This window comes from Cryptomeria japonica, chromosome 2, assembly GCF_030272615.1.
Source record: "Cryptomeria japonica chromosome 2, Sugi_1.0, whole genome shotgun sequence".
NCBI classification, from domain to species: Eukaryota; Viridiplantae; Streptophyta; class Pinopsida; order Cupressales; family Cupressaceae; genus Cryptomeria; species Cryptomeria japonica.
The window spans coordinates 541924356-541996444 of NC_081406.1; the positions used below are offsets into that span (position 1 = coordinate 541924356).

At 36.5% G+C, this 72089-nt stretch overlaps 1 protein-coding gene across 9 annotated transcripts; it reads left to right on the forward strand.

The window, feature by feature from the left end:
- Positions 1-11654: 11654 nt before the first annotated feature.
- LOC131066782 (uncharacterized) lies at positions 11655-40893 on the forward strand. 9 transcript variants are annotated; one of them, XM_058001627.2, is made up of 5 exons: positions 11655-11942; positions 13940-14177; positions 39152-39238; positions 40283-40458; positions 40584-40893. In XM_058001627.2, the coding sequence occupies exons 2-5, from the start codon at positions 14052-14054 to the stop codon at positions 40678-40680; spliced, it is 486 nt and encodes a 161-aa protein (XP_057857610.2). In that variant the 5' UTR covers positions 11655-11942; positions 13940-14051; the 3' UTR covers positions 40681-40893. The 9 variants fall into 9 exon arrangements, with proteins under 9 accessions (XP_057857610.2, XP_057857614.2, XP_057857613.2 ...); XM_058001625.2 differs by having other exon boundaries at positions 11664-11942; positions 39152-39289; XM_058001628.2 differs by having other exon boundaries at positions 11665-11942; positions 39137-39289; positions 40589-40893.
- The last annotated feature ends 31196 nt before the right edge of the window (positions 40894-72089 follow it).

Genomic DNA, 72089 nt, shown 5'->3' on the forward strand with positions numbered 1-72089 from the left:
CCAGCAAGCATTCTAGATGCTTAAAGACTATCTCATGAATACACCATTATTGATCCCACCAGATCCGAGTAGACCCCCGTTGCTCTATATTTCAGCAACAAATATAACATTGGGTGTACTATTGGCACAACACAATGCAGAAGGGAAAGAGTGTGTTGTTTACTACATCTCTCGCACACTGGTTGGCTATGAACTCAATTACACACCTATTGAGCGATCTTGCCTAGCAGTAATCTTGGCAGCCACTAAACTGAGGCACTATCTGTTGACACATAAAATACAGCTCATTGCAAAGATCGATCCACTCAAGTACTTACTCAACAAAACAACATTGACAGGCCGCTTGGCCAAATGGGTGATGATTCTAAGTGAATTTGACATCGAGTATGTGGACCGTAAGGCTATCAAGGGCCAAGTTATTGCAGACCAATTAGCCGATGCTCCCCTCATAGACGATCATTCTCTCATTTCCAATTTTCCAGATGAAGAGATATTCATGATCATAGTAGCATAACCATGGAAACTATACTTTGATGGTTCATACACTAGACGATCATCCTCTCATTTCCAATTTTCCAGATGAAGAGATATTCATGATCACAATAGCACAACCATGGAAACTATACTTTGATGGTTCATACACTAGGCATGGCTCGGGGGCAGGCATTCTGTTTATCACACCTCAAGGTGACAGCATCCCAAAGTCTTACAGGCTCACTTTTTTATGCACCAACAACATAGCTGAGTATGAGGCCTTGATCACAGGACTCTGACTAGCTGTACAATGGAAGTTACAAGAACTACAAGTATATGGCGACTCCCAACTGGTCATTCGACAAGCAACAGATGAATATCAGACCAAGGATGATAAACTCATGTCGTAGAAACAAATGGTGGACAAATTAAAAACATCATTCACTACTATCACTTTTGAGCAGATACCCGGAGATCAAAATTGAGTTGTTGTCGCTATGGCTACCATTGCATCTCTCCTAGATCTCCCACATAATTCAACACGCTACGAGTTCTTGGTCAAACAGTTTTGGATTCTCGCTTATGATATCCCTGAATCCAAGATGATATGTCACTTTGTTGGTTCCGAATCCCCATGGTATGGTGAGTTCTACACCTATCTCCGTGATCACACACTTCCTCCCGACCAATCAAATAACCAATGTAAAACCTTCATTCGCCAAACCGCTCGATATACCATTATTGTTGAAACCCTATATCGATGTAGTCTTGATGGTACTCTCCTTCGATGTCTAGAACACGATGAGATAACAAAGGCCTTAGAAGAGGTACATGAAGGAATTTGTGGAACTCGTGCAAGCGGTCCATCACTAGCCAAGAAACTCATGCACACTAGATACTATTGGCCATCCATGGAAAAAGACTCCTACTATTTTGTCAGAAAATGCAAGAAATGCCAAGTTCATGGAGACCTGATACATGCACCAGCACATGAATTGCAACCAATCACAACACCATGGCCTTTTTGTCAATGGGGCCTTGACCTTGTGGGTAAAATCCATCCATCTTTATCCAACGACCACAAGTTCATCATTACCGCCACTGAATACTTCACAAAGTGGATCGAAGTTGTTCCACTTACCCCAGTCATCGACAAATAGATCGCCTCATTCATCCTTAATTACATCATCTGCCGGTATGGTGTACCCATGTCTATCATCACAGATAATGGTCTTCCTTTCAAAAATCAAGATGTCTGTAAGCTCTGTGAGAAGTTTCACATCCAACACCGCTTTTCCACTCCCTATTACCCACAAGGAAATGGTCAGGCTGAAGCATCAAACAAAAACATATTAAGAATCCTCAAGAAGACAGTCAATGATGCCGACTATGATTGGCATGTTCAATTGAATCCAGCACTATGGGCATATTGAACTAGCATTCGAACCCCTACAGGCGCAACTCCCTACTCACTAGTCTATGGAGCAGAAGCCATCCTTCCTATTGAGGTTGAGATACCATCTCTATGGGTTTCCTTGCATAATCTCATAGATGATGAAGCATATAGAGTATCACGTCTCCAAGACTTAGAGCTACTTGATGAAAAATGACAAGCTACATACAATCACCTCAAAGCTTATCAATAGTGAATGAGCAAAAGTTATAATCATCGAGTTAGACCTCTCACATTTGAGGTAGGTGATCTTGTTCTATGAGAGAATCCTTGTAACCAACCAAATAGAGAACATCAGGAAAAGTTTGAATCAAACTAGCTGGCTCCATATGTTATCACTGCTGTATTTGGGTCTGGGGCATATCAGTTGGCTACTTCAGAAGGCGAACCGCTAGCAGATCCGATCAACAACATGCACCTCAAACAATTTTATACATAAGTTGTCCAGAGCATCAGCCTCCCATATATATCAGGAAAAACACCAAAAACATTCAGAAAAATGTCCTAAAGAAAATACCAAAACATCAAAAAATTAAAGAAAAATCATGCATCCAAACGGTGAACAACCACTCCAGTGGCACCTTGGCTAAGTGCGATGGTGAAAACCTGGCAAACAGGTGCCACTCGTAAAGGCTATGGCTCCATTGTCTTTCAAACTTGTGGCGATCACATTCATTACATACACACATCCATCCGTCCAAACCATGGCTTGCTATTGATCTAAAATCAACGATAGTGTTTCATGCATCTTGCATCCCGCTTTTTCATAGTCATGCTTAAACTGGGGGCAATTCCCTTAACCTATTGATGGAAGTGGATTTTTCATTACTTGTGATTCATTGAGTTATTCATTCAAAAAATTGTCTCACAAAATACCAAAAACATTCAAAAACACTCACAAAATCAAAAAAACATCAAAAATCAATCAAAAACATGGCAAACACCTTGTACATACGCATCCAAACAGATACCAGACAAACATTGTGAAATACTCAAATGATGACCACTAAATCAAATCAACCAAACAATCAACATCAACACGCCAACTGTCTTAACAAGGATGCATCCTTCCTTACCAAAATAAAGACAAAGATGACATTTTCTTTGACAAGAAAATTATGTTTAAGCTATCAAGTACTTGGTCGGTTTGTTGGTTATTTATTCATTTATATCAGGTTCCTACGCTACTCCAGGATATCCACAAATGATTAGAGTGGCCGGGATGGTTCCTAAGCATTGTTTGTATGTCTTCTGTGAATTATTCCGATGAAATTCCAGGGCATGTACTAATGGTGTCTACGTGGGAAGTTCACTAAGCTACATGATCTTATGCAAAATACAATCATAGATCACTATGGCTTGCTGACTATAGTGTATACCTCAACCATATGAGCATGAAGCATTATCGAGAGTCCATATTCTTTATTCTTTATTTATGTTGTTTGTTTGCAGGTACAATGCTCCATCCTTGGTTCCTACTACCTCATCCAAGTTCGATATTATCATGCTCAATGATGAAAATAAAAGCACTATGGATCGTCATTCCATCTCATTTGTTTATATTGCATTTTATTGCATGTCACCCATCCATTTAATCATTCATTATTCATATGCATGGTTTTGTATGCAAGTGTGAACAAGATTAATATGAGGAATTATATGAAAATTGAGTTGGTTTTGGATACACTCATGATAGAGTACTCTGATACATCATTGGTGCATCATGCAAAGTCTACACAACCTTGCATTCATCTATCATAATCACATCTTCATCATTACATTTAGTTGCATTTGCATCGAGTGCGTTTCATATCATTTAGTTGCATTTGCAAAGAGTGCATTTCATATCATTTAGTTGCATTTAACTACATATAGTTCATTATCATTTATTGGCATTAACTTCATTATATCATTTCATTATTGCACAAATTAGGACATTTAGATCCATTTATAACATTGCATTTATTACCATTACTATGCATTCATTTAGTGTCAATTACCGATCATCATTTATCATCATTTAAACACTTGTGTACCATACATTTGTTTAGATTTCCATAGTTGCATACATTTATTTATCTATCCATTAGTTAAGTACATTCATTTATCCATTTAGTATATTCTTATACTCATTCATTTCGTTTAGGATTCATTACAATGCATTCATTCTCCTTTTAATTGCATTACAGTGCAGTTATTCATTTCTCATGAAGTTGCATTATCGTAACATTATCATTTCACTTAGTCATATTTTATCAAATCATAAACAAAACCATTTGTCTCAACATTAGTTCATACATTATACATATGCATTCATTTAGAAATCATCATTTAAACATTTGTACTTTACATTCGTTTATCTATATTACATTCATCTAAAAAACCATCTAGATGCATTTACATAAATAAAGCATTCATTCAACACATTGCATTAACATCATTGCATATCATTATTTCATCATTGCATCGACATGAACCACAAGATCCTATCTATATCATCATTAGCATCATTTAAATATGCATACATCATCATCATGGCATTACACACATAAGGCATGACATCAACAAATCATGCACATCAACCTGCATCCACATGTTAGCATCCCATTCATACAACATACATATAGACATCATGTAGGAATAAATCATCATGAAACATGCATATAGGAATCATCTCATCAACACATCCATATAGCAAGTACAAGTATCCATCTAAGCATAAATCATAAAATCATCATCCTGCATACATCCATACACATCATCAAAATGCATATCAACACAAAAATATGGGATCTCCTCATATATCATATCATATCGCCAAAAACATACATGTATAAGAGTACAATGAAGTCCAAAAATATCGGCTACCAAGAGCCATCCAAGACATAGTCCAAAATGACAATGTAAAAGCATACAAGAATGCCCTCTCAAATACCACTCTAACCAGACATTGCACCACCATCACCACCTGCTCCCCCACTCCCCCCTGCACCACCTAATCTATCTCGTCGTGGAGGACCCATCACACCCCCACTGCTCTGCATCCTCTAAGATTGCTCTAATCTCTCCCGACGCATCTGTGAATAACTCAGTGCCCGTCGACTAGATGACACCTCCTGCTCATACAAGCCCCGCCAGTAATCAACCTCTGCACCTGCTCTCTGTACCTCCCTCGCTAATGCATCCACAGATGGCCCCTATCCCTATACTCCCTCCAAGGCCCGCACTCTCTCCTGTAACAAGATCACCTTGTCCACGGCCTGATCTCTCTCCCACAACACTACAGTCAGCTCTAACTCGCGTGAAAACAACTGCACCTCTCTAGCGGCCACCTCTGCCTCCATATCCTCTAGTCGAGTTTTCAAAAATAGTATCATATGGTCCTACAGATCTCCACCTATAGCTCTCTCCCCCATATCCATAGGTCCCTCTCCAGTGGCTCCCTCCCCTGTCTCCAAAGGTACCTGTTCCTCACCTGCATCCCTGCCACCTAGTCTCATGCCTCCCTGCATCAAAGGTCCCTGAGATAGCCGATATGGCTGCCCACCTCTCCCTCTCCATTGTAATCGTCCACCACCTCTACCTCCACCTCCACCTCCATCTTCGAATCCCCCACCTCCTCCAAAACCCCCACCCATCCTCCTCCTCCTCCATCACCACCTCCTCCATCCCCACCACCACCATCCCCTCTCCCTCGTCCATTTACTACTTCGCGACCTCCTCTCCTCCTCTGGGTCTGTCCCCTATCCTCCTCAAAATCTGGAATCAGCTCTGCTGGATCTGATATCCGTGGAATTGGATGTGCCACAATGTACTGAGTGTACTCTTCTGACACCCTTGCATCTACCACCCCCGACCTCATATGCCATGGTCTCGCCTGTAATGTGCGGAACTCTGCCAATGCATGATCATAAGGTAACACTGACCCCCATTAGTACCTCTCTCGTACCACCCGCGCATACTCTCCTGATCCACTAGGCAATCCCTGTCACTGCCCAAACTGTCTCAAAAATATGCTAGGAAGCTGTCTCTCCACATTGTAGGTTGTCCTACCAATGAGGTATCATGTCATAAACACATATGGAAACGCCTCTACATCATCCTCCCATAGCTCACACTCAATATACGACCTCCAGATCACTATATCCAAATCATCCAGTGCCCGCCGCCACCACTCTAACTTCCCTAAGTGGGGCTGACTCATCATACCTCCATACATGTATACATCCATACATGTATACATATCGCTGGTCCACTACTCAGAATCTTAGATTAACTGGTCGGGTAACAGGTAAGTGCTCCCATGCCCAAATATGCAACAACGTGATCTCCACTCCCAATGAGCCCACCCCTCGGTATGCTACCTCATGAAGATCTCGATATAAGTGCAATAGCATGCATCATCCCCATGCAAACTGGGTCCCCTCTATCATCATCTGCTCGATCACCTGACTCCAACCAACGACAAGTCCATGCAATCATCGATCTGGACATAGCAGTCCCCCAACAATCCCCGATAGCACTGATGGTAATGGCTCATACAAAGCTGCTATATCCTCCTAGGCTATCGATCCATCATCAATGTAGACATCCTCATAAAAAAATCTATACACTATTGTTGTCCCCCAAGCTTGGTCATACGTCACCGGCTCTCCACGATTGGGAATGTGCAAGATGCGCCATACATCCTCCAGTGTCACTATCATCTCACCCTACGCTAAGTGAAACGTGCATGTCTCACTATGTCATCGCTCTGCCAATGTTGTGATCAACCCGTGATTCGTCCGAATCATGGGCATATGCATAACATCATACAGGCTTGTCGCTGCAATTTAATCCACCTCGACCTTTGTCAATCGATCGCGCAACACCTGTGTGGCGGGATGCCTCTCGCATATCTGTAAGACGCGAAGATCCTCCTACACACGTGCATCAACCATCATCATCAGTTGTTTTGTTTCAAACTTTCTTAAGATTAAACCTAGACTATCAACAAATACTTTGATCAAGTATCTTTGGGTCTCAATAGGTACGCAATCATGGCACACCTAGACTACAACATACATTTATCCTAATGACCTAAGTCTCATAAGGGCTGCTATGGTTCAAAACAACTCTCACATCACATCTCCATCCATCCATCATTGGCATCAGAAGATTTTTTTTTCAAACACACTAGGGCATCTATTTTCTTACACAAAAGCGCTAAATCAACTATGCAATAGCGTTAAATCAACAATAGCGCTACATTGACTATACAATAGTGCCACCTCACAACAACAACACTCAATCAACTACTCAATAGCGCTAAACAAACAAAAGTGCTAAAGCAACTATGTAATAGCACTACTTTTGGAAACAACGCTAAAACAACTATGCAATAGCGCTATAGCAACACAATAGCACTAATTTAGTTGAAAATAGCGCCAAAACATAGTTTTAGCGCTATTGTGTTGACTCAACTTGGACTCAGCAAAAAACATACCAAAAATGCATGAAATTCAAAAATTCAAATTCATACACCGGTGGTCCGTAGTCATCTGGCCGCTGGAATCGACAGACTCGCTCTAATCGGTGTTCTGCTAAGGGAACCAACATCCTGACTACTGCTTACTCTTCCAAAAGGTCACTATCAGAGCTCAAATTTCACTATGGACGCGAATGCAAATGAGCCTGTTTTCACCCCTTCCTCCCCATATATACCTTTCGCCGTAACCCTAATTTTTACCCTGCTCACTGCCGTGGTCCCCATGAACTTCTAGAGCCTCCCATTTCTCCATTGTATCTCCAATTTCTTCTATTTTTTCACCAGTATTGCTAAATTCTTCTTTTCCTACCACCCCGCCAATTTTCATTCTTTTTCAAGAGATCGCCCAATTTTTTGAAATTTTTCGGCCCATCTCTCGAGGGGGCATACCACCCATTAAATTAACATTTTATGGGGCATATTTCTTCACACCTTTTTTTTTTATTTGAAACGACGCGATAAACTGCACCGTCTCAAAGAGGGGCAAATGTAGTCACATAAATCTGTCCATTTTAATTAAATGAATATTTGCTTTCATTTGATTAAAAATCCACTAGCCACCAGTTAATTAAATTAACTTTTAATTAATTCATCTTCAAATATTATCCTATTAATTAAATAAATTATTCAATTTATTTTAATTCATTCATTAAACCAAATTCACAATCAATTAAATGAATAAATCATATTTATTCAATTTAACCCCCTTTCCTCTTTTAAATAAATTAAATAAAACATTTATTTAAATCATTAAAATCCCCCACTTGCATTTTCCTACAAATGCAAGTTGCAACCACAAGTTGAAATAAATTAATTTTATTTTAATTTAAATCATTTTTTCCCTCACCCACCAAACCTACTTGCAATCCTAACCCCCTTCTAGATTCTTCTAACCCCTTCCAAATTAGCCTAATCCATCATCTAATTATTGTCACATTCCTAAGCAACTTGGAGTCACTTCTCAAAGACTTCAAAGTCTTTGAAAAACATTAAATGCTTTGTGTGTTCAACAATTTAACCTCTAAAGTCTTCCAAACCACTTATGGCTCTTACATGACCATTAATGGTCAAATCCACTTGCACCCATGGTTAGGGACTTTGACCCCTAGCTCAACACTCATGTAACCCACGTGTCTTCTCAAGCATTTATTGTTGTGACCATGGTTATCCCTTTAACCTTTGCACAAGAGTTTATCCATTGGATAAAAGTATTGTTCTTTGGATAATGAATTTATTCACTCAACCCAACCTTGACCTTAACTCCCAAGTTAACCCTCAGGTCATGTCAAGCATTTAATATTTATTCCCTCTCCTCTCAACTCATCTTATGTTGACACTTGTCATCCTGGGATTGGGTTGAAAGCCCTCTCATGGATTGAATATCACTCACCCTTGTTGAAATTACTCAATCTCAACCATCCATTGCTCCACTTTTCCTATAAATAGAGCTCACATTCCTCATTTTCAAATCCTCAAACATTTAGCATTCATAGTCATAATCCTGAAAACTTGTATGCATTTAATCTATAGTCAATTTTAGAGAGCATTTTAACCTAAAATCACTAATATATTGTCATTTTGGACTAAAGTAAATCTCAGTTCATTTCATAGCATCTCATATTTAGCTTATTTTTACACTTGCATAGCATAAGTTTAAAAACATTTTGAATCTTGAATCTCCATAAGACATCCATAGTGCAAAAAGCTGCTGAGAGCTACACTAATTTGGAACTTGGAGAGGAGAGGAACAAGGGAGAAGGAGCTAAGAGCATGGTAAAAGGCATTTGGAGATGCCTTGTTGTATTTGCTTCCATAGTTAAATATTTCATCATGTTTTTTAGTGTCTCTTTTGGTATGCCTGCTTAGACTTGTTTTTGGTTGATTAACACTAACTTTTGTCTTTGTTTCTTGTGTTTTTGTGTGTTATACGACCACAGGTTCTAGTCTAACATTGTCCATTTTGCAGAGCATCAAGATGATTCGGAGTTGCTCTACAAAAACTGCCAAAAGTAGCAAGGGCCAGGGTGCCCCTCTTGGTCCTTCGAGATTTTCAAGCACCGAAAATGGTTTTTCATCTCTGTGTCTAAAGCTTATCTTGAGAGTTACAACTGCGTACTTGTTTTTCTACACACAAAAGAAAAGAGAAATATGTTGGGAATAGGGGCTTGCCTTTAGGTCAAACCCCAGTTTTGGAATTAACTAAGTGGTTGAAATAATGTAATTGAAATTACTGAAAGTAGAAATCCTCTTCTTTGAGGGGATGTTGAATTGATTGAAAATGAAATGCTTATACCTCCTTGTGAAGTTTTGCTTTCCTCCACATGGAATTAGGACTCCATGAATTAAAATGATGATCTCCTCTTCAATACTTGAAATCTTGACTCTATTGCTACTCCAAAGCTTGAAGGAAAACATGAAATGCTCAATTTCTCTTGAATGCTTGACTGCTTGATCTTTTTTATGCTTGAAGACCTCTTGTGTGTGCATCCTCTATCTTCAAACAGGAGGGGAAATCCCTCTCATATACCTGCCTGTTAGATTAACTGACTAATTTGCAGACATGAGCTGACATGGAGGGGTTTTTTCCCACTCAAATTTGAGATGGGTTAAGGGGTCCAAAATAGGTCCCCATTAAGGAGGACCAAGGCACCACACCCTAGTCCTAGCGAGGACCATGGTACCACGCCTTGGTCTTGCCCTATTTTGGGGTAGGATCAAGGTGGCATGTGAAGTGCACTTTGAGTTAGATGATGTTTTTGACATGTATGAGCATAATCAGGTCTCCAATCAGGCCAAGGGGCGCAAACACTAAGGCAAAGACCCAAATGCGATAAAAAAATGCAAGGGGTGCAATTTTAGGACGCTACAGGGCTATATATTGATAAGTTAGAAGAATGACTAAACAATACTAGTAGAGGAGTCCAGTTGGCTAATTATGTCATAAAGCTACTTCTATATGCAGATGACCTCACCTTAATTTCTAAATCTGCAAAGGGTTTGAGAGAACACCTGAAGATGCTTGAAGCCTTTTGTTTAGAAGTAGGGATGCAAGTGAATATTAGCAAGACCAAAGTTATGATCTTCTTTTTGAGAAGAAATAAAAAGATGCAAGATGATTTTCTTTTTGAAGGCAGTTTGTTGGAGGTGGTGAACGAGTACAAATATCTTGGACTCGATTTTCACAACAAGCTTACTGGGAAATGTGTAGAGTAAAAAGAATTCAATGTGGATGGAAAGCATTGTACTCGCTACAAAATAGGTGTAGAAATATTGAACTTTGGGATTGGAAAAGCAAGAAAATGCTTTTTGGTTTGCCGGTCACTCCAATGATTCTATACAGATGTGAAATTTGGGGCAACAATATGTTAGATAAAAAATAGAGACATCTGGATAGGATTCAAAAACATCTAATCATAAGTAGTTTCAAAATTAAAACTACTGTTCTATATGAGATTCTATTGGCAGAAATCGACACCTATCCCTTGGAAGCTTTATCGATGGGTTGTTTGGTAAGCTATGTAAAGAAAACTCAAAATATGGAAAAACATCGTTGGCCTAAGTTGATTATGGAGGGAAGACTAGATAGAAGGAAGAACACATGGATGAAACAAAATGACAAATGGATGAAAAAATGAGACATGAATATGCAAGAATGCCCAGACACCAATGAAGGAAAAATTAGAGAGCAAGTTATGGACAAGACAAGATGGATGTAAAAAGGTCTACTATATCACAAAATTCAACCCCACGGGAGATCATGAAGAAAAAGCCTACATAGGAGCAAATATTAAATGGAAAACAAAAATGCTAATGGCTCAGTTAAGAACCTGCTCTCATTACTTGAGATGTGAAACAGGTAGATGGATGATACCTCAAGAAGTGTGGGGAAAGAGGATATACTTATTTTGCAACGCAATAGCAATAGAGATAGAGAGACATTTTGTTTTGGAATGCCTAGCATATAGTGACATTCAAACCATTTATAAAGATATTTTGAATAAAAACAATTTAAACATTTTGTTCAAAACAACAAAACTCGAAAAAATAACATAGAAAAACAGATCTTAAGGAAAGGTTACATGTAGATTAAAGTCGTGATGCCCTGATTTTATGAGACGTGTGTTATATGTGGTCTCATAAGCTGCTTTGACCTTATGAAGGTTATTAAAATCCTTTCGTTTCATCCACCATAGAATTGCTGAGATGACATGAATTTTTTTATTATTTTTGATCCACGTGACAGTCCGCTTGAATCCACGAAATTAGCCCGTTCCACGATAATAAAATTGTCTAAAATGGCTTAAATAACTCTTGTCCGAAACGCACACTCCAAGCTGTCGGGAATGAATCAACACCTCACAGGTTTACAGTCTTCAGTTATTTGAGGTCTTCTATTGAATCCAAAGATTTGTTCGGACGAAGTCTCTCCAGCTGTCCGATTTGCAACACTTCCACAACTCTCCACTTAGCAAGTTGCATGCCAAGCAGGTTCGAACCTTGTGCCTTCTACATTTTTGCCCTGTGTACTGCACTTTGTTTTCTCCGCGGATTTTTTTAAATACTATTTGTATTTTGATCTTTGTCTCTGTCGCCAATTTCCGAGTTAAATTCTATAAAATAAATACATGTTGTTAAGAGCCTTTTTTTCGAGGCAAAATTTGAGAATTTAGTTTTGTGTAGAAAGCCACTAAATGCTCGCAATCAAATTTTCTTCTTTAACTCTGCGCAAGATTTCTGATATGTGCATTTTCATCGAAGGTAAAGTTATGCGCACTGTTACTGTAATTAGATAAATTTTACATATCCGCGTTACTTATCCAAGGTATCCTGGTGTTAGGGTTTGTGATTTATCGTGGGGTTTGTATTTAATAGTATTGAAAACTCCTCCGAATTATCCCTTACTCTTGTTGTTCAGTTGATATTTGCATTTTATTGTAGCAGTTATAACTGGTTAACTGGAAAAATGTAAGTTGTCTGACATTTTGGTGACATCTACGAGCAAATCCCACAGTGGTGTGTCGTACATTGGGCAAGCTTTAACCCTCGCTTGCGAAGGTCTTGAAAATATAAAAAAAATTAAGCCCTTCACCTAAGTATATGCTTCGAGGTTGCGTAACACTATAATCGATTTAACTTGCTTGTGAGCTTGTCTCGTTCTTTGACGGTGTGTATTCTTAATAGTTCGTGAAGTAGTTTGGTTTACTGTCAACAAATTGATGATAGGGCTTACGAGTACAAATTAATTGGAAGGATGGTAGAAAAGAGGGGAATACACTATTTCATTTGTAAACAAAAAAAAGGCACATATTGCATTTATTGACATAGTTTTGTAATTTATACTCAAAATTTATATTGTTGGTGTTCATACCATAACAAGTGTGATGTCAAATTGTGCCATGCTTATTGAAATGTTACATGTTAGCCACCAGTCTAGACCTTTCTTGTTTCAACTACGCCAGTTAAATCAGTAAGCAGATTCACATTCTGTTGCTGTTTGGTTGCTTGGCAGTGAAGATGGACAACGGGCTTTAGCCTTTGATTGACATAGAGCTTATGCAGAATACATACGATGTATACATATTGCATAATGATGCACTGATTTTGAATGATAGGAGATATGAATGGATGGATGATTGAATATGAAATTGACAATGCTGATTATATGTGTGATTAAAGGTTACATGGGCACGGTATTTACCTTACTGTGTATTAATTTTATGAATAAATTTTTATATATAGCTCACAACTTTTTATTTTTGGTGGGCCTATGCAGGGTACATTTAGGACCCTTATACTTGTATATCGATTTTCCTTGTTTAATTTTTCGAGTTTTATAAGTTTCCTTATCCATGATTTCATTTGTAAACAAAAAAAAGTAAGTGTAAATGCATTTATTGACTTAATTTTGTCATTTATCCTCAAAATTTATATTATTGGTGTTCCGTGTTCATACCATAACAATTGTGAAGTCAAACTGTGCCGTGCATATAATTGTTACATGTTAGCCACTAGACCTTTGTTGTTTCAACTACGCCTGTTAAATCAGTAAGCATATTCACATTCTGTTTGCTGTTTGATTGCTTGGTAGTGAAGATGGACAATGGGCTTGAGCCTTTGATTGACTTAGAGCTTATGTAGAATGCATACAATGTATGCATATTACATAATGATGCACTAATATTGAATTATAGGAGATATGAATGGATGGATGATTGAATATGAAATAGATAATGCTGGTTATATGGGCGATTAAAGATTACATGGGCATGGCATTTACCTTACTGCGAATTAATGTTACGATTGAATCATTATATATTATTTAGGACCATAGAAATCTATAGCTCACAAATTTTGATTCTTTGTTGGGCTTATGCAGGCTACATTTAGGACCCTTTTACTTGCATATCGATTTTCCTTGTTTAATTATTCGAATTATAAGTTTTGAATGAGTTACCAAATCTGTGCTCTTGTTTATGTATATGCAGGATTTAAAGGCAGTCTAAGTTACTAGTCACGAAAATTAAGTTTTAGCTTCTCATGTAAAGGTTGTATCTATGCTCCTTTCTTGCTTTGCTTCTGGGTTGCAGATGCCTTGGAATGGACAAGGTCACGGATTCACCGTCTTCATGGGAAGATCTGTATAGCATTAACTTGACTCCGAAAGAGATATTTGTAAAACTCAGGAAACAAGTTGAAGGCCATCAGCTTGGTCTGAACTTTGAGGTACTCTCATGGTAACACAACTTTATAGCATAATTATTGGCTACACTTACATTTATAAAACTCGTGATGACACAAAATCGTTACCGCAAAGCCTATTTCTTCTAATGTTTTTGAGATTTAATTCATTACAACCTGCTTATTGTGTAAAGCCAATGTTCATGTCTTTATATCACTGTAGTGATAACATGAGGAAATGCTTGCTTAAATTTTATTTATTATGGGAAGTTTGCTCGGTTAGTTTTGCTTTCTTTGAGAGGCATTTTCAACTAGATTTTGGATTCCACATGTTATATTATTCTATTTCAATTTAATAATATGCTTTTGTCCATATTTAATAGTTTTCTATAGATTCATGATTAATTCTAAGTTTTCTCTGCCATTTAACTTACAAGGTTTGTCTTAATTAGCTGATTTTTATGTCCATATGGCATATGTGTTAAAAGTGTATTTTTTGGCTCCCTGGGTCATGATTATAATCCTTACATCATCTCACCATATTGTGGGTACAAGTAATTTCTATTCTTGTCTTTTTAGAGTCTCTATTCGTATTCAATTAATTGACCCGATTAAATTTGATTGGAAACGTTCTTAAAACAATGAATTTCAATCAATGGTGAAATATGAAAGTTGTTCAGAGGTCTATAAATGTTACAGATGGTTTTAAGGTGATCTGGATACCTTACACTTTGTTGTCAAAGATGACTGAAGCAGGTTCTTAAGAAAACCAAGAAAAAATGAGCAGTGACACAACTGCAAGCTGCAGCAAGGGGGCAAATGTGCAGGTGTCATGTCCGTTGTAGAACTCCCATGGTTTTGCCCACACGTGCCATATTTGACAAGGAGAAATGGACAATTAGGGTAACAACTACAAACAGAGTATTCTTGGCCTTTGTGCTTCTTGTTTCAAGCCCAAACTTGATGTAGATGTATAACTACACCCTTAGGGGTCATTGTAAATCATCTTTCTGATTCAGTTCTTCTTTGTTAAGTATATAGGGAGCTGAATGCAAAGGAGGAGTACCTTTGAGTAACTTGTAGATTGCAAGTGTTGGGATAGTATGATGTAGATGTATAACTACACCCTTAGGGGTCATTGTAAATCATCTTTCTGATTCAGTTCTTCTTTGTTAAGTATATAGGGAGCTGAATGCAAAGGAGGAGTACCTTTGAGTAACTTGTAGATTGCAAGTGTTGGGATAGTATTGTAAAGGTGATTGGTCTCTTCGAAGACTTAAAGAAGGCAGTAAGCTGGTAAAACGTAGAAGAGATAATGGCAAGAGAAGGCAAGGCATTATACTTATGGAAGTTCTCCAGGGTAATCTTTGAAAAATAAATTGAATGAATGATTCAATAATCAGATAATCTATTCAACAATATATAAGCGTATATATAGAGATTACAAGACGATGTTCTAAATTAAGAACAAGTTGTTTAAAGTGAACTACCAAAAAGCTAAACGCTAAATAAAGCTTAAAAGCTAATTAACTAAAAAGAAAAAGCTAAATGCTAAATAAAGTTTAAAAGCTAATTAACTAAAAAGCTAAATGACCATTAAACAAGGAACTAAATATAGGTGACTAAAATATAATTAAATATTCTAATACCCTCCCTTAATGGTCATTCTATCTACTAACTACCCTACAGAAGACACTGCAAGTCTTTTGATCACAAATGAAAAGAACACTCTGCTGCAGTGGAGACCCTCCTTGGATCTGAAAAGTGTTAATGACCAAGAATACCAAAATCCATCCAACCTGATGTTGGGTAACCAAACTGAAACCTAAAACCATGATTTTGAGGAAAAACTGTCAAACCCTCCAAAACTGAAGATACAAATCATCATTTTTGTGGAAAAAAATGTAAAAACCCTTGAAACGATTTTTGTGGAAAAAATCGAACAAAACCCTGAAACTTTGCATGGCAAGACCCAAAACACCACATGGTAAGACACCAAACATCACCTGGTAAAACATCAAACATCATGCAGGAAAACACCAGACAACATCACGTGGTAAAATGCTAGATATCACGTGGTAAAACAACAAATTTCACGCGACAAAATAGCAGACATCATGTGGTAAAACAACACTCCCTGATTTTTGAGGAAAAATCAAGCAAAACCCTCCCATGATTTTTTCCCATAGACAATTTTTGAGGAAAAATAAAGCAAAACCCTCCCTTGATTTTTTTTGTGGAGAAAAATCAGAAAACCCACAGATAACTTTTCAGGAAAAAATCGTGAAAACCCTCCCATGATTTTTTGTGGCTGGGACCTGTAAGACGAAGTTTGGCCTAAATCAATTTGATAAAGGTAACGATATCCAAATATCGTGAACATGCACTGTTTCCAGGTGTTGTGGCAAACCTAGTGAAAGCATGAGATAGAAGAATCTGATTCAAAAATCAGAATAGAAGCAGTTGCACAAAAAATCTGAAACCTTGGAGGAGAATTCTGGCACGAATTCTAAGGTGCGAATTTCGAGGTTTGGAAGAAACCCAAAAATTAAAATTTTCTGGAGCCTAAATCAATCTGATAAAGGTAACGATATTCAGATATCATGAACATGCACTGTTTCCAGGTGTTGTGGCAGACCTAGTGAAAGCATGAGACAGAAGAATCTGATTCAAAAATCAGAATAGAAGCAGCTGCACAAAAAATCTGAAACCTTGGAGGAGAATTCTGGCACAAATTCTAAGGTGCGTATTTCGAGGTTTGGAAGAAACCCAAATATTAAAATTTTTTGGAAACTTAAAATAGCATAAACGGTGCCCAAAAGACAGCAAAATTCTCGACCTCCACATAATTAGTAGAAAATCGCTGACTGTTTAAATTCCAAGGCAAATTCGCGGGTACAAAATTTGAGGCACGGAAAACAAGGCACCCAGAAAAATTTGAGACCAACCCAAAAAAGCTCTTGAAAAACCCACCAAAAATCTGAAATCAAAATGCAGATCCGACAGTTAAAAAATCGAGGCACGGAAAATGATGCGCCCAAAAAAATCTGACAACAACCCAGTTGAGGTCTCGAAAAACCCACCAAGAATCTGCAACCAGAATAAAATTTCGACTCGAACTGAAGGGTCAAAACCCTAGTCGAAAATTGCAAAAACCCTAAGAAAATTTTCAATTTGCAAAAAAAACCTCTATAGGTTGCAGGCCCGAAAATCTCCAGAACCTTAAAAAAAACATGAATTGCTGCCCAACACAGAAATTCGCCCACAAACTAGAAACCCTCAAAAAGCCTTCTAAAAAGTAATATCGTTTTTTTAATTAAAAAACAATAAAAAAAATCTGGAAAATATTCCAAAAAGAAGGGCATGAATTTTTATTAAAAAATTTGCCAAACTTTAAAGAATCTCATTGACCCGCTCTGATACCATGAAAAATAAATTGAATGAATGATTCAATAATCGGATAATCTATTCAACAATATACAAGCGTATATATAGAGATTACAAGACGACGTTCTAAATTAAGAACAAGTCGTTTAAAGTGAACTACCAAAAAGTTAAACGCTAAATAAAGCTTAAAAGCTAATTAACTAAAAAGAAAAAGCTAAATGCTAAATAAAACTTAAAAGCTAATTAACTAAAAAGCTAAATGACCATTAAACAAGGAACGAAATATAGGTGACTAATATATAATTAAATATTCTAATAATCTTGTGTTGATCTCTGTTTCAATTAATGCACACAAGTATCTACATTCAACCTGGCACTGAAACAAACTCATTTGTAGAGCATATGTCAACTGTTTTTTTAAGCATTTAATGGGAGAACATGAAATAAATCATATAATTTGTTAATTGGAAAGATAAAGATTTGTATTGGTGAATTTGTTATGAATTATCTATACTAATTATGAATCGTCATCTATACTAATTATGAATCGTCAAATAATGTGAAGATTCTTAATAAAGTGCATAAAATGGTGAATTATATTCAATTTCTAATTCATCCTGATCTAATTCTCACTCTTATTTAGGTTAAAGGTTCCATTCAACTTTGATATTTGAACGTCAAAATCCCAGCTAACGTATTTAGCCAATCTTGGAATTTGTTGTTACCATTTAGTCGGAGATACTCTTCATCAATTTGAATATGATAGCATTCCCTTGGATTTACCTTTGCAAAGTTCTATCTATTTTTTTCAACCACCTGCCATCCTTTCCATGCTGTAATTGGGCAGTAAATTAGTCTAAAACAATAGTGATATCAGTTTTCTACAATCCATGATAAATCTTTGTGCTGTTTCTGGATTTGATTTTGTGTGATCCATCATTAGGATAATAGAGAGCTCAGGAGTGTAAAATAGTATCTTTAAACAGTATGATGTATTGGCTTTAAAATTATATTGTATGGTGGACATTCTGTTGATTTCTTCTTGTTCACATTGATGCTTTTGTTTGCTGGAGGGTGGCAGGAGGCAGTGCTGGGAGGAGGGGAGGGGGATGAAGGGGGAACAGGGAGGATGTAGGGCACACTTGTCTTGAAAGGTGGTCAAGTTACAGTAAAAAATTTGAACCACTAATCAAGTGGATCATTTGCAACTAAATATTGAATTCTAGTGTGTGTCCAAATAAGCCAACTTCACTGTTATAATACAAGATACTGGCTTCAAGGGCCTCTGTTTGATATCTTTAACCCCTTCAGCTGGATGAGAAGTTCTCTATAAGTGGTGCATGACCTGCTACCTGGTGCTTTAGGAGCTTGCCAGATGTTTCAATTCCATCTGTAGCTTGTTTGCTTCGAAATAATTCTGGAAGAAACAGGAATAAGTTGCTTCCCTCTTAAAAAGGATATCAAAAAATTGTTAATGATCACACAGCTTACATCCTTCCATATTTTTATAATACTTTCACTCCCATGGTAAGCTAACTTAGACTAGCATAAAATGTGGCTGACAAAGGTGTAGTATCATTTAGCAGTGCAATAGGCCAGCTTAATGGGAAGTACAAAACAGACCATGCCTGTGGAAGAGGACAAAACCAGAATAAGTGTAGTCCAAATACTTCTCTTTTGTATAGAGGAAACTGGGGTCAGAGATGCCCTCTACTTGTATGTTGTGGATAGATAACCTATATGTAACTATTCAAACAAGACCTTTACTCTTTACAAGGGGAGTCTTACAGAGTGTATGAAATCTGTGGGACCATATAGATGCAGAGGCAAAGGGGCTCTATCTGATGTTTGGTTGATCTACAAAGGCAATGGTGTTAGAATTTGTCATAAACAACAAATCTACCGAGGAACAATCAACAAGATGACACTAATTGAATGCACAAAAAAGAAAAGAATAACAGCATTCTACAATTTGTATCTAAATTAAGTAAAACTTTGTATTGTTCATAATCAGCATTATTGTTAGTCTCAGTTGCTGTTATTTGAATATTTTGGGTTTAATTACTTGGGAAATTTAAAAAAACTCATAAAAATCCAGAAAATCCATAATTGGGACATTACACTATAGACTCTGCAACAGAAGTTGTCTTTGTGAAAAATATCAGCTTCAGTGCATGGTCAGAAGCTGGAAGATAAATTTATATCTGATTGGACACTGTCTAAATCTTCATATCTGCAATGACAAAATTCAGGTTGTTCAAATTTTGCATGACAGATTGAATAAAAATGCTGGTTTGACTATTTTGAAAAATGTGAAACATCATCAGAGGAAGGCAAAGACAATCTTTGAGTTGACTATTTGGAGAATTGTGAGTTGTGAAGAAAACTACTGTTTTTCCTTTTAAATGTGTCACCAATCACCATAAATGGCTAATGACCTGTTGATTTTGTTGGCTTATGAATGAAACATTATAGGATGATAAAACAACTTCTTGTAAATGTCATTTAGATCAAGAAGTCTCTAGTTACAATAATCTTTGATTTTGGAAGTCATCGAGCTGTAACATTGGAGTTCATGATGGAGCAAGCACTTAGCTCCATACTTTCTAGGGTGGTTCATAGAAAATGCAAACCATGTAGTGAAACAACTATGTACTATTAATTTACAACTTCTGAGGAGTAAACTTATTAGGCTGATTCTGTTTCTATTCCATTAGATGCGTGTAATGCAATCTTTGTGAGAAGAATCTTTAGGCTGTAAATGTTCAATTTCAATTGAGTAGATCAATAACAGTTGGAGAAATATGGTCATGCATATTGAAAACAGCTGTAACCACTGGCATTGGTCTTCATGGCAGAGGTGGAATTATTGATTAACAGCCCTTGAATGCCCATGCTTAATATTCAAGGAATGAATCAAATTGAGCATGTGTTGCATTGACACATTCAAATTTTGCAGTGTTGGAGGCCTTCCTCACAAAAGTGTTAGTGCACTGTTTAATATACTGATGATTAATGCTTCAAAACATGTTCATGAGCACATATGCCAATCTTGGAACACAAAGAAATCACAACTTCAAGAAGTACTTGAGAGGAGATCAATCACATGTGGTATATCACCCTTTGGGTCTTCTATAGTTCTCATACCAAAAAGGACAACATGTGGATTAATCACAAGTAGCATATCACCCTTTGGGTTTTCTATAGTTCTCATATCAAAGAAGGATTACACGTGGAGAATATATGATGAGACTCACTCGTTCCAGTGATTTGTCATTCTTGCAAATATGTACGCTTGTCCCTGTTCACTAGAGCCCCTTCTTGACTGCAAGTGCATATGGTTTTATAAACCATATATTGAATACACTGATGGACACTGGATCTTGGAAGCTTTGCATGTGCTTGGTTTATCTTGTTGGTATGCTAATGAAGAGTGTACAGCACAAATTTTGGCTTATATCTTCCTTCTTTCTTTGCAGTTTGTGTCTTTTGTACTTAGTTTTCTATGAGCTGTATCAGCATGCATAGAGTTCCAATTCTCCTTAAAGCGTTGCGTTTTTATACTTGTAATTTGGTGGAAGTAGACTATTGTTGATGTATGTTTTATGCACATGACATTTCAGAATAAAATACCAAGGTAATTTACCCTCTCTTGAACAAGATCACCTCAGATGCTAAGAATGAGATCAACTAAAATGATTCCAAGGTTTCTACATGTCAGGTCTTGACGAGTGGGTAATTCAATGGTCGATGTGAATTGCTGTGTTCACTTGGGGGCTTACGCAAATGTTTGGATTATCATGAAGGTACGGAATAGGTGTGCTGACAACTTAAGATTTATTAATATGGCTTTGGATTTAATTCTTACTAAAAAAAGGGCAAAAGGAATAGGGTTCAGGAAATCTATTCTAAGCCTAGGAATGTAGGAAATGATGAATAGATCTAGTGGAATCAAACTAGGCAAGGTCTCACAAACAGGTATTGACACAAGCTTAGTGCAATCGTCTAAGGTATACTTAAAGATTTTCAGACTATCACCATCAAACGTTGACACCATCCAGGTTGATGCTTGTCAAGGGATGCATAATGGTTGAAGTTAAGCTTACTCAAATTTCCAGTTGACCACACAAGGTGCACTTACCAGCGGTAAGAGGCTAGTGGTATGGATTAGGATTCCACACAAATAAATTCAACAAATCTTTCACTCAATCTAACATACATGAAAATAAATTTTAAACTAAAATTCTAATCTAACTTGGAGGAATTGAGAACTATGAATGCAAACACAACACTTGAAGAGCAAAATCACCAACTATTGAACAATGATTGCAGCATATACCAACAATTCTACAAAAACTCTCTTACAAATGAGAGACAAGGAGGCATATATAGAGTCTTTTACAAAATGGATGGCCAAGATTGATCCAAGATCAATGGCCAAGATCATGCCAACAAAACCCTAGAATTGCCTTAATTAGGGTTTACATAAAAAATGGAGCCACCAACATATGGTCCAATAAAAGATACCTAGTCATCAAATAGAGAATCTTCTAGAAGATTCCTCCCTGCATCTCTCTCTCTCTCTTAGCATACTCCAAGAATCTAGCCAATACTGAATCAAGGTATCTTGCTGTAAATCAATCACGTCCAGTGAATCCGAGCAAGCATCCAAAGTGTTCTCCCAATCTGGCATGAGCATCTGCGAACTGTGAACATGAATCAACAAAGAGACGAAGTCATCTATCTGACTCTTCTTCAAAGAGTCCAATTGGCAAAAATACATAAATTTCATCTTGTCTCTTAATTCGGCTAAGTGTAAACCACTGACATCACTAACATCAACACCCAATAATTCCTCAATCGAGGCAAGGATCTTCATCTGAATATCCTGAATCAATCCCTCCATCTCCATACAACTCGACTGGGCGTTCTCATAAGTTGATTTCTTCACGGCTAATGAACAATACCAGCCATGGAAATCGTATCTGTCTCCACTGTGCACAATGTTCTCGCTGACCAAGGTGGAATTAGGAATCTTCTTCAAAGCCCGGAGGCGTGGAATAGTCTTCTCTTGGATAGGCCGAAATTCTTTCCAAACTCCTTCCAAATACTGGATTCTAAATATGAGCCCTGTTGTCCTATCATATGCGTGGACAAACTGAGTAAGGAAATCATCTGCCTGCTTTCTTGTACTCTCAATCCACTTTTCCACCTCTGAGAGTATCTCTCGTTGCCTCATAGTGTGAATGCATTCCATGGTCAATTGCAATAGGGGAAATAAGGGTGGGATTTTCACGCCTTATCCCTGCAATATACTCTCTAAGTCTAATATTCTCTTCTCTGTACCTTTCTTTCTCCGCAATCTCTCTGTCTAACCTTGCATCGATTGCTTTGAGGTTTTCACCAACCTCCTGAAATTCTTGCTTTTTGGATGTACGACCAAGGGCAACTGAAGTGATATGGAAATCCATAGGAGTAGCAAAGTCCGCTGTCACGCCTGCAATAGGAACAACAATCTGCGCAATCTGCATTCCTGTCTCATCTCTAGCTATGTGCGACAAAATCTCCACTCTCTTGGGTTCTTTCTCCTCAGCACTCCTAGCTAGGTAGTCATCAATGTCATCAATAGGCTGTACCTCTATCATTTTCTTACTTTTCTCCATATTTCTCATTAGCCATTCAGGAATAGCGGCCATCTCCATGCCATCATCGAGACACATTTCTCGATCAAGTCCTCTCAATGCCGAGATAACATCATCATCATCATCAGGATTATTCCTAGTTCAATCGTTTACCTGATTTCCCAAACTAACTTCCAAAAGGACAGTAGGGGATCCCGACTGATCATCATTCTCATTTGGAGGTGCAGATGTCGCTGTGGCATGTAACTCCTGAATATTCTCAGTTGGAACATTGCTAGGTCTCCTTGTTCTGTTATGTTACTTCGATCACTTTGATTGATGAGACACTGAGAGGTGGTGAAGGAATGATAGGTGGAGGAATGATAGTCTTCTGTTTCTTCTTCACCTCCTCAATCTTCTTCTCTTTGGCCTTGACTTCTGCTGGCATGTTCTTCCTTCTCTTGGGAGCTTGACTCTCTTCGTCTGCATAAATCCTGACATCATTGATAGTCCTCTGATCATCCTCGGAAGTAGACTCTTCCGACTTCGTCCTTTCATAAGTGAAGGGAACACCCATATCAACTAACTTATTCATTTGTATATCTACCCATGCACGAGAGAAACTCAAGACCTCTCTCATCAATACATTCAGGTCAATCTCTTCTAATTCTGACCAATTTGGTAATAAGATTGTCTTCTTCATTTCATCCTCATACTGTGGATGCGTATGATCTTTGTCATCTAACACTTGATCAGGAATGAGGAAAAGTCCACACTTCCTCATGAAATCCACTGACATTTTGGATCACATTCTTCTCTTCACTGCTTGCTCGTCCATCAGGTTGGCCCAATAATCTTCTATGTCTACTTTGTGGATGAACTTCTCGCCCCTGATCCTTCCAACTTTCTTATCTGGATCAAATCTTTCTCTTTTCTTATATGTAGCAAATTGATAGAATGCAAGTTCTTCAATGGCAGACTGACAAACCTCTGATGTCTTCCCAACTGAAATAGGGAATGTCATGCCTGCCCTATGCTTCTCTCTTTGAATGACATCAAATTCTAGAAGCTGTCTCACCACTTCCAACAAGATCATTCTGTCAGTCGGATACCTAGGAAGTTTGTAGGGTTCAGATTGAAACCCATGAATCCTAAGGTACATGAAAGTGGGAAATTGAATATACCACGATCCATATTTCTCTATTAACTCTGTTGCCTCGGACAATCTTCTGTGGATTCCGCCTTGCAACATCCGCGTGATGTACATTGTGAATGCATCATTCACTCTCTTATAGTCTTCAATTCTATACATGCTCAACTGGGGGTAGCATTCATGACTCCTGAATTGTCCTTGCCCATTCCCGACTTCGCCTTTGCATATCAATCCTTTTTATGAAATAAACCGTGCAAGCAAGTATACCAAGTAAGAAGTCATGGTGAATGACTTGGACCGCTCGACATTCCTCAGCTGAAAGTCCAGATTGTCACTTATAATCTTAGACCAATTTACCAATGTCCCTCTAAGACAATCCTGGATGAAATAGAACATCCATCCATCGAATATTGCTCCCTGCGGCATCCCCATCACTCTGTTGAGTAGGAATATTAAGTCGCTATACTCTTCTTTGCAGTCTATGCACATGAGTGTCTTGGGAGCCTTGGAATGATGAGACCTAGGCTCAATCATCCACTCTTTGTTTATCATATTCTTACAGGCACCCATCTTCTTCGTGTATCTTTCTATATATTCATCCTTGGTCACATCTTTCATATTTGTTCCGCGTGGAATTCCGAACACCTCAGTGATAGCATCCTCAGCAAGGTAGGCGATAACAATGCCCTTAGGAGTTTTGATCATTCATGTGAGCGGATCATAACATCGTGCACACTCCAGGATAAGCTCACTGCACTGTATGGACTGTGGAAATCTAGCGACATGAAAAATACCACTCTTCATAATGTTTGCATATGCTGGGGAAGGAACCTGATTTCCAACTCCGAACATCCGTTGTCGCATTTGGTCCAAGTCTAGGAAATGCATGTTTGTATCTGTGATCTCCTTCCATCTGGATGAAATCTTGAGCTTTGGATAGAATCCAGTCTCCAACATCTTCAATAGTTCTTTTCTTTCCTTAAATCCGGACTTTGACATCGTACCTGTATGAAGCTTGAAGTTAGACTTAAGAAAATAAATAATACTCTTGATAAAATTCCCGACTTTCTAAAGATTTTAGCTAATTAGAGCATAAAGTCAGGAGAATAATCCATACTCTTTGTAGATTTTGACAATTAGATTCAAAGTGTGACAACACTAGGGCATGGAAACCCTCTATAAAATTCATTAATACCTCCTTATGCTTAGAAAATATGCAAACTAAAATGCAAAGGAGTATACCAGATCAACGATGACTAAGGAAAGGTGTGAAAGGTTGTGTTTTCACACAAGGTATGTTTGAAGACACCTTCCGCAGTCAACAATGGAGGTCACAAATCTGAAGACAACCTACAACTAATAAATTAACTTAAAAAAACATGTTGTAATCCTTAAAAAATATGCACACACTTAACAAAAATCAGTCTTGATGATGAAAATAATTAATTTTGGAAACATAGTTATGGCTGGTAAAAGATAAATTTTTGAGGACAAGCAGCCATTAACACAGTTGCAGACCTTAAGACAGCCTTCTAATGGCCTGAAAATGATTCCAAAATGCCTCCAAATGTTCTCCAAATTTAAATCGCTAAAGTTGCAGCTGGCTGGGCAATAAAAGTTGAGTCTGCAAATTGAATGTACAGCCAACAATGGAGGTCTAAATCTGAAGCAAACTCAGATCTGAAGCAAATGACAGCAAGTGGGGAGGCAAAGGTGGCATCAAACATGCATGGAATTCACCAAAGTAAGCTTCCAGCACTTGCAAAATAAAAATCGAACTTTCCCAGCTATGGCGCCATTTATGAAAATTCTAAAAATGTCTTCAATGTAGCTCAAATCTGCAACAATGGAGGTTTGGAACAACAAGCAATAATGGTAGACAAAATCGCCAAAGTCTCAAACACCAAAAATCGCCATCCTCAACAAAAATCTCCTAACTTGGAAAAATAGAAAAATCTAGGAATGATCTTCAATGTCAGCAATAGAAAGGATTGCCAAGCTAGAAAAAAAATGGAGGAGGAAAGAAATCCTCAATCCAACACTTCACTTCAACACTTCACCACAATTCGCCAATAAGAGAGAAAAATCGCCTTTCATGGAGACACATGGCAGATTTAAATAATAAAATATTGCTGGAGACTCCTTATACTTGCTTTTGCCTCTCACTTTCACCACACAAGCAATGTGGAATAAAACACTTGCTTATATACTTGTTTGGCAAAAACCAACTTGCTTCTAGAAGGGTAAAAACATTAAATGCTTATTGCAAGTTATTTAGTTTTGTTTTTAAAATTTTAAATAATCATTAATCATCATTTAAAAACAATTAAAATGGGGCTCACTCATTAAATATTTCAATTTTAAGTCAAAATTGAGCCTCTAGGGAAAATCGATTTGGGTAGGGATTAAAAAATATCCCATTAAAAATCATTTAAAACGTCAAAAAATCCCCACAAGGGAAAATAGATCCCAGCTTGGATAAAAATCCATGCAAAAACTCATCAAAATGCATACAAAACATGCTGGGGGAAAATCGATGGGGGCATGGATAAAGAATCCGCACTCCAAATTCACTTCATCTGCAAAAAATACTTCCTGGTGGAAATTCGACCTCAGTCTGGATGAAAATCTGGACTTAAAACTCATCAAGTTGCTCTCAGTGGAAAATCAACTTGGGTATGGACTGAGAGTTTGCACAAAAATCCGCATTAACTTATCACAAAACAGCCTGGTGGAAAATCGACCCAGGCATGGAATCATCCTCAACATCATCTGCACTATAGTCCGCACTCCCGGTGGAAAATCAATGGCAGTCTGGAAAAATTTTGACACTTAGCCAAATTTTAACACTTCCAAGGGAAAATCGATCGAGGCATGGATAAACAATGGTGGAAAATCATAGCCAGCATGGATTTCAGGGGAAACCCATGTGTAGTGTGGATTTTGAGTGGGGGAAAAGGGTGGGTAGTGTGGAATATGAGGGGAAAAGGGTGGGTAGTCTGGAATTTGACCTTCTAACCCTTGGAATATGGATTTCCCTTAGGAATTTGGCATTTTAACCACTCAAAATCGCTTAGGCACTTCAAAATCAGATTGGACATAGGCAAATTTTCCAAAAAATTGGGCGAAACACTAGGAAATTATCGGGATAAAGTGTGAAATCAACTTAAATAATACCTTAGGAGCGAGAAAACAACTCCAAAAGGTCTGGGAATACCTTGGCACTTTTAAATCACTGATGCGCGTGTTTAAAAACACGTTAACGCTCAAAAAGGTCAACACTTGGACAAAATTTAGGATCATTAAAATACCAATGTTTACAACTTGATCCTATAACTTCAAAACCATAAACGACACTAGGCATGATCAAAACTCCGAGATTCGGGCACGGGAAACACAAAATTGCCCACTAAGCAGCCAAAACCCTAACCTAACAACGCAGAAAGCCGGAAAAGAGGGGGTCCCCATTAGCAATGTGGCGATGTGTGAAAAGGTCACAACAACTACCCATTCTTTGTTCAAGGAATGTCCATCGTTTCAAGAAATCTGTTAAGGGTATATATATATAATAGTGAGTTGCTAAGAGTGTTGATTTTGGTTTCCATTCCTAGTTGATTTCTGTTTTTGTACTTATGATTTCAGCTTGTTCCAAAAAGGTTCAGTGCTGTTCTGTTCTTTAGTTTATTAGGGGTTTAATATCTAGAAAGGGGTCCACATAGTCAATGTTCTAAATGATATTTTTTAATCTAACTTCCGTAGGGGATCTTGCTGGTTAATACTTTTGGTTATGACTGGGTTAAACAAGGAACATTACTGGTAGCTACTATCTTTTAGAGAGGTGGTTGCTTATGCAGAAAAGGATGCACTTGTTGCCCTTATGAAAGTGTTTGTGCTATTCTACTCTAGCCATATCTTGACATATTCACCTCTTTTAGGGTACGTTTTAAATTGTTATTCCAAAATTGTCTAAGTTTTTACATATTTTGGCATATTCATTCCTTCCTATGCCTATTTTTTTTGTTTACATAGAGTGGCACATTCATTTTTTGTCATGGTTTGTCAATGTTTAAATACACGTTTACCTCAAAAGAACCTATCAATGTTATAGTCTAGGGTGGCTTTAAAAGGATACAACATGGAGTTGTTGTAATGATTCATCTCCAACCCATGGGTTACACACACTACATGGCATATCAATGCCTTAAGGAAATAATAGTGATTTATTCTAATAAGGCTGACCTAGGTTAAAGAAAATATAATTAATCAAAGGGCAGTGATTTCCTTCAATATAGAGATTTATTTAAAATTAATTTTTTTCTCCAAATGCAACGATGCAGAGTTGTAACCCCATATTCCCATGATAGAAGAAAAGGCTTAACTTTGAAAGGCAGGCAGCCACGAAAGTCTTGATGGATTCTTTTTATTTTTTAAGCCATAAGTGTTTTAGACTCCAACTTCTAAGGATTTGAGTAGGCTATTGTTAGAGGAAATCATAAAAAATACATTGGCTGATAAAAAATAAATATGATTAAAAAATGATACATCTTATTAGATGGATGAACACAAATTTTTAGTGACTTCAAGTGTTACTCATGCAATTTGTTGGATGGGGTGATCCAAGAGGTTGGGGTTGAGAATGTTGCCCAAATTGCTTGAAACAACACGACAATATATGTATCTTCAGTGAGCCATATTATGGAGAAGTATTCATCTATTTCTTAGACTCTGTGTGTTTCACATTGCTTGGATTCGATGCTAGAGGACATGTGGAAGATTGGATGGGTGAAAAGTGTGGTTGAAGATGCTAAACAAGTTACCATATCTACAACCATACTTGGGTTTTTTGTTGATGAGATCACACAAATGGCAAGGAGCTTGTGCAATTTGGAGTGACACCATTTACCACCCATTTCCTCACTTATAGAGCATTGTAGCCACATTTCCTTCTCTCAAGTAGATGTTTGTGAGCAATGCCTAGATGGTGTCTCCATATTCCAAAAAATATCAAAGGGGAGAAGGCCATAAGAATAGTTTTTGATGAGCTATTCATAAAAATTGCGGAGGAGTTAAAATGTACTTTGGTGGATGGTGATGACATTGATGGGTTACCATGATGGAAACAAAAGAAAATATGAGATCATTTGGCACATCATTGATCATAGATGGATGAACCAACTTCACTCAATGCATACCTTGGCCTTTTACCTTAACCAAAGGTTTTACTTCTTCGAAACATTTAGGGTTGATGATTTCATGAGGCATTGTTTCATGTATTGACAAGATGGTATGAGATGATGTTATTAGAGAATTCTTGGTGACATAGAGGTCTGCAAGGGAGTGACTCAAGCAATTCTTTAATTTTTAGCTTAATACTAGAGAGCATAAAGCGAAAGCTTGAAGATTTGAACAAGCTCAAATTTTAACTTAATTTTTTTTTCATTATTTTACAAGTAGATTTGTTGCAGGAGAATTATGCTTCAAGCACACCAAATCTTTAGAGGCTATCTATTCATGTTTTGCCACGACCTTTAGTACATGTCGGTTTGAATGCAATTGAAGGCTTTTTGACAACATTCACACAAAGAAGAGAAACAGGTTGTTCTACGAGTTCCCCAATGACCTTGTCTTTGTCCGGTACAATTTTTTGCCTTTAAACCTGTTGTGACGTTTTCACACATCGCCCCATTGCAAATGGAGACCCCCTTCTTTTAAGACCCTTTCGGTCTTTTGGCTTTGTTTTTTGGGTCTTTTTCGCAGCAGTCTTGTCAGTCTCTCCGCTTTGTAAGTGTTTGGGGGTCATATTGATTAAATCTGCTTTTTGGTTTGAGCGAATTTGGTGAAGTCTAGGGCCTGTTTCATCAATTTTAGGGTTTCTACCTTCAGTCCTAGATTTTAGGGGGTTTCTGTTTGGGTTTTGAAGAAACTAAGCATGCAACTGGAATCGGGACCTTTCAAGGAACCTCCCAGTAAAATTTGAGCCAAAACTGAGTTTCTATTTTTAGAAAGTTCCTATTTTTTAGGGATTTTACTGAGTCCCGGATTGGTCTAATTTTGCCAAAAATCAAACTTACTATTTTTAATAAGTTCTATTTTTAGTAAGTGCTTTTCTGACCTATTTTGCCCAAACCTTGACATTTTGAAACACTTACTATTTGGGAAAATCTATTTTTGGTAGGATCTTCACAGGAAAACACTGAAAGCTGAATATCTCTGAAGACGCTGAAGGTTCTTGAAGACCATTTCTAAATCCGGAAGAGTCAGAAGGCAGACAAGTTGGATCAAAAAATGGTTAAGTTTGGAACTCCTATTCCAGAAGAGGAAAAGCATGCAAAATCATCCAAGTCCAGAAATTCACATCAATCCACCAATGTCATCCTGATCCGAAAATGGCCTGAAATTTGAACCAAGTCTGAAAACTTTAAAGATCTTCCAAAATCCAAAATTTGCATTATGATTCCTATGGACCTGAAACCACTCTCAAGCATCTTGACAATATATATGAAATATAACTTAAAGTATAAGATAAATGTTATATTTCATATATATATCTTGATGAAGAGCCTGGAACTTGTGAAAAGCATCAAAATCCTCCATGCATGAAGAATTCCGCCCCAGGAAGTGATTGGGCGCCAAAATGGAGGAGGCAAGGATAAATGAAAAAAATTCCATGAATCCTTCACATAGTGAAAATTCCGCCCCAGGAAGTGATTGGGCGCTAGAATGGAGGAGGCAAGGATAAATGAAAAAATTTCATGAATCCTCCACAGGGGTGAAAATCCACCCAACTGTGGACTTGGGCGCCAACATGAGGGTCTCAAGGATTCACAAAATATTCCATGAATCCTTCACATAGTGAAAATTCCGCCCCAGGAAGTGATTGGGTGCCAGAATGGAGGAGGCAAAGGATAAATGAAAAAATTTCATGAATCCTCCACATGGGTAAAAATCTGCCCAACTGTGGACTTGGGTGCCAAAATGAGGGTCTCAAGGATTCACAAAAATTCCATGAATCCTTCACAGTGAAAATTCCGCCCCAGGAAGTGTCGGAAATTCCTTGAGGAAGGAATTTCAGGAAAGGGTAAGGAACAAATTCCTTTCCAAAGGAGAATTCCTCCACAACAAGAAATCACACCCAAGGATGAATTGAAAATAAAATTGTTAAGGCAAGGAAGGAATCGGGGATGAACTGAACAAGAAATTTCCCCCCAAGGAAAAATTTGAAAAATCCATTTTCAGGGCTCAAATGACCTCCAAATTTAGAAATTTTTGAAGATATGGATACGTGAGAGAATTCTCTCTCTCCTGGACCAAAACCCTAAAATTGTGGAAATTTCTAAAAAATAGGAGATGGTGGAGAATTGTTGAAAATCTTCTCCAGAACAAGGAGAGTTTGAGAAAACTTAAAGAAAAATTCTTCATGGATCAAATTCTTCTCTCCTGAAGTTTTCTCTCTCCAAGGTTTTCTCGCCAAGTGGCAACTGAGTCGACGAACGTTGAATTAATGAAGCATCTTTCTGCATGCAGCCGTCACATTTATGGCATTATGACATTCTTTTTGCATGCAGCTGTCACATTCAGAAGATGATGGTGCATTTATGGCATCACGAGCGATTTTTGCATGAGGGTACATTCATTGCATAGTGGGTACTTCTGGAATGTAATTAATTGTAATGGGATGGAATTAATTGTATATGGGCATGAAGGGTTATTAATTGGAGATTCCCACCTTGTTGCATCTTGAGTGGAGAATCTTTAGGGAAAACCCTAATTAGGGTTTTGCATGTAGCCAGGGCTTGAAGCCTATATAAAGGGGTGACCCCCCTCATTTGTAAAGGAGGGAGCCTTGTATGAAATTGTTGCGATAAGTTTTGAGATAATAACAGTGAAACATTGTTCTCTGATGGTGTCCACTTAAATTATTTTTTCAAAGCTTGCATGGTTTCACCTTCCTCACTTAGAGTAGAAGTAGTAGAGTGCTTTGATTCCAATGGAGAATGTAATGGTGTTTGATGAATTTTCGTGGTTCATACTTTTTGCATCTTGCTGATTGTAAGTTGCAGTGTAAAGTTAGCCTGAACCCCCTAAATTTGTGCTAAGTTCGATTGTGGATGGTCGTTTGGATTGTGTTGTTTTTGGGTATTCAAATGTACTTTCTCGATTTGAAAATCCTCTAGCATCCCCAAAAGATTGCACTGGTTCTTGCGGAGTTGTAGTTGATCTTGGCGAAGCAGAGCTTGGTTTATTTGGAATTTGTCCACTAGAGCACTATTCATTGTTATCACTGCCCTTAGGAGTAGATTTAGATCCTTCTAAACCCTTTCCCCTTTACTTTCAGTTCATTTTAGTCCATTCGAAGCAGAAGCATCACAGAATTGCCATATTTGATGATGGAGTTCCAGCCACAACAAAGAAGCGAATGAATGATGCAAACATAAGGCCCCTTGGATTACCAGCAATCACATCAGCCAACTGAGTCACGTCCGTAGCATAAAGGAACCTTGGAGTCGATTGTTTGAACTTTCTTCAATCTTAGCATGCAATCGTACTTTGATCATGAGAGAGTGAAGTACCATTAGGCAACTTTATTCTGTGTTAGACGCTGTCATAAAAAACACGTCAACAAAACCAAAAAAGTAGAGGGTCCTTCACATGATGCCATAGACTTGGATGACATTGATCCTTTTGTTGATTGGACTGTTGAAGAACATAATGAGATCATGTTTATTGATGGAAATATTGCTGAATTGGGAAGAGCAGCAGCAGAAGCAGCAGAGGTGATGTATTGAAGGAAGACAAAGACATTTATGAGAAAACAACGAGTCCTCATGTTGATATTAACTTGCCTACTAGTTTGAGGCCCAAACAAATAAGTTACACTAAAAAGGGGAAGTGGAGGATTTAGATTGTATTGGCTTTTTTGGACATATGTAAATAGTTATAGTGCTATTATAAAATTATTATGTATAATTTTGTTGTAATACAATGTGTTGTTTGACCTTGAACTCTGAAATTTAAAATTGAGTGTTTGAGAGTTATATGACATCAATGTTTGAATTATGACAAATTGATCATTAGAATAGGCTTTTATGCTCTAAAAACATTTTGTGTAATAATGTTTTTTTTTTCAAAATTAGTACCTTTTTTGCTGAGTCTCTGCCAAGTTGGTGTTTTCAAACTACGCTACAAACCTATTTTTGTGTCTAACGTATCCAGCTTTAAGGGTGCAAATGTTTCTTGCCCTCTTGCTCTGAGATTTATCAATCTTGGCTTGTATATACTAAGGGCCTCAAATAACAGATTTTCTCATTCTGCATTGATATTGTCAAGAATTAGGGGCTTTACTCTAGTTTTTTGCTTCTATTTACATCTACCAAACAGTGTATGGGATCAACTCTTCCATGGGCAATTTTTCAGTGGTTGATGATGATGCAATATGCATACCAGTGCAAAATCTCACAATAACTGGTCTTGCCTAGATGACTTATGCAATGCCTTATGTGCTCAAGCCAACAACACAAATGATACAAAACTTTATCTGCAGTTTAGAGATTGGACTGAATCTCTCTCACTTGCTTGAAGCTCTATTTAATCAGTGTAGTAGTTTGTAGCAGATCTGAAGCATTAATGGAGTCTTCTGCATTACTTAACCAATTCTTTGTCGCTAGAAACTAAATACCCGTTAAACAAACTAGTGCAGATGTATACAAATTGTCAATTGATTTATTCATTCAGCATAAATATTTGATCAATACATGCATTACCTGGTGTACGCTTGGCATTGCGATGCTCATTGTATCAGTGTGAGAAGATACTTAACAAAATACTAAAGAACCAATTTCTGATCCACTCACTAAATACATAGATTTGAAGTAAAGAAAGATTATTCAGCAGATCTATTTTTCTGACATCCAAATTGCTGTATATAACATATTTGTTCAAGAATGCAAGAACTGCATCAAATTTACTTGAATACTTGAAAACTCAATGAGAATTCTTATATGACATCCCTCACTAAAGGTCGAAATTCTTTGTGGAGAAAAATAGAACAGAGGATTTAGTGAAAATGGCATATGATTTTACAACAGATGCCTTGACCCATTGGGCTAAATATTCAACTATAATCAGGTACAGCAGAAATTTGACATTCCCATAAAACAATTCACCCAGTACAAATTACACAACAATGTGAAGTCACATTAGTGATAGAAAAATTATTGTGTTTTTTTCTGTCACTTCCATTTTCATGGAAGATAACCTCAGGTTACAGAGAGATGCTGCCATGCAACAATTAATAATCTCTAGTTCAAATAAAATACTAGTGTCTCTCATCCAAACTTATGGCATGGGAAGGATACAAGAAATCTTCAATGAAACCAATGGCAGATCTAAAGGATATACTCCAACTCTAACATAATCAACAAAATGACCTAAAGTAAGATCTTATTTGAACTCTTTGCTCCCAGTAGGCTGCACTGTTTTCCACCAACATCCGTTGGAACCTGAAAGTAACAAGGATACTGACTTGAGTGAGAAATGTGCAAATTAGCTAAAACAAACTATAATTGGACAAACACCTAAAGGCACAAAGCATATCAGCTAGGGAAAAAGATGAGAGGATAGGGATCTTCGTTTATAGCAATCATCATCCTTTTCTAGCTATATCCATTTCCAGAATTCTATGCATAACAAAAATACAATAATTGAGGTATTCCCTCTTTTCTGTAACTCCTAGTCCTAGGTGACATACCATTCCTTTCATTGTACTTTTTTCTTATTCTATCGACGGATGTATTCACAAGAAGGTGTCATTCTAGGTGCAATTTGTTCTAGGTATGATAAAGACTTAGCAGACTTTGTTATAGGGCCGATACAGTGCACTTCCAGGGTAGTAAGGACATATACTTAACAGTAACTTCATAACTTTGGGAATGGAGGAAGCTCTGTTGAATCTTCTGCCATATTTTGTTGTCAAAGAGGTGCATCTCAGTTGGCACGAAAACAGCAGACACAGTTCCATCTTAGGCATATTGTATTGCTGCACCGTATTTTTGACTGGTACTTACACCCTGATCTTCTGGATCTCTCTGATAGGATCTTATGTTGACTCAGATATATAACAATAGTTCACTTTGACCTTTCAAGCTTCTCTTTCAAAACTACATTCTTTGTAATATCCTAAATTCAAGAAAAGAAATGGGGTTCAACATTAACTATCAATAACTTTTCCTGAGTATCTCAATTCCACTTTCATTCAGGAGTACAGAATGACCTTAATTTTGATCTCCTTTTTGAAGAGATGTTTCCCTCTCATGATCAGGTACTTGGTAGCAACCCATGTAATAATGCTAAGACGTAAGAAGTAGTTCCACAACCAATGAACCCTAATTAACTACCTGCACATTCTAAAGTGGGACCCTGATGGCCTTTTATCCCATAATTGGAAAATCTGTGTTCGACTCAGTTTTAATTGTAGAATCAGGAATACCTTTGAGTATACTTGGGAAGTATTCAATCTGGTTTCTATTCTTTGCAGGATTGTTTGAGCATAACCAATCATTGTGAAGGGCATTTCAAACTCATTGCTATCCATTTTACTTCTACTAGAGGCTTTGAAGTCCATTTCAATGAAAATTGGAAGCAACAGGTTCAAAATGTATATCTGGTATATCTCTAGATGCTGGTGTCCTGGGTAATCTTCCTTAGAAAATTATTTTCATTTGTTGCCTTCACTTCATTTATCATAACATAGTGTACCCTTCTTCTATTCAATTTGATTCTTTTTCAGGGGATTCATTACCCAAGCTAAACACCAGAGTGCAGGCAGATCTTATTGTGGTTGTAAGTGTGCTTGATCAATTGTGATCCCTAATTCATTGCGCCCCTCAAACTAGAGAAATAGCAGATGGCCTTTTTACAATATTGAATATTCGTATTGATAACAGGGAAGAAAAAATAATATCCGTCATCTATTTGTTGTTGTTTCATTCATGTATGTAAATTAACCGCTGTTAGATTGACACAACATCCCAGATTTGATGAGATGGTGACACGTGTTGCCCTCTCTTTTCACAGAGTCCTTTGCTCATTTGTTTCACTTTTGTAAGCCTGTCTCTAAGCGAGTTACCCCTAGAATGCACAGGGATATGACACATGGTGAATCCTGGCTCTAATTTATCCCAAACATTAACATTATGAAAACCTAAGAATATAACCTTCAGAGCAGATGAACATACTGATCTGAAATGGATTATCAAGTGTTAGTAAACTAAACTAACTCATTATTATTAAAAAGACCACAATGCAATTTGTTAACACTTTTGTTTGACCATTTCCCATTGCGTATCAGGAAAAAATGGAGGACAAACAGTGTAGGTGGTCTATAGAGGCAAAGTCACGTCTAAGGTTTTCTCGACACAATGGATGCAAAATTCAGTTAAGTGGATTCCCGAAAACGTGGAGTTGTGTGGATGATAGTGAGACTGCCAGTTCCAGCAGATGGCAATCATGCAACCACTAATTTATGCAAATGATGGTTGTGTAACCACTAATTTATGCAGATGATGGTTGTGTAACCAGTAATTTATGTAGATTGTTGTTGTATAATCACTACTCTTTTAGGGGACGTTTGAAACAACAACAGTGGTTGTGTTATTGACATCTGCATAATGCAGCATTTTAGTTGCTTGAAAATAACAGTTAAGAGTAATGGCTGCAAATGATGTCTCTTTCCTTTTCAAGTTTTTCCAGTTTCCTTCTTGAGCTTTCAGAGAAGTGGAAATCATAAGATCTCTAAGGAACTACTGTGGTAAGGTTGGTTGCATTGGTTGAGTAAGATTTGGATTGCAATGGTCTAGGGTGTCCTTGAGATTTGAAGTGTGGAAAGAAAGTTCTAGTTGCAGATCTTTTCGGTGTTTAATTTTTGTTACATGTAAAGAGTGTCTGTGAAGGCCCCAAAAAGGCAGTAAAACTTATACCTCAAAGAGATAGTGGCAAGAGGAGGAATTCCTTTAGCCTTTTGGAGTTTTATCCCAATTTGGGATTCTCCAAGTCAAATGCTGTATTCTTGTCTGTGTTTCTTTTCTTGTTTATAAGCTATGATCTTCCTTTATCAAAAGTGCACTCAAGTTTCAACAATACAAATCTAAAGACATATTGATTGGTTTTGTTCTTCATTTGCGTAAGTAACAACTTGTTCAATCAAAGCATATCACAATTACTAGAGATTTGAGTTGGTGATTTAAGTAATATAATACCCATTCTAATTATTGATAACATGTTCCAAGTTGCACAATCTTGTTTTGTCTTTACCTGTGAACTATTTAATTTATCATATCCTAGTGTATTCTTAGGGCAAGCAAGTACATGCCATGTGGCACAATCTTGCCTTGTCTCATCACGAGCATTTTTTATTTATTGGGAACTCATTAACACAAATGACTTACCTTCAGATTAATCTCACTCCTCCCATGTAGCACAGGCTCATTGCGCCTAGTCTTGAACTCATTAACTTTATCAAAGCCTTTACAAACCCATAGAGTTCATGAGATTAAGATAACTTTTCTTAAACTTGCATCATTCTTCTCTGGACATTTTTATTCTAAACCTTCAAATCCATTTTTTTACCGAGTAAACCTTAGAGTAAATGAGTGCATTCCGTGTGGTATAAGCTTTTTTAATGCTCTCCCAGTGTGTCTTCATTGTGTCAAATTTTGCTTTTCGAGAGGGAAGGAGGAAACATGATGTGGTGTAATCTGACTTTGTCTTGTACCTTGTCTTGACTTATGAACCAATAACCTAGCAGACTGACAGAAAAGAGTGAGTCTCACTCTATCTGTTCAAAATAGTCCGTATCTATAGTCACCTTTTGATTTTTCCAGATGAAAAATCATCTGTGGTTCGCCCTTCAGCAACTAATTGGTCTTTCAAAATGGTAAATTGTGGAAAGGCAACAGGAAATCAAGTTATAAACATGGCCTTTGGATGGCAATGGAAGCAATCAGAGCTTGTCGCAATGAAGGCATTATTAGTACTTGAAACTCTTGTTTAGTAAGGGGGTATATACATTATTTAGGATTCGATTTTGAAGCAAAATATGTGGATAGTCTTCAGCTCAGTGACAAAACAAAGAGGACAAAGCATATGTAGAAGACAAGGATATAGATACGTGACTTGTCATTGCAATCAGATAAAAATACTGTCTTCAGGACATACTTCAGGGTCGTTTTTATATAATCTCTGAGACTCAGCTACAGTTACTGAGGTTTCAGTGCCAATAATGCCGTGGACTCCTCTCTCCTGATCTTTGCTGCATACATGTGTCAATGCTTCCTCAATTCCTGGCATTATTACTTCATTGGGTGCTTCTTCCCTCACTTGGGTATCTGAAGTTAGATCTTATGGCTCAGGCTTTTTAACCACTTTCAGTTTACTCTCTTTCTTTGTTTCTCTGCTTTTGTTTTGTGTTTTCCTGTTTGGTTACTTTCATAGGCTAGGGTTCACTTCAGTTCTGTATTGTAAATGGTTGTAATTTCAAGCCCCATTGAACTGCATTGGCTGTTTGAGGACATAATATTATTTTCTTTCCTTCTATTAGCTAAATTAAAGAAATCAAGTGAGCCAATAATGATTTGCTCTCTACATATTTTACGTGATTGTATTCTTAATACATTGTAAATTGTCAGATCACGTGCTACTGAACTATGCAGCTTTCCTTGATGTTAACATGGAATTTTTGGAAAGTGCGTTTGACTGTATTTTTCTTTCTTGTTGGCTGGATGGAATTTTTGTTGCCTTAAACATTTCTCTCAATGTTTGTTGCTTTTGGCTGATTAAGGATATTGCAGTTCAATGAATCACAGGAGAATTCATACAACACAAAGCTGGTGTTTAAGCCCCTAACACCAGAGAGGAAGTGGAAATTCATTTATGAGCCTAAAATTGGTGATGTACGTTTGCTCACAAATAAAATTCCGATTGGTAAATTTTTAAATCTTCAGGTTTGGTTCTTTCTTTCTTGGACAGATTCACCATATTTTATACATTCTTACTGAGTTGGTTCAATCCATAATATGGTCATTTCTGGATTTGACAATATAAAGTTATATTTTGCAGATATAATTGCTGGATGTTGTCTCATTAGTTTTGTTTCTTTGAAAATTAAGTATTTAATAAATCTGTTTTCGAAACTCACTGTGATGGTATAGGGTATCAATTTAATTAGTTTCAATGCCTGCTTGGTCCTGTTTGTCTATGGTGCCCTAAACTATGTCTTGTATTGGTCAAAACTCTTAAAAAGTAAGATTAGACACTTCTGCCAGCTTAAGGGATGCCATCCTTCCACTTCCTTCCTTCCTTGTTATTGGAACTTTCCCTTAAATAAATGCGTTTTATCTATTTTGGTAATATGTATATAGTAAATTCTGAAATATTATATCTAAATCTAACCATTCACTGTTCATTTACTAGCAAATGGGAAGAACCTTCTAACAAATAGAAAGATATAGGTTCAGAACTGATAGGTTTACCAGATGAAATCAAACTTTCTAATTAATTTAATTCAATTTTTCTATAGGCTTTCCACAAGAGAACTGGCAAAGGTATTAGTGGGATTGTCTAATTGTTCTTCCATGTTTCTATTTGGAACTTTTCTATTTCTCTTAATACCATATCATGCTTGCTTGCCAAACCATTATATGTCTTTTATCCTTCTTTTCCAATTGTTTGACCCTTTTGGCTGGAGTTTAACTTTGATCTGGATAACCTCATTTTTTTAGTTGGTGTCTTTAAATTCGTAAAAGGTTCAAGTTCTAACAGTTATAAGCATGTCCAGAGAGACTGCCATATTGATTATGCTCCTCTGTATAATTAAATAATTTAGATATTTACTTAGAAAAGATTATAATTGGTGAACTATGGTGGATAGTTTATTGCGAAGCACATAATACGGTCTTCAACCATTGAACTGTACTTGGTTGATCCCTTTATTTCAGGTTGGCATGGGTTATAGTTTCCATGACCACAGTGCAGGCTGGAAATGGAAACTCACAACATCACTTGGTGGAGATGGAATTTCACAGATTCGACACAAGGCATTGCTGCCCATATTCCCTGGATTTGATGTCCGTATTGGATGGAATGCAGAATATATTCTTCCTGATATCCATGGGTAAGTTGCTGGAGATGTATGCACTACATCATCTTTTTTATATGTTGGGATCATTTATTGAGATGCTGAGCCATGCTTCCAACCTTCTACTTAAACAATTTTTTTGGGATGCTTGTATTGTGCAGGGCAGTGGGCACAGGTGAGCCAATTATTGGGATGAATCTGGGGCGTTTATATACTTCTATTGATAGAGTGGAAGCAATATTAACTCATGCAACTTGATTGAATAGCTTGGACATAACACTATTTTTTACAATATTGGCCTTTTAGATAGGGCTAGAAGATTGCTTATTTATTTTGTAAATGAACAACATTGTGACAATATTGGCCTTTTACAATTAATTAATCCATGGAAATTAAATAATTTAACCTAGAAAACTATATCTTCTTGGCTGCTGATCAATGCGATTAATCTGCAAATCTTTTGGCCGTCCACGACATTGTACATGTGTGTGCATTTCAAAGATTTATCCATGTCGTATTAGATTTATTAATAATCTTACAGAAGGGTTTTAGGAGGTTCAATAGGTTTGGAAGATTTGATGTTAATTTTTTTCTGTAGGATAGTCAATTTCTCTACTACAATTAGTAGCAACGCTATCACACTTGTCTATTCTAAATGTGAGTTCTTTAATCCACTCATTGCGCAAACTCTCCAGTGGAAATTCTGTTTAACAGTATGGATTGCAGAAACTTGCAATCTCTAAGATAGCTCTTTGGACAGATTCACAAAAAGTATATAACATAAGAATTTGCTTGCACGGGTTCTAAGCTAAGTATCCCACAAATTTGAATTTTTAAAAAAAATTTAGCAACTATTACTTTCCAATCAATACACCCCAGAAACCTGCAATGGAATTCAAGTTACCTACAGCAGAAATGAATTCTTGTGGAAGAACTACCTTACTAATTCAAGACGATGAATTTGAGCAAAATTCCGATCCAACTGGAATTAATTGCATTAATTACAGGGTTCCAAGAAAACCATCCAAATAGCCAAGATATATACTTTTTAATACCCAATCTCAACTGACGAATTGTTTCTTGAGGCATGTTATTCAAAGATTTCATTTTAATCAAATCAGAACCAAGTACATGGATAAATTACACGTTAACAATGAATAAATTTAATGTGTTTTTTTTGTATTTTGAGTTGAAGACATTTAGCATACTTCCAACCTGCCAAAATCAATAGCATTTTTTTTTGCCCACATTAATGCTGATTTATGTTACATAAACTCATCAATTTCAAGACCAAGAGACAGGAAAAGAAAACAAGGCCCTTTATTGGCACAATTTGTGTTGAAGTGAAGGCGATGGGGATTTAGCTACACAAAATATGGCAGAAGATGAAGATGCCAACGTCCAAGTAAGATTTGGGGCTGTAAAATAGTTCTCATTGCCAAGAAACGGGACCAAATGGATATGGAAGTAGCCATCGATGATGTTGAAAAAAATAGCTATTCAATTCGAGTAGCTGCCAAAGAATGGGAGCATACCAGCTAACACTAAATAATACACCAAAACAAGGCCCTTTTTTGGCACAATTTGTGTTGAAGTGAAGGCGATGGGGATTTAGCTACACAAAATAAGGCAGAAGATGAAGATGCCAACGTCCAAGTAAGATTTGGGGCTGTAAAATAGTTCTCATTGCCAAGAAACGGGACCAAATGGATATGGAAGTAGCCATCGATGATGTTGAAAAAAATAGCTATTCAATTCGAGTAGCTGCCAAAGAATGGGAGCATACCAGCTAACACTAAAAAATACACCGGCTAATAGATCTTGCACAAACCACGAGAATGGAACTACTCACTGATGTGATCGATGGGGAGGAGCAGGATATTGCTGTACGATGTCAAGGGAAAGATTACATTGGTTGGAACTTATTCAGCCTTAGGCATACAGGGCATAATTGGTTAGAAGAGTCCCAATCCCTTTGGGGATGGTCTTCTTGAGAAGTTATGCTGGGTAGGCTTTAGAAATTTGCATCCTCAATTGAGCTTGCAGATTGCTGAAGGTATGGATAGAGACAATGCTATAGCCCAGGGCTTGCCATAACATATTTTGTAATAACTCGAAGCCTGATTAGAAGGCCAGAAGGAAGGAATTGCCGAATGTGTGGGATGGCCGGCCAGAAGGGAAGTATAAGTGTGCCACATATAAACCCGAGGCCTTGGTTTGATCACCTATTTGTCATAATGCCCCAATTGAGAACCACTCAACAAAACACTAAAAAAAGGGGTAACAACAATTTTTTTTTCTTCGACAATCGTTAATAAGTAGGATCTTTGACATTCTATTATTGGTGAAGTTAATAAGTAGGATCTTTGACATTCTATTATTGGTGAAGTTAATAAGTAGGATCTCTGACATTCTATTATCCTATGACATTCTACAATGATTTCACAATAATAGTGGTGTGATACCCTAAAAATGGTCGACTAAACCATAGCCCCCCTAATCTCGACTACATCACTAAGGTCCTAACTAAAAGGCAAATTAAATCAATTATGAACACCTAATTAATTAATTCTCGATCATGAATGTCACATGGCAAATAGATCACTCAATATTTAATTAAATAATCATTTAATTAATTAATCATTCCAAGTAAATCATTTTAATCAATTATATATTTAACTGGATAAATCAACTTGCCATTAAAACATAAAAAATGAATTAATTTGAAAAAGAATTCAAAATTGAGAAAATAAATAAAAATGGAATTAAATCAAAAAATCTTAGAAAAGCAATTAAATGAATTAAATCGATCAAAAATCAAAATTGAATATCAAAATATAAAATATGAAATAAATTGAAAAATCTCAGAAAAACAATTAAATAAATTAAATCGATCAAAAATCAAAATTGAATACCAAAATATAAAATATGAAATAAATCAGTTTTTTTGATTTTATCTTAAAATTAGTTCAAATTTCTTTTAAAGCTGAGAAAAACAGCCAATCACATCAATTCACCTAGATTATGCTTCCTCTTGAAAAATCTATGTTGCTCATCAATTCACCTGAAATATGCTTCCTCTTGGAAAATCTTTGTTGCTCATCAATTCACCTGGATTGTGCTTCCTCTTGGAGAATCTCTGTTGCTCATCGCTGATCGATCTTGACCGTTGGTCTCTCTCTGAATTTTCCATAAATTCAGGCCTTCATCTCTCATAAAAAAAAACCCGAAGATTATTGTTATTGTTTTTGCTCTAGGTTTATTGAGATTTGTGCATTGAGATATTACATATTAGTTATTGCATATTTGGTAAATCATCTAGCTTAATTTTTTGCTTAAACTATGTTAGATTAATCATGCATATCTAGTTTAATCTTGCATCCATTTAGCTCAATTTCATACTCATATAGATTAAATATTTTGTTTAGGTGTCGTCTAGTCACTGATGTTGCATATGAAAATCTGAGAGCAAAACTAAACTCACATCTACTAGAAGGCAATGGGTTGCTTTGTAATGGTTTATTGTTCATTATTGATTATTGATTTACTAACCATGTATCTAATGACTTAATTGAAGTGTTGTGTATTTAGATGCAGATACGGATACAGATACAAATCCACTTTCACACACACATTTTTAGCGCCTATTGTGGGGCTCGAGAATTTCATTTTTAGCCTTGCAAAATCCTTATTTTATTTTCAAGTTTTCGTTCGTACAACCTCTGCAAAAGGTCGTACAAGTTTTTGTGCATTACAAGATGAGTTTTGGGAATACTCGTTCGACTCTATGGGAATCATCATATGAGTTTCTGCTTTGTCGTTTGCTTTTGGGGTTTACTTGTTCGGTCTTGTGAGAATACTCGTTCTGCCCTGTGGGAATTGTCGTACAAATTTATGAGTTTCTTGTTCTATAAACAATATCTTTTTAGGGTTTTCTTGACTTGGCTTTGAATTTCACTGATGCTAACCCTGAATTGTCTTCGGTTTCCCTGAGATTTTCACAGCCTAACTCATTTTATGCAAAACGGTTGTCGTAGAATTTATCAAATCAAACTCACGCATGTCAAAAAATTGAAAACAAACATGACTATTGATGCATTGGTTTGGCAGGTTGCCTAAGGAGAATCAACCAAATATCGTGTATTCTTTAAATTCATTTTTAGGCACTTAAATTGCTATTTGGTTAATGAACAAATATGTCTTTTGTGCTTAAGAAAAAATCTAAGAGGTAGGAAAGTATGCTCTTGTCTGCACAAACAATCAGAAATCCAGACCCTCGAAGTTTTTTCTAAGTTTGAGATTTGTGTACCTTTTAGCGGGCCTGTCACAGTGGAAAAAAGTAATCACCCTGTGAGAATGACCCAAGTGAGTACAACTAAACCCAAACATTCCAACTCACTATAATAAATAGGCCTTTCGGGATTAAATTATCAGGGGACATGATTATTTGAGTTTTCTCTTTTGAGATCTCTCATATCGGGCATTTTGTAGGGCCTCGCGGTCTCAATCATGCTTACATGACTACAACTTGTTTCGGTACCTTGTCGGGCTATAGGCCTGAATTGCGCTTGCACGACTTCAAGGGGTAATTTCAAACGAAAATCCTTACTACGAACTTTAAAATAGTAGCTACTCGATTCACCTCTGAAAGGGGGATAATATTTGTGCAAGAGAGATAGCAACTCTTCCAAGATACTTGCCATTTCGTGCCCTCATTAGTGTTTGAAGTCGGCTAATACGGCGTTGAGAATCCATTGCGTGAGACTCAACGACCGTATTCTAATTAGCTATTGGGTGTGTACTTGAGTCTGCAAGCAAATGTTTTCTCTCAATCAATTTCCTTAGAATTAGCATGTTGTGTTTGATGTCACTTTGGATCCCATGTGTTTGTTGTGTTTTTTTGTCTGAAGCTAAAACTGAAAAACGGAAAATCTAAAAAAATGGAAAAACTAAAAAAAACACCAAAAAAATCAAAATTCAGTGCTCTAAAAACTCAGTCTCCTTGTTAAAAATTTGTCTCTGAGCACAATAGTCGTACAAGCTTTCTAATTTATCGTACGAGCTTCCTAATTCATCGTACGAGTTGAATACATTGTCGTTCAGGTTTTCTAGTTTGTCATTCTGACTTATTTAAGCTGCCGTTTTGGTCTCTGAGGATTGTCGTCCGAGCTTATAAACTGTCATACGAGTCATTCTGGTCTGTGACAAGTTGTCGTCTAGTAAGCATTAAGCTGTCATTCGAGTATAGGTAGCAACTCGTACGAGAAACTGTCTGTGTCATCTGGAACCTGTTAAATTGTCGTTTGAGTCAGTATCCTCTGTCGTACGAATCTCTAATTTTGTTAGTCTAGAACTTGTCTGTTTGCGTACTTTTCCAGAACTATCATACTTGCCTAATCAGTCCGCAATGAGCATAAATCTGGTCATCGTAATCTTGAGCATACACAACCTCGATAGTGTACCTCTACCGTTGTGTTGCATGACTTTGTCGATTATCTCCTAGCTAGTTCAAATCAATCAATTATCAAACTTATCAAATCGCTTATCAATCGCTTATCAAACGTAATCAACCTAGGTACTTAGATCGCGTCTTACACAGGATAGATCATTCCTGAAACTAGACTGAGTCTTAGTCGCCTCTCTCAATCACTACGTTAAAATGCATAACTAACTTTGATTTAATCTTGACATCTGCATCACATCTGACTCTCGGTCTTGTCAATTGTAAATGCCTCTTCAAACCAGGAGTTCTTCTAAGAATAAGAACAAGAAAAAGGAAGAGACAGTAACATTGCAAACCAATCATTTTTACCAAGAGCAACCATTTTTGACGAATCTTTTGAACAACGATACTCAAACATACCTTCGTCTTCAAACAAACCATTTTTGGATCAATCCTTATCTTCCAATATATCAGAAGGAAGACAAGAAAAAGAGACTGATAAACGTAAAGTTCGTGATGATATTAGTATCCGGGCTAATGATAGTGATTCCTCTTCCAGCAATTTTGAAGTTTCCGAGCCCGGAGAAGAAACAGTAGCAAAATGTCAAAAAAACAAAAACTTCAGAAAGATGATGAAGATTATCATGGCCTGAGAAAAAGAACACTTTCTAGAATTGGCCAAACAAGGAGCTAAACTCCCCCTTGACTACAATGTTGAAAGTCTTATCACTAAAGAAGACAATAATCCACTAGCATTGATGACAAAACAACTACAAGAACTACAAACTGAGATTAAGGAGATGAAAGACAAAGACAAATCTCCTATGAAATATTCCTTGGATACGATTTGTCCTTTTCCATTCGACAAGAGTCTTTACATGCCTCCGTTTCCTTCCAGAACATAAATTCCTAAGTTTGATAAATATGATGACAACTCGGATCCCCAAGACCATGTCTGAGAATTTTGTGCCCTATGTATGGAGTTCATTCACAAACATACTTATCTCATGCGCCTTTTCCAAGAAGTTTAGGGGGACAAGCTATGGAATGGTTTTCAAGCCTACCTGTAGGAATTAAATCTTTTAAAGAACTAGTTGAATTGTTTTTACAACAATACTCCTATAACATTCGCCATCCAGTCACACTTATCGAGCTTTGTAATACTAAACAGAAGACAGGAGAATCTTTTCTTACTTTTCTTCAACGTTGGAGAAAGAGGTTCTCTACATATTCACGACCCATTCCCGATTCTGACAAAATGGACATCTTTGTCAATAATTTGATTCCTGAGTTGAAATATAGTATCCAAATGCAAATATACCCTTCATTCACAAAATGGTAGATAGTGCTCTCAAGATGGAAGACGTGCTTGTCCGAAAAGGAGATACATCACTTTATAAAGAAACACATCGAGGCTCTAGTTCCAAAGAAAAGAACAAATACTGGAAGTACGACAAAGATAATAACAAAAATGTTGTTATTGATGGAGTGGTTGATAATGTAACCAAAATCAAAACCTATAGTATCAACCTGACTAGAGACACACAAGCCCTCAAAGCAACTGAAAGCGCAAAGAAAAACCCAAATCAAGAGTGGTTTAAAGAGAAGCCCTAGGTTTCAAAACCTAAGCGTGATTTTACTCCTCTGGGTGAATCCTATGAGTCAACTTTTAAAACTTTGTTGGCAAACGAACTGATCACATTACCAGATTACTCTAAACCATATGACCCTAAGGTCAAACCTAAATGGTGGAGGGAAAACGAGCACCGTGAATATCATCTAAACGAGGGTCATACAACAAATAACTGCATGAAACTCAAACACGAGATTCAAGACCTCATCGATGCTGACAAAATTGTTGTTGGAAACCATACGACTAATGTTGATCACAAAGCCTTCAAAGATCCTTTACCTGCTTATGAACAAGGTGATTCCTCAAAATCCAAGGGAGGTGCCAAAGTCAATTACACCTATGCCAACAATGACAATGTGATCAACATGATTGAATCTTCCCAATCTGAATATTGCAACGTGATCATAGTTAAAGATAAAAAAAATAAAACACAAACTGCAAATGTTGTAACCCGCGCTCAAAAGGTTACTCTCAAAGGGGTTAGCTCTTCCTCTCTTGATCAAACATCATTAAATCCGTTGACAACATCAAACCTACCGACTGCTTCAACAAATAGCCATATACGATCACGACTAAATCCAAACGGCTTGCTTCATCATCTTCTTCTAGTTATAGCATTGTTGAACAATTAAAGCGAACCATCGCTCAAATCTCCATTCTTGAACTACTTAAAATCTCTTCTGCTCATAGAAAGATTCTAGACAAAGTTTTGCTCACCACTAACACCCCTAAAGACTTAGATGTGGGTTAGTTTCAATCTATGGTGGGTCACCTGACTTCACTGCACCACCTGTCTTTTTCTAAAGAAGATGACAATTCATTGAATCATCTAAATAACCAGCCATTGCCTATTGAAGCTATGATCCATAAACACTGAGTCAAGCATGTTTTGATAGATGGAGGTACTGGGTTGAATATCTGTACCTACAATTTACTAATACAACTAGGATTTTCTGATAATGTCATTTGATCCAACAAAGAAAATAACAGTCAAATCTTATGATGAAGAAGAAAGAACATCTAAGGATCTGGTACTATTGTGGATTAGGGTGGGACCTTTAGAACGAGATGTTATTTGTCAGGTGCTTGATCTTCCTCTCTCCTACAACATCTTGTTGGGTAGACCGTGGATCCACGAGATGCAAGCAATGCAATCTACTTATCATCAATGTTTGAAATTTTCCTACAATGGGGCTGAAGTCAGTGTTCCTGTGGATACAACCTACACCTGTAATGCTTTAAAACAAGGTACTGATACCTTTGTTCCTCATAACAAAACAACCTCTGCAGCTGAAAGTTCAAAAACATTGATGAAAGACTTAGAACATAAATTGAAAATCACAGGCACTGGTATGGATGGATATAAGATCAAACCTGTACTCTCATTGATGTCTCTTCCACCATCACCAAGGCAGTCTGGAAAATCATCAGAGGCTATGAAGCCACAAGCGTCCAATGCAAATGTCATCTATGATGGTATTTTTGTACAGTCCTCTACTACCCTTGTAGATGAAATAGAAGAGGCGACAATTGTCAAATGGCTTTTCAAAGAAGAGAGTGAAAATAGAGAAGGGCAACACACCGATATTTCTCTTGAACAATATGGTCCCAGATATAAGATGATTCAACATATGGGATATTCAAGTACCGGTCCTTTGTGAAAGCGCCAAGACGGAATCACTGAACCTATCAAGTTACAAACTAAGTCTACAAATGATAAAACTGGACTCTACTACCATCTAGAAGAGTCATCAAATCAACAACACACATCTCATCAACAACCTAAGTGGAGGAAAAAAATACTACCTCCAACATCACAAGAAGTAAATACTCAGCAAATTCAGGACGAGTATGAAAAAGAACTGACAATCAAGAGAGAAGAAGCAGCTTGTAATCAAGTTCCAATGGTATCAGCAGTAACACTACAAGAAGTGGATATTCCAGAAGACATAAGAGAAGAAGTTGAAGGAATCAAAAACCCATTCGCACCACTAAATATTCCTGTCACATATACGAGAAGAATGCAAGTAGAGGATTCAGAAACTAACTCGAATAAGTATGAATGGGGTCCCGAACCTCTATCAGATACATCTACCGAAGAAACTCCCGAAGAACCTAATGATATCATAGATGAAGCACAAGAGATAATACAGTTGAAGCTGCAAAAGGAGATAGAGGAAATCAGACTAAAAAGACAAGAAGATTATGAGCAACAACTGAAAGACGGATGAGCACAAGAAAATTCTTCACCTACTATATCTCCCTCTAATGAGAGAGCAAATAAGTTATGGGACTACAAATGAAGAATTGGAGGCTACAGAAGCAAGGTCGGTCATTAGTCCAGAGGAATCTGAATGGGAAAGACGACATAAACTAACAGAGTCATCAAGGTTATGTCAACAGGTATGTCAACTACAAGTGATCTTTGAACCAAATCACAAAGGAACTTGCAACATCAAAGATGTAGATATTAATACTATACATGCTTTCACTAAGCCACTTGAAGAGGAGTCAGAGGCTTCATCTTCTGACTCTGATCACTTTGAAATAAGATCTATTTATGACATTTCATATACAACACCAAACTATGACTACTTCGTCATGAATGTCAAAACTTTGTCTAATGAACCTGTTACTATCGAACCATGATATGTAGTCCAGTTCGAAGTAGAGGACGGTGCTAGTGGTAGGTTTGTTGGGTTAGGTCCCCTAAATACTAACGTAAACTTTGATAATCGTGTTCTAACTCTTCCTGGTCTCGAGACGCTTACACAAGGTAGTCTTCTACAACTCAACTTGTCGATCCAAGGTTGTGATGACAATACCGTGAATTCCCTTGAACCTGTTAAATCTTTATCCCTGGTACATCCCAAGCTTATTGATTGTACTCTCCAAGATCAATCTTTGAATATACCTACCTTTCCCAACGACTATACATTAGCCTCTTATCTTAATGTAGTTGAACAAATGGACTCTTCCACCAATGAACAAAGTGAGAACATGACAACAACAGATGTCAAGTATCTTAGTCCCAAAAATTAAAAAAAGAAAAATAAGTGTTCTAATGGTGAAAACCACATTGTGGCGATGTCAGAATAAAAAATAGTAAAAATAAAGGATGCACCTAATGGTGAAAACCTCTCTGAGGCACCTGAAGGTGAGATACTTGATATTTTTCCAGATCACTTTCAAGAGCGATCATCAGTGCCAATTGAACCTACACAGCCAATAAACATTGGAACAAAAGAAGCTCAACATACAATACATGTAGCTCAATCCTTGTCAATAGAAGAACTGAAAGAATTTGTTGATTTCTTCACAGAAAAGAAGATTAATTTTGCATGGACATATGCTGATATGCCGAGTCTGGATCCTGACCTCATAATGCATCATCTTTCTATTGCTTCCAGAGTTAAACCTGTTAAGCAAAAACTTTGAAAAATGCATCCTCATGTTGCATTACTTGTTAAAGCTAAGCTCAAAAAATTACTAAAAGCTGGATTCATCAGAGCAATTGATTATACCGAGTGGATATCTAATCTTGTACTTGTTTCCAAATTTGACAAATCAATACATGTTTGCATAGATTTCAGAGATTTAAACAAAGCTTGTCCAAAAGATGATTTTCCACTACCCAACATAGACATGATCATGGACATGACTGTTGGTTATGAAATGCACTCTCTGATGAATGGTTTTTCTAGATACAATCAGATCAAAATTGCACCTAAGGATCAAGAAAACAACGTTCACCTATGCATGGGGAACTTTCTGCTGGAATGTAATGCCCTTCGACTTAAAAAATGCAGGTGTCACTTATCAAAGAACTGTAACAACAAATTTTCACGATATGATGGACAAAAACATGGAGGACTATGTTGATGATACTCTATTCAAATCTATGAAAAGATCAACACATCTATCAGAACCAGGTCCAATCTTAGACATGATGGAAAAATTCAAACTTGGATTAAATCCCAAGAAATGTGCATTTGGAGTCACATTTAGCAAGCTCCTAGGATACATCATTTTAGCGAAAGGAATTGAAGTGGACCCAGAAAAAAACGTTATCATGGACATGCCACCTCCGAAGAATGTCAGTCAGATGAGGACTCTATAAGGGCGGCTCCAATCCATAAGACGTTTCCTCTCAGCGTGCAAACAAAGCTCATCCATTCACAAAAGCTTTACGGAAAGGAGTTACCTACAACTGGGATGAAGACTGTGAACAACATCTAAAGCAAATCAAGGAATATCTTTCTAATCCACCTATCTTAATGCCACCGATTCAAAACAAACCCTTGATACTCTACATATCAGCTACTGATACATCACTGGGGGCACTTTTGGCTCAACAAGATGAGAATAAAAAGGAAAGAGCTATATATTATATCAATTAGACATTGGTGTCCTATGAGATGAACTACACTATTATTGAGAAAGTTTGTTTGACATTGGTCTTTGCATCACAAAAATTAAGACATTACATGCTAGCACATTCCATCTAATTGGTGGCTAAGATAGATCTGCTCAAATATCTTCTCAACAAAGCAACGCTTACAGGGAGATTGGCTAAGTGGGTTATGATTCTTACAAAATTTGACATTGAATATATAGAATACAAAGCTATCAAAGGACAGGTTATTGCAGATCAACTTGTTGATGCTCCGCTTAAAGACAATCAACCTTTGCACATAGAATTTCCAGATGAATCCATCATGCACCTTACTTAGCGATCCTGAAAAATGTTCTTTGATAGGTCTTTTACTCAACAAGGTTCTGGTGCGGGAATTCTTTTTATCACTCCTCAAAGATATTCAATCCCAAAGGCTTACAAGATCCCCTTTCCTTGCACAAATAATATTGCAAAATATGAAGCTTTGGTAAATGGAATCAAGCTAGCTATTGAATGGAAGGTTGTAAAGCTACACATCTATGGTGACTCTTAGCTAATAATCAACCAAATCAATGATATATATCAAACTCAGGATGAAAAACTGATTCCCCACAAAAGAATGGTTGATGACTTTAATAAATACTTTACTTTTGTATCATTTCAGCAGATTCCCAGATCAGCAAACAGAGCAGCAAATGCTATGGCTACATTGGCATCTATACCGCAGCTACAAGAATTTGAGTATCACTATGAATTTCTAGTGGAAGAGCTTCATTATCCTGCTTATAATTCCCCTGGGTCCCAAATGGTTTGTTCTATTATTGGACGTGACTCATCTCACTATAGTCATATCTACTCTTACTTGCATGACCAAATTATTCCTGATAACCTTACCCGTAATGAGAAAATAAATCTAATACGAAAAGCTTCACGATATGTCATCATAGCTAACAATTTGTATAGGCAAGGTTTGGATAGTACTTTGCTTAGGTGTCTAGAACCCAAAGAGTCCCAACATGCATTATCTGAAGTCCATGAAGGTATTTGTGGATCTCACTCAAACGGTCTAACTTTAGCTCAAAAATTGCTAAGGGTTGGCTACTATTGGCCAGATTGTTAATGTTTGTAGCTTCAGTGGAATGATCATTTAGAATACATATAATATATGTTGATTGATAATAATATATTATTATGTTATATTATTGTATTATTATTAATCATATGAAATTTAATATTCAATTCTAATTTATTATATTATTCTAAATTAATAATTGATTGATGAAACATTATAATATTGATTAAATTATTATAATTAAAGGAGAGACATGTCCGTTGAAGGACATGCCTCTCCAAAGGAATATATATAGTATAATGTTATTCAATTTGAGAACACATAGAATTCCAAGAATGCAAGTATCAGATTGAATCAAATATATACATTAAAATACATCCAATAGAATCTGGGAAAATCAACATGGTATCAGAGCTCAGGCCTGTGAAGTTTAATTTGGAGGTTGGAGAATGTTGGAGAATTCAATATTTTTTAGAATTTTCAGTCTGAAATATGCCATTGTACGGCCCTTGGTTGGCCTCAAAATGAGGACTATAATATATGGATGGAAATATCTGTGTTCTAGTTTTCAAATATGTTTATCTCATTAAATTTGATTCAGTTTTGTGCAAGATATGATGACTTTGGTGCAGGTCACTTGAAACCCTACCTAGGGTTAGCAGTTTTGGGGAAAAGGTCATAACTTTTGTTTTAACCGTTGGATCTGGCTATAACTTGGAGGAAATGTTTGTAATTAGATTTTCTAACATCTCACCGAAGAGATTGGATAAATTTGGCAAATTGAAAAAGTTATTAATGACTGTGTGTGGTAGATCATAATGAAAGTGTTGATCAAAATTATGAAAATGTTCTACATCATTCAAAGGGAATTATGATAAGAGATGATTCACGCGTGATATTTCTTATATGGGCTCACCTTATGAAAGGAAATGTTTTAAACTTAAGGACGAAAGCACAATAAAATTGAATTAAAGGGAGAAATAAATTGATGCTTATAAACGAATTGATGATTAAGACCAGATGCAGAGGGAGTGACATTTCAAAAGAGGACAAGAGGTTGATACAAGAACTTGAGCTTCAGAGGAAGCAAATGGTTTAGTCAACTTGTGACAATTTCGATCATAGTGATTGAGAGGGATTTTCACTATTGAAGGTGAAAGACTTATGAGGTAAAACTTGATTCAATTGATTATTATACTAATGAAATCATTTAATGCCTTATGGGCCCTGTGTAAATCATAAGGAAGTGACGACTTCCAAATGATTTCCACTTGTATTTTTGAGGTTATTGGAAGGTGACGATCTTACAATAACTTGAGCTTGTGGATAGAATCGCCGACAGAGGAAATCCACATGAGAGCTCGTGGATAGAATCGCCGACTGAGGCGATCCACGTAAGAGCTTGTGGATAGAATCGCCGACTGAGGCAATCCACTTAAGAGCTTGTGGATAGAATCGCTGACTGAGGCAATCCACGTGAGAGCTCATGGATAGAATCACCAACTGAGGCAATCCACGTAAGAGCTTGTGGATAGAATCACCAACTGAGGTAATCCACATGAGAGCTCATGGATAGAATCACTGACTGAGGCAATCCACATAAGAGCTTGTGGATAGAATCGCCGACTGAGGCAATCCACATGAGAGCTCACGGATAGAATCGTCAGCTAAGGCAATCCACGTAAGAGCTTGTAGATAGAATTGTTGACTGAGGTAATCCACGTGAGAGCTCATGGATAGAATCCCCAACTGAGGCAATCCACACAAGAGCTTATGGATAGAATCGTCGACAGAGGCAATCCACGCAAGAGCTTGTGAATAGAATCGCTGACGAAGGCAAATTCACACCTTGAGACTATGGTCCCCTATGATGAGCATCATATGGTTGATGCAAATACTCCCAATATCATGAGATGATATTTTTGAGTTATGGTGAATATCATGTGCCTTGATATTCTTGTTTATACCATACTTCCTGATATCATAGTGAGATAATATTTTCTCTATTCCATAATTAATCTAGACTTAATGCATTTGCATTGATTTTATCTTCCCTAGCTAAGAGGGAGTGTTAATTATGTTTTGTGTATCTATGGTGAGGGCCATAAGTGTTGACATGGGAGATCACTACATATTCTGTTTGATCATCCTCCCTAGCTAAGAGCGAGTGTTAATGTTTGTAGCTTCAGTCGAATGATCATTTAGAATACATATAATATATGTTGATTAATAATAATATATTATTATGTTATATTATTATATTATTATTAATCATATGAAATTTAATATTCAATATTAATCTATTATATTATTCTAAATTAATAATTGATTGATGAAACATTATAATATTGATTAAATTATTATAATTAAAGGAGAGACATGTCCGTTCAAGGACATGCCTCTCCAAAGGAATATATATAGTATAATGTTATTCAACTTGAGAACACATAGAATTCCAAGAATGCAAGTATCAGATTGAATCAGATATATACATTAAAATACATCCAATAAAACCTGGGAAAATCAACACAGATATGGAAAAAGATGCTATAAAGTTTGCTAAAACTTGTGAGAAAGGTCAACTACATGGGCATCTCATACATGCTCTAGCTAGAGAGTTAATACCTTTTATCACACATTGGCCTTTTCAGCAATGGGCATTTGATCTTATCGGCCAAATCTATCTTGCATCCTTTAATGGACACAAGTTTATCATAACTGCTACTGAATACTTCACTAAGTGGGTTGAAGCGGTTTCTCTAATCAAAGCAACCGACAAACAGGTAGCTCTGTTCATTCTTAACTATATTATCTGTGGGTATGACATACCTTCTTCAATTGTAACTGACAATGGGGGACAATTCAAAAACAAAGATCTAGATGAGCTCTGTGAAAAGTTCAAAATCAAACAACATTGGTCTTCTATATATTACCCTCAAGGTAACGACCAGGCTGAGGCATCTAATAAAAATTTGTTGACTATCTTATACAGAACGGTCAACAAATCTGGAAAGGATTGACATCTGCAGCTCAATCCAACATCGTGGGCTTATCTAACAAGCATCAAAATACCTATAGGAGCTACACCTTTTGCTTTAGTATATGGGGCTGAAGCAGTCTTGCCTATAGAGGTGCAAATCCCTTCTTTCAGAGTTTCTCTGCACGGTCTTGTCACTGATGAAGGTCACAAAATATCTAGGTTGCAAGAATTTGAATTGCTGCTCAATGAACGTTGGCAAGTGGCATTTGATCATCTACGAGCTTATCAGAAGATAATGTCTAGAAGTTATAACAAGAAAGTTCGACACAAAGAATTTCAAGTTGGTGACCTTGTTTTAAGAGAGAAACCTAAAAATCAATAGTTTCGAGAACAAAAGGGGAAATTTGAACCCAAATGGCTGGGTCCCTACATCATTACTGCAACCTTTGGCTCTAGTGCTTATCAACTCTCAACATCGAAAGAAGAACAGCTCCGTGAACCGATCAACACTATCCACTTGAAGAAATTCTACACCTAGCATTCTTTGCTCCAACAATCTGTACAACGAAAAATTCGTGAAGAAAAAAGAAAAAAAATGAGAAGAAGAAAAAAAATCAAAATATAAAAAAAAATGCCTTGGTGAAAACGTAGTAAACAAACACCTTGGTAGTAAAAAAAAAAGAAAGAATCTTTGCCAAGCAGGTGAAAACCTGGTAAACAGGCGCCTCTTGTACTCAAGCGCTCCATCTATCAATGCAAATTTGACATTTCTTACTTTTCTGTATCTTCGCTTTCGCTTGTCTATATCCTTCAGTCGCTTTCATGACACCTTGGTTCTTCTTGGAACCCTCATGGCTTGAAATCGACAAACGTCCTAGTCTTAGGGAAATCAATAGGTCAATTTACATGTCCTAAGCAATTCAACCAGGTCATCTTTCTGTCAGTGGTACTAGGTCATCCAATTTGAGTCAGTCACCTGTCTCCTATCCACTACTGAGTTTTACCACTGAATAAACACACAAAGAAAGATCACTGAAAACCGTTTGAGCTCTGATTGAAATTTTCTTTGAATGTTGTCTGTTAACTTGGTTTTCGATTATTATTCCCTCTAAGTAACTCGAGGAAGTCTATCTTGACTAAGAGGAGCAAGGATTGGGGGCATAATGCTTTTCTTGTTTTATGCTTGTAGGAATAATTCTGATGATCTAAAAACATCTTATAAGTTGGATGTTTATGATAAGTGCCTTCACATCAAGGTGAAATCACCACACATACCTCGACTCCATTTATTTGTATGCTATAGAGAGGTTGGAATCATTTCCTTGTCTGTTTCGAGCAAATTTTTTCCTTATGCAATCTGGATACATGATTAATCTGTCTTAGGATGAACGATACAAGGGTCATTGCAGGTACAATAATCAATATTGCATATAACAAGGAAGGAACTCTACTTTGTCTGGTGTGTTTGTGCGCAGGTAACATTCAGGTCATCCTGGCTCTTTATGTCTTGGTGCTTATGTTGGCTTGCTATATTAAAAATGGTGTGACATTCAGGTCATCCTGGCTCTTTGTGCCTTGATGCTTATTTCCGACATTGTAAAACGCTCAGTGATGATAAAAAGAAAATTAAAATCCAGTGACTCAGTCCTAGTTTGCATACACATTCATTTGCATTCATACTATTGCATGAAAAAAACAATTTTTTTTTTTTTACATCCTTAGCTCATCATTGTTATCATTTATTGCATATGAAAAAAAAAAAAAACATTCATATTCATTTGCATTACATACATACATACTAAAAAGCAAATGCATTCATATAGAGCAAAAAACCATATAGAAAGACATCTCACAAAACATCTCATATACGTCAGCACAAGAACAATAAGATCAAATCACGGACTCGTATATATATCTCATCAGAATATAAATGTCAAAGGGTACAAATGACATTAACTGTCATATACAATGTCTATCGGAGCAAGAAATACATCGAGTACAAAAAATGGGGTGTGCAAAATAACACAGAACATCATAATCTAGCTATGACCCTCTCCCTCATCACCTGGTGGTGGAGGAGGTGCCTGCTGGGGATTAACCTATCTAGGTGCCAGTGCTCCCTCTGACTGCACCATATACTGCAAATAAGGCACCACCTGTCTTTCAACTGGCACTATTGCATTGTATGCTACTACACAATAGGCTACATGACTCATCTAATGAAGGATTTAACGCTAAGAAGTAGCTAGCTCTGCTCTCAATCGCTGAAACTCCTGATCTCTCTCTCTCTCTCTCTCTCTCTCTCTCTCTCTCTCTCTCTCTCTCTCTCTCTCTCTCTCTCTCTACATCTCCTGGTCTCGCTCTGCCCTCAGGCTCTGCAGCTGTCGCTCATGCTCTGCGATTTGTGCCTGTGCCACCTATGTCTCCAAACCCTGCACCTTCCCTCTTAGGTATGGATGATATCTCTAGGTGTCTCTCCACCTCTCTGCTCCTCCCTCCTTCGTCGTACCTACCTACCAACGTCATCTCCGCCAAGTCCTACTGCCTCACCCATCTCTACATCAACTACAACATCTCCTCCCCTCTCGCCAACTTCTCCCAAAGATTCACCCTCTCCCTTCCATCGCTATCATCCTCTCAAAGGTGCTCTGTTGCTACTCGTACCTGGATCTCCTCCTGCCCTCCTAGGTGTCGTCTCTCCGTGAGATTGTGCAGGCACCTCCTTTACCTCTTCTATACGAGGCACATGCTCTCTAGGATCTATAAATTGAGGAAAGGGGTGTCTCTTAAACCAATCTCTATACTGGGGCAATACCCCCGCATCTACCACATCCTCCAGGTACTCTCATCTCTGTGGCTGTAAACCTGCTAACTCTTGCATGGTCAAGGCATATGAGAGTCTAGGTGCCCATCGTCGTCTCTCCTCATCCCCAAATCTAGCATAAGTTGTAAACTCCTGGGATATACTCTGTGGTTTCCCATATTGCCTCAAAACCCTAGACACTATAAATTGCTCAATAATAGTAGTCAATCTACTGATGAGAGGTCTAGTCATAAACATATCTCTCCGATGTACCCTTCAATCATCCCATAGCTCTAGACCCCTATATTTTTCATACTACAACTATCAAGTCATCTAACTGCCTCCTCCAAAAATCAGTCTTGCCTAGGTGGGGCTGTGTGATATAACCTTAATATTGGCACACAATAAGTTGATGTACCTCCCTCGAATCATCCACAATAAATCTGCAAACAAGGATATGCTCCCATGCCCATATCTGCAACACTAGAACACATGTCGCCATGCTCTTCACCTCTCAATAGGCGATCTCATGCATCTCATGGTACATGTGTGAGAGTAAGTATGAACCCCAGCCTAATCTAACTGGATGAGTAAGCAATCTCTCTAGCATCCTACCCCATCCACTTAAAAATACCTGTTGTCCTTTGTCAGACATCACGAAACAATCAATCATGCCAGCCAAAATGCACGCAAGAGGGTACTCTGCACCATACCTACTCAACAAATCGTCCCAACTGATAGCATGATCAAGGATAGTGTCATCACGGAAAATGCATCTAAGAGAATCAATGCCCGGTCGTGGAGTCGAGTCGTAATCTACCTTATCCCCAACAAAAGGAATCCTCAAAATCCTGTAAATATCCTCAGGAGTGATCGTCATCTCTCCAACCAGCATGTGAAATGTGTTATGCTTAGAATGGAAACGCTCAACCAATGCAGTCAACAAACTATGATTCACATGGATATCGAACATCTGCAACAAGTATCTGAATGTGCATAACCCAATGTGACCTCTATGTGTGTCTGATAAGTCACACAACAATCTCATAGTCGGCAGATATGTGCACCGAAACTGAATATCTAGCAACTAAATCTGCAAAATTGAACAAAAAAATTGTCAGTACACAATCGAATTTGCGCTGAGAATGTGTTAAACATGCTAAAGAATCCACATTTACAACATTGCAAATCAAAATTTGATGTTTTGGTCCTTAAAAATCAACATTGTTTTCCATACGAGTTACCACAGTCAAGCAACAACTCGTACGACAAAACATTACGAGCCACACGAGTAAACACTCCCATACGACAATTGGTAACATGCAACACGATTAAATGGTCTATGAAGAACATACTCATATGATACAAGGGTAGACACCATATGACAAACCCTACATGACGATACGATAAAATACAAATTGCCGGATACTCGTACGAGAAACAGTATGAGACCAAACTATAAAATGACACATGCCAACTTAACACGAAATCAAAAATGAAAAATTCAACAAAAATTCAAAAAATAAGAAATGCACAAGGCTTGAAATCAATCACTTACCGTTGGGGGATAGTTCCGAGGTTGATTATGTCGCCTTTGGTGCTCGAATCGATGCTCTTGAATCAGAATTGCCATTTTTCTTCGCAAGAGGTTTTTCAAATTTTGAACTTTGAGAGCTAAAAATGAATTGACAAAGACACATTGAACCCCTTATATAGCCAAAACCCTAATTTTCAAACTTGCTCTGATGGACATAAAATTTGTACCCTTGACAAAATCAACTGTCCTGAGTCCATTTTCGGAATCGAAATTGAAATCTAAGATAATTGTTCTAGTTGAAATTTCACAATGTTGACCACTTAGCACTTTTGTCTTCCGATTGCTTTTTCGAATCATTTTGCGCTCAAATAATTTCTGATCTCAAATTAATTTTTACATCAATCTTCACACTTAGATTATCATCGCCAACTCTTTTTTCTTTTCAAAATTGCCTAAAATCATTGTAACCTCACCATCTTTCGATTTCACTCCCGAGGGAGCATCATCATTGCGTCATCATTATCAAAAGGTCGAGATTTTTTAATTTTTTTTCAAATCTTCATGTAAGTCGAGCAGAAATATTTTTAATCAAAGATTAATCAAACAAACCTTATTGTTCTTCAAAATTGAATCAATATCTAGGGGCACATCAGTTTCATCGCACCAAATCAAGTTGATATTGTCTTTGTCTGAATTACGCTCAATCCAAATAGGTGTTCAGTTTCATCGCTTCAAATCAAGCTAGACATTTTCTCTAATCGGTTTTTGTTCAATCAAGTTCGGAATCAGTTTCGTCTCTTTTCTCAATATAGTTCAATCAAGTTCTAGATCGATACTTATTTCTTGATCAATCAAGTTCAAGATTGGTATCTCCCTCTTTGTCGGTCTTAGTTCAATCAAGTTCAAGATCGGTGTCGCTTTAATCAATCTGTTCAACTTCATCGCTTCAAATCAAGTTGAACATCTCACTTTTCATCGGTTTGTGATCCATCAAGTTCAAAACTAATAATCTGTTTGACATTAAATTTTCTTTGAATCAATGAGCTGCTCGCACATCAATTCAAAGAGGGGCTAATGTAATACCCTCAAAATGGTCACCTAAACCATAGGCCCCCTAATCTCGACTACATTACGAAAGTCCCAACCAAAGACAAATTAAATCAATTATGAGCACCCAATTAATTAATTCTCGGTCATGAATGTCACATGACAAATAAATCACTCAATATTAATTAAATGATTATTTAATTAATTAATCATTCCAAGTAAATCTTTTTAATCAATTATCCTATTTATTCAATTAAATATCCTAGCATATTTAATTAATAAATCAATTTGCCATTAAAACATAAAAAATGAATTAATTTGAAAAATAATTTAAAATTGAGAAAAGAAATCAAAATGGAATTAAATTGAAAAATCTCAGAAAAGCAATTAAATGAATTAAATCAATCAAAAATCAAAATTGCATATCAAAATATAAAATATGAAATAAATCATATTTTTTTTTAATCTTAAAATTAGTTCAATTTCCTTTAAAGATGAGAAAAGCAGTCAATCACATCAATTCACCTGGATTGTGCTTCCTCTTGGAGAATCTTTGTTGCTCATCATTGATCGATCTTGACTGTTGGTCTCTTTTGAATTTTCTATAAATTCAGGCCTTCATCTTTCATAAAAAAAGAGCCTTAAGATTATTGTTATTATGTTGTTTTTTCTCTAAGCTTATTGAGATTTGTACATTCAGATATTACATATTAGTTATTGCATATTTGTTAAATCATCTAGCTTAATATTGCTTAAATTATGTTAAATTAATCATGCATATCTAGCTTAATCTTGCATCCATTTAGCTCAATTTCATACTCATATAAATTAAATCTTTCGTTTAGGTGTCGTCTCGTCACAGGTGTTGCATATTAGAAGGCAATTGGTCGTTTTGTAATGATTTATTGTTCATTATTGATTATTGATTTACTAACCGTGCATCTAATGACTTAATTGAAATATTGTGTATTCAAATACAAATACAGGTACAAATCCACTTTTCACACACACAAATAATACCCCTTAACTACCAATGGCTGTAACGGAAGTTTTAACCTCTTTTGTTTGCAATGCTGAGAGACAATTTTCTTCAGCAACGCTCCAGAATAATTTTCCATTAGCATGCTACATGAGCAACTCGGGAATGATCCTTTTATCTACCGATAGAGGACTATTTATCAGATTCTCAAACATATGAATAACGGAAATACATATACTTAAATCTATTTGTATTCTTTCATATCATAGTCCAATTAAAGCTATCAAAAACACTATTGAAAAATAGCATCCTCTTTGCTATATTCACCATAATCACATTTCTTTTTATACAATAGACTAGTCATCCCATAATCGACAATCTACAACCTTTTTAGCAGAATCCTCAACTTCAAATTTAGCTGTCTCGCCTCTTCAAGCGCAGAAAATTTTGTAACATAAAATTCAGTCCGCCGCATCATAGTGCACAACAGTGTTCCCAACATAACACCAGGCTCATGCAGCGGAAACAACATAATTCTGGAGAGTAAGTTCAACATATCTTGTAGGGAATAACTTCGGTCTTCCTCTTGTCCTAAGATTTACTAGGGAATGCAAGACTTACATTTTCTACGAGAAACGAAGTAAAATGGCCACACAAAATTGACACCTATAGCTGAAAACTGTCAATATAACACAACACTTCTTGCAGCTATATGGCCACTACTATAGCCATCTTGAGTGGCTATAGAAACACTCAAAAGTGCAAACCATATATTACTAGATTACATTAAATACTTATGTATCTCTTAGGACTAAGTGTTGTATATCTTGCATGTCCTAGGTTTCATTGCAATTGTTAAATAATGGAAATTGTGCCCTTTTGGAAGGAATCCTGAGATTTTTGAGTTGGCACCCCATGTAGAAGGAATCCTGAGATTTTTAAGTTGGCACTCGATTAAGTGTAATCGGTTTTATTATAGTTGTAAGAAGTCATTGGAGAGGGGTTATTAAGTGTAATTGGTTTTATTATAGTTGTAAGAAGCCATTGGAGAGGGGTTACTAGGTTGACTATGCTTAACGTGTTTGATTGGCTGTGGGTTGTGGGTAGTAGTGTATTAAGAGATATTATTGCACACACATGGATCACTTGGGAGTTACATATGACACACTTGGTCATAGGGTTTAATAGCCATCATTAGGGTTACATTTTATTTTTTTGAGAGCTACATATATCACCCTTGGTCATAGGGGTTAATAGCCATCATTAGGGTTACATTTTATTTTTTGAGAGTTACTCATGGAGGAGGATACATGGGTCCAACTTGAACTTGTTCAACCAAGTATTGGCTTATGGCTTTGGAAAATTAATGTAGTGTCATATATTGAAGGTTTGGGATGAAGATTGCATCGTCAATTTTATATAAGATTTTATGGAGATAGTACTTGAATTCATCCAAAATTAGAGTTTAGATCTCTTATGAATCATTGGAACTCATGAGTAACTTGAACTAGTTCAACTAAGTATTGGCTTATGGCTTTGGAAAATCAATATAGGTTTCTTCGGTCTTTTTGGTCTATATATTGAAGGCTTGGGAAGAAGATTCATGATCGATTTTATATAGAATTTCATGGAGATAGTGCTTGAATTCATCTAAAATGAGATTGTGGATCTCTTATTAAGCATTGGAACTCATGGGTAACACAAACTAGTTAAACTAAGTATTGGCTTCTGGCTTTGGAAAATTAATGTAGGTTTCTTTGGTCTTCTGGGCCTATATATTGAAGGCTTGGGATGAAGATTGCATGCTGAATTTTATATTGGATTTTATGAAGATAGTACTTGAATTCATTTCAAATTAGTATAGATCTTTTATGAAGCATTGGAACTCATGAGTGTATTGCAACCTATTTGGAGAATAAACACATCCGTGTATGCTTTGCAAGTAGGATGTTTTTTTGAGGATATATCTTTTGTTTTGTTTCTCTTCTTGTCTTGTGTTCTTTGATGTCAAAACTCTTCTAAAATTGTTATAGATTCAATTTAGCTGCATTATTCTCCTTATTGCTTTAAGTAGGAATTCATCATATCTCCTTTTAGGGCCAATACAATAAACATCAAATATCTCATATGAAGGTAGTTTAAATAACTTAAATATGTGTTTCTTTCAAGAAGCAAGAAACTATGTTATTGAATTGGGGTCTTCTTGTGCATGAAAACGTTACAAGTTGGATCAATGCTCATCACACAACCAATATGACATAATTAAACAACATAGTATTGCATGTTATTCTAACCATCCTTCAAGCCAAGAGAATAACTGTGATAGTGTAATACCAAATCAAGCCTAAAAATAGCAGAGTACCGCACCATAACAATCATGTGTTGAACATATAAATCATACATACATTAGATTTATATATATTTGAGATTGCACTACAAATCCTCTTTATTTAGAGTTTCATTATAGGCCTTGAGACAGGAAAGTTTTCAGCACATTCGTCACACCAATTTTCATGCATACTAGGGAGTTTATTTCCAATTCATACCATATTTATAAACTATCATAAATTTCTTTTAAGCATATCATTAGTCATTTGTTGTCATAGATAATTGTCATATATACCATTCTTCTATAATTTGCATGCATGTTTGTCAAAAATTTCGTATAGATGCTTTCACACTTATGGGGTACTCAAAGTAATCACAAAGCTCTTTTCACTTTTAGTCTTGTGCTATGTTATATGGCTAGCTAGCATTTGCTTCAATAGTAAACATGCACAATGTTAGGGAGGCATAATAAAATTTGTGGATGAAAAAGCACATTCACTATATTTTGTATGGCTACAACCCATCTAATAGGACCTTGTGGGTTGTTTTCAACGTTGACAACAAAGACTTTGGCATTGTGAATGTATGCACGTCAAATAATATAATTGAAAGGACTTTGTTTTGGTAGTGGTTTGTGAATGAATTGGCTGAGGCCCAGGGGGGCTTTAATGGAAACTTCAATATGGTTGACTTGGTTTTTGACAAGCAAGTTCACTTACCAATGAGATGGACAATTGACAAAAGGGAGACATGAGTCTACATATGCAATAAATAGGCTTTTGTGATTCTAATCTTGGTAGCCAAAGTGTATTCTATTTGGTACATGCAGGCCAACTTGTATAGTGGTTTGGAAAGAGTCATAAAGCAACTTGACCATGCTATGATGCTAGTGCAACCATACTTCTCCTTTGTTAGTTGTTCTCTCCTAGTTGAATCCTTGCTAGACTTTGTTCTTTTTAACCCCACTTCAATTTGTTTCCAACTAGAATATGGTCTAAACCTAAACTTGATAAAACACTATCTTTTTTAGCAAGAAATTGCTTCTTCACATATTCTTGTTTGCATATATCTTGAACACACCATTGCTTTATCACTAACCCATATTAGCATACATTTGATTTGTAGAATCTTGTGCCATATGTGAAAGGTGGCAGAAATTAGATTGCTTATTGGTTTGATGCTATCAGTTGCATTGTCCTTTTTTGTAGAAATTATGGTTGTTAGTTGGCAAGAATACATCACAAGCTCTATGCGGTGAAGTCCTTGGAGCTCAACCATCTTTACATTGATCTTAAATTGATGCATTTTCATAAACCCTTGTAGCTCAACCGTCTTTACATTTATATTAAAGTGACACATTTTAATAAACCCTTGTAGTTTCAAGTGGTCAAGTTGAGCCACTAGTTGTAATTGACCAATACTTATGCCACATGGGTAGCTCAAATCAAGGCAATACTAATTGGTTGAAAGTTGGGAATGGAATTCAACAGAGTTTATTAAGGCCTTGTTGAACAAAATTGTGTTAAAAAATCATATCCATCAAACATAGATAATGAAAATGTAGATAAACACATCTCTAAACTTCTTGAGGTTTTGAATGTTTTTGTTCAACATTATAATAATCTTTTTAGGTCTCAGGACCCACATCATAGTGTGAAGAGGCACCAAACATTATTTAAATGTGGTTCCCTCTTGTCTTTTCACAATGTAGGTGGTGGTATGCAATAAAACTCTTTCCTAGGAGGACCTTTAGTCAATAGTTGATGACATCGTCAATAGAAAGGCTCTTGAGTGATGATTTTCCTTATGAATTCTACAAAATTCTTTGGGAAGATATTGACATTGGTTTACATAATTTATCTTAAAGCATTTCATTCTAACTCTTTAGGTTTTATCATCAACAAAAGAAATATTAAATTCACACCTTAAGTTAGGGATCCTAAAATGTTTTGCAATTAGAGATCCATCACATTGTTGAATGTCTCCTACAAGATCATTGTTAAGGCTCTTGCACTTTGTATTAGATGTCTTGTCTTGATGGTTGTACAAATAGAACATATTGGTTTTATGGAGCTTAGATATATTTTAGACAATGTCATTACTATAGGAAGGTACATAGTGAGCCAAAATTTCTAATTAAAATACATCTATTTTTTTTTTTTATCAAAATAGACTATGAGAAAGTTGATGATAAGATTAAGTGGCCTTTCATCCTAGCCATGATTAGTGTGCTTGGTTATGGCTCTAATTCTATGTAGCCAGTTAAAATGTTGTTTGTAGATGCTTCAACCATCTGAACAATTTGGCTTCTTTAGATCCATTCATCAAGGATGCCCTATTGTACCATCAATTTATGTGTTTGATGTCAAGAAGGTTTTGTGATGCAGGGGAATCCTGAATGCACCCTTTGATTCAAAATATTGTCATTTGTCAAATTTTGGTTTCTTTTGGTTTGATTGAGTCAATAAGGTCATATAAGACCATTGTGGGTCATTTAGGACCATTATTAAAAGATTTGGGTCATTTGATGTAAAAAATGCAAAAGTTGTCAAGCAACATTGTCAAAAGTTGACAAGTGGATGTATTTGTTAAAAAAATGATTAAAGGGTGGTTGAAATAATTGGATATGGCTTTAAAATGCATAAATACGTGCTCCCAAATCGAATCCAAGGGTTGGAGAAGATTGAATGAAAGAGATACACCATTTTTCACTACTTTTTCCTTGTAATTTCTGTGAAATCTTACTGCAATTTGCATTGTACGGACTGGTACAGAATGATATTGGCTTGAAACCAATTGGAAAAGTGGGATAACATTGCTATCTTTCAAATTCTTTTTGTTTGACTGATTTTCATTATGTTTTGTGAAAATTATGATCAACTTAGTGATTGCCATTTCCAAGTTTTTACTGTTTTACAACAAGAAAATTAGTATGGATTTTTAAGACCTTTTACGGTCAAGTTCAGGCATGTGAATGATAAAGATATGAAATAAAAAACTTTTCCTTTTTGTTTGGAGTCATTTTATTGAGTTTTGCAAAAGTTGGAGCTTTTTTGGTGGCAATAGTCCCAAGCCTTGCCTAGGGTTTTCAGTTTGAGAAAAAAAATTAATTCTTCAAATTGGCAAGGTGAAAATTTGCTTGGAGGTATGTCTCAATGTATTTCATCATTTCCCAAACTTGTAGGATCAAAAAAGTATTTTTGCATGTGTTTCAATGAACTAATTGGTCTGATATAAGGATGTAACAGACCCTGTGAAAGCAATGAAGACAAATTTGAATGTGTCAAGGAGTGGTTTGGATTTTTTATGGTTGGAGAAGGTATTAGGGATGTGTATGAAGGTACTATAGACTTGTCCCAATGATTTTGTAAGCATTTGTATACAATATGGGAAGTATATCATGACTGTCCTATAAGGACTGAAGAACACAATGACACCTTAGGCACTGATAAGCACAATTATGGTCTTTGTTGTGTACACAGACATTAACCACTCCATATAATCATCCTAAAGATGAGGTGTAAGGGGCCTTAAACTGGTGGAGTATTGGAAGCCGTTTGGCGTTATTGGGCCTAATCCTTCAAACATTGTCTTTCCTAGTTGCCATAATACAATAGGTATAAAGCCTAGAATTGGGTGTATGATTGAAAGACCCTAAGTAGACATTGTCCATTTCCTTCATGCCACAACATAAGGTCTGTTATTTGACATGGGAGGGGTTAACGACGGTAAGGCCCATATGTCTTAGAAAGAGTCCCAAAAACAAGGATCAAGAAAAGAAGAGGAAGCCCCAAGGAGTCAAGTCTATGTTGTAGTTGAAGAAGCCCTTAGTCATTGTGGGTTGAGAATAAGTAAGTCTTTCCTCTGCATCACTTTGAGTCTTTTTTTGCCAATTCCATCCCACATCAATAAGTCAAAGGGATTTGCCTTATTGGTAACAATGCCCATTAACTAGTCAACGATTATTTTGTTGACAACTCTTTTCTCACTTTGCTTAAGGATGAAGATAACATTGAACGAGATTTAAAGTGCCTTGATACTTTTTGCTTAGCTTTTGGTTTGAACATTCAACAGAGTAAAATGTATTAGGCAATCCTTTTGTCTATTGTTAGCTTGCCTTAGTTCTTGTGGCTAGAAACTTATTGACTATGAAAATATTTTCAAGGTTTTGGAGATCTCTTTTGCTTGTTAGGTTTGCCAATCTATGTTGTGGCAATGTATTAATGATAGAGTGAAAAAGAAGATGACATACTAGATTACGAAGCTACTTTAGGTGATTCGCAAATTTTATAATGTTCTGAAGTGCTTGTGGCCATTGAAATTTATTTGTCTCAATGTTGGGTGTTTTCAAAGTCTTCATATAGAAGCTTTAAAAGCTTATGCATGATTTCCCTAGCACCAATTCAAACCATGACAACAATATTCATAGAGTTTATTGGGATATCTATTATCTTTCTGAAGGTTTATAGGGTTAGGGCTTATTGATGTGAATAGAAAATGAATTGTGCTTTGTGCTAAGTGGATTATTAGTGTTTGTGATGGCAACTAGGCTTGAAAAGTTCTACTGTACAATTATATTACATTTAATTATTTATGGGAGATCTACTTAGAATGGCCTTGGTTTTGATTCCGTCACGATCTATCAAGTTCCCATTGACATTAATGGCATATTTATTGCCAAAAATATTTGAAAGGTTTGGGAAGTTGTTAAGTCACAACTAATATGGAATGGGGATGGATTTCAAACTAGGCTATCCATCAACCAACAATCCTTATGGTGGTCTCCCACCATTGTTTTTTAAAATGCCACCAATCAAGAGACTTCTTGGATATACACTCTTAATTTTTTTAGAAGAGGAATTAGGCATCTTGATATTTGTATTAACATAGTTTCATTATATTCTACTAATTGGTGGAAGGACCAGAAGTGTCATGTGGATATTCCCTTTTGCAATTACAACACATGAAAAGGATATAAATAGCTTTCATCATATGTACCCATGATTCAAATATGCAATTTTAGATAGTCTCTTTAGTTTCGTCCTTTATTTGGGCAACTCCTTCCAAATAGTTTAAAAAGTGATTGTAGAGCTCAAGATTGCACATTTTTCCTAGTATTTACCTTACCATGGTATTCCTATTGGCGATTGACTAATGCATCTTGGTTTTTATAACCCTAGATTCTTGTTTAATGGGAAGCAAGAAACTCTTTTAATTTATTTGGGTATGTACTCATGTGTCAATGGCTTGATAATGAATTCATGGTTTCTTCCAACCTCTTAGGCTAGATCTGTTTACTTAAAACAATGTTTTATTGAGAAATGGGCCTAAATTTTTACTCATCCCAAATATGTCATTTTTTTCATGGAGATTCTTTTTAGTATCTAGATAGATAGGATTGTAGCTATGTTTTCTAATTTTGTTATTGATTCCAAGTTTGCTACTCACTCCAAATCACATGTGGGTTTTTAATGTACTCAAGTCAATTCAATTTAGGATAATAAAGTTTTCCTTGAAATTCAACATCTTCAAACCATCTAGATCATTGGTAGAATATCTCGTTATTGGAGTCTTTTTTCCATTGTTGGTTGGGAAAAAATTTGGTTGGTCTTTGCTTGTTTGCCATCATAGGGGATGGTCACCTCTTGCTTATCACTCTCTTGCATCATTTCAATGACATGGGTGCCCCCCTAAAGACTAGGGAAATTTTCCTCATCATGTCTCCATTTATCATTAAGGAATTCTCAAATTTTGCTTAATATTTGCCTAATAGGTGGGATAACCTTGATGATCAATACACTCCACATAGAATTAGTTTTCTAGCTTTAGGAACTTAAGTTTATTTATGTTATTCATGAAATTTGAATTATGAAGGTGTAGATAGTTGTTTCCTTTCTGAGGGCTATGGAAGTTGTTGTGGTTGTTTTCTTTTTGAGCCACTTGATACTTTGTTTCTTGGCTTTGTTATTTTTTTTAGTTTTAATGTGTGATGTTGTTCCACTCTCTATTTTTTTAGAATGGTTTGTACCTATCTATTTTGATATTTTTGTGAGAATCTATACCATCAAACAAAAAATGACACAACTCTTTTGACCCTTGTAAGGCATTCACAATTCAATTGTAACAAACACAAACATGCTTATAATATATTTAAATTTCTTGTAGGGTTCACTTTTGCTACTCAAGCCCCAATTAACTTGTTGAAACCACCTTTTAACTAGGAATAGGTGCAACCTCAATAACAATAACATACACCAAAACTGAACTCCCAACTTAACACAAATTTCAAGGGACTCCTAAATTTACATACAAAAATTAACAAATTTATGAATCTTAAGAAACATACTATTTTAGACCAATAATTAAAAAAGTTATTTCATTTTTCATACCAAGCATTTGTTTTGTACTGACAAATTCCTTATTTCTCTTGCTTAGTACTGCACATGTCATCACCTTATTTTTTCAAACCATATGCACTTCTCCCTCAACCAAAACCATCTATGTTGTGGTTTTTCCCTTTTGAATATATTCTTTTATATTAAGGGGTTTTCATTTCTCTTTGTTTATTATCATCATTTTCTTTCTTTTCCCTTGTCTTCAAAAAGTTCTAACTTTCTTATTCGTTTATTTATTATTGTTTAAGTTGTGGATTGAGTTGAAGCACATTAGACCATTAGTTGTGATAGAGGCCACTAATTAGGGCTTGTCTTGGAAAAACATTTAGTTGCCAAATTAAATAGTAAAGAATGGATGGCAATGGGTTGAGTGGTTGAGAAGGTGTAAAGTGTGGTCCAAAACAACTTTGAAGGCTTCATTTTAGTTTGTTGACATTTAAAGCACCTAGAAAGGTGAGAATGACAACTTCACTACTTATACAATTGGTGAATGTGACATTTGCCTCATCAAATTGTGCATTCACCCTTGCAAACTCTGTCAAAGGAAACATTGTGCATTCACCCTTGCAAACTCTATCAAAGGAAACATGCAAGTTTTTAGTAAACTAATGAACTTGCTTTGATATGGGTAGGGTCAAGATTTGAATATTTTGTAGATTAGAGACAACTTGGTTGGATATATTTTGGCTTTCCAATGCCTATGGGAGATGTGGAGAAGCCTATGTTTAGTATATTCATGTATGAGTAAATATTGGCTCTTTGAAAAAAACATTCAACATGCTCATGGAATGGATTTTATTGGAGTTTGTAAGAGTTTTCTTATAGTTGCACACAAAATAAGGGTGAAGGGACTACATTAACATGTTTCTAAGTTACAATGATCCTTGTATGGAGATGCAACACTTGTAAATGTATTTAGTGTAGTGACATAAGACATGAGTGCACTCTTCCTAAATTTTTATCCCCATTCATGATATCTCTAGCTATAAATGTGTGTTTCATGTTGTTTGTAAGGCGGTTTAATTATTGTTAAGGATGTTTCTATTTTTTTACT

Bases quoted from the DNA above. Each gene is read 5' to 3' on its own strand.
- LOC131066782 (XM_058001624.2), top strand. From the start codon at position 14,052: ATGGACAAGGTCACGGATTCACCGTCTTCATGGGAAGATCTGTATAGC. The intron at 14,178-39,136 runs GTACTCTCATGG...AGGATATTGCAG, and splicing joins AGCTTGGTCTGAACTTTGAG to TTCAATGAATCACAGGAGAA. The intron at 39,290-40,282 runs GTTTGGTTCTTT...CCTTTATTTCAG, and splicing joins GTAAATTTTTAAATCTTCAG to GTTGGCATGGGTTATAGTTT.